This window comes from Medicago sativa, chromosome 7 (genome assembly GCF_051527215.1).
Source record: "Medicago sativa cultivar Bolivia chromosome 7, Bolivia_mono, whole genome shotgun sequence".
In the NCBI taxonomy this organism is placed as follows: Eukaryota; Viridiplantae; Streptophyta; class Magnoliopsida; order Fabales; family Fabaceae; genus Medicago; species Medicago sativa.
Window position 1 is genome coordinate 19,132,137 of NC_140755.1, and position 72,089 is coordinate 19,204,225.

At 33.3% G+C, this 72,089-nt stretch overlaps 2 protein-coding genes, 1 long non-coding RNA gene and 1 pseudogene across 6 annotated transcripts; 2 read left to right on the forward strand and 2 right to left on the reverse strand.

The window, feature by feature from the left end:
* Nucleotides 1-3,692: 3,692 nt before the first annotated feature.
* Nucleotides 3,693-12,310, reverse strand: LOC146904820 (uncharacterized). Of its 2 annotated transcripts, none has more exons than XR_015019888.1 (4): nt 11,292-12,310; nt 9,857-9,920; nt 5,353-6,185; nt 3,693-3,990 (listed from the first exon to the last, which is right to left on the reverse strand). XR_015019888.1 is itself a non-coding variant. In XM_085727851.1 (4 exons), the coding sequence occupies exons 1-3, from the start codon at nt 11,515-11,517 to the stop codon at nt 5,782-5,784; spliced, it is 438 nt and encodes a 145-aa protein (XP_085583977.1). In that variant the 5' UTR covers nt 11,518-12,310; the 3' UTR covers nt 3,693-3,990; nt 5,353-5,781. The 2 variants fall into 2 exon arrangements, 1 of the variants encoding a protein (XP_085583977.1); XM_085727851.1 differs by having other exon boundaries at nt 5,353-5,929.
* A 15,179-nt stretch (nt 12,311-27,489) lies between these two features.
* Nucleotides 27,490-28,991, forward strand: LOC146904821 (dirigent protein 9 pseudogene; annotated as a pseudogene). The gene has a single exon (XR_015019889.1). The product of XR_015019889.1 is annotated as a dirigent protein 9 pseudogene (transcript).
* A 110-nt stretch (nt 28,992-29,101) lies between these two features.
* LOC146904822 (histone-lysine N-methyltransferase ATX2-like) lies at nt 29,102-56,601 on the reverse strand. 2 transcript variants are annotated; one of them, XM_085727853.1, is made up of 25 exons: nt 55,924-56,601; nt 55,151-55,202; nt 54,798-54,872; nt 54,437-54,659; nt 53,891-54,014; nt 53,690-53,794; nt 53,224-53,420; nt 52,476-52,568; nt 52,198-52,295; nt 51,278-51,448; nt 50,679-50,810; nt 50,421-50,468; nt 50,152-50,263; nt 50,011-50,076; nt 49,873-49,934; nt 49,594-49,650; nt 49,152-49,220; nt 48,814-49,006; nt 46,642-46,926; nt 46,411-46,472; nt 46,243-46,320; nt 45,699-45,794; nt 45,094-45,197; nt 44,796-44,938; nt 29,102-29,298 (listed from the first exon to the last, which is right to left on the reverse strand). In XM_085727853.1, the coding sequence occupies exons 1-24, from the start codon at nt 56,487-56,489 to the stop codon at nt 44,797-44,799; spliced, it is 3,210 nt and encodes a 1,069-aa protein (XP_085583979.1). In that variant the 5' UTR covers nt 56,490-56,601; the 3' UTR covers nt 29,102-29,298; nt 44,796. The 2 variants fall into 2 exon arrangements, with proteins under 2 accessions (XP_085583979.1, XP_085583978.1); XM_085727852.1 differs by lacking the exon at nt 29,102-29,298 and adding an exon at nt 42,593-42,988.
* Nucleotides 56,602-58,182: 1,581 nt separating this feature from the next.
* On the forward strand, nt 58,183-58,601 carry LOC146904823 (uncharacterized). Its single transcript, XR_015018923.1, has 2 exons — nt 58,183-58,287; nt 58,370-58,601. It is a non-coding gene; the product is annotated as an uncharacterized LOC146904823 (long non-coding RNA).
* The last annotated feature ends 13,488 nt before the right edge of the window (nt 58,602-72,089 follow it).

Genomic DNA, 72,089 nt, shown 5'->3' on the forward strand with positions numbered 1-72,089 from the left:
AAGGCAAAGAGTGCCATTGTTTTATGTCTCGGAGATAAGGTTTTAAGGGATGTCGCGAGGGAGGCTACCGCGGCGTCAATGTGGGCTAAGTTAGAGTCATTGTACATGACGAAATCGTTGGCTCATAGGCAACTCTTGAAACAACAACTCTATTCATTTAGGATGGTGGAGTCTAAAACAATCTCGGAGCAATTGGCGGAATTTAACAAAATTCTTGATGATTTGGCCAACATTGAAGTTAATATGGAAGATGAGGATAAGGCTTTGTTGTTACTTTGTTCATTACCAAAGTCTTTTGAGCATTTCAAGGATACCATCCTTTATGGTAAGGAGGGCACCACTACTTTGGAGGAGGTCCAATCGGCTTTGAGAACCAAGGAATTGACCAAGTTCAAGGACTTGAAGGTTGATGATGGTGGTGAAGGCTTGAATGTTACAAGAGGGAGAAGTGAGCAAAGAGGAAAAGGCAAGGGGAAGTCGAGGTCCAAGTCTAAGTCCAAGGGCTTTGACAAATCAAAGTATAAATGCTTTCTTTGTCATAAGCAAGGTCACTACAAGAAGGATTGCCCGGATAAAGGGGGCAATGGTAGTTCTTCCGTTCAAGTTGCGGTGGCGTCCGATGAAGATGGTTATGAGAGTGCGGGTGCACTAGTGGTCACAAGTTGGGAACCGGAGAAGAGTTGGGTTTTGGACTCGGGATGCTCTTATCACATGTGTCCTAGGAAGGAATATTTTGAGACTTTGGCTCTAAAAGAAGGAGGAGTTGTTCGACTCGGAAATAACAAAGCGTGCAAAGTCCAAGGCATGGGCACCGTTCGTCTAAAGATGTTTGATGGCCGTGAATTCCTTTTAAAGGATGTGAGGTTTGTTCCCGAACTTAAGCGAAATTTAATTTCCCTTAGCATGTTTGATAGTCTAGGTTATAGCACTAGAATTGAGCATGGGGTTTGTAAAATTTCGCATGGTGCATTGATTACGGTTAAAGGGTCTAAAATGAATGGTTTATACATTTTAGATGGTTCCATAGTAATTGGTAATGCATCGGTAGCTAGTGTTGTACCTCATAATAATTCTGAATTGTGGCATTTGAGATTGGGGCATGTTAGTGAAAGAGGTTTAGTTGAACTAGCTAAACAAGGTTTGCTAGGAAAAGATAAATTGGACAAGCTAGAATTTTGTGAGCATTGCATACTAGGCAAGCAACATAGAGTGAAGTTTGGTAGTGGTATGCATCATTCTAGTAGACCTTTTGAGTATGTGCATTCGGACCTTTGGGGTCCTTCCAAGACTCTTACTCATGGAGGGGGTTCCTATTTTCTTTCCATCATTGATGATTATTCTAGGAGAGTGTGGGTCTTTGTTTTGAAAAACAAAAGTGACACATTTGAGAAGTTTAAGGAATGGCACACTCTCATAGAAAATCAAATGGGAACTAAACTAAAAGGTTTGAGAACTGACAATGGCCTGGAGTTTGTTTCAGAGCAATTTAATGAGTTTTGCAGGTTAAAAGGAATCAAGAGGCATAGAACCGTACCGAGAACACCGCAACAAAATGGTCTTGCTGAACGGATGAATAAGACCCTTTTGGAGCGGGTGAGGTGCATGCTTCTAGGAGCTGGGTTACCTAAGAGTTTCTGGGGTGAAGCAGTGACAACTGCTGCTTATTTGATCAATAGATGTCCATCAACGGGAATAGACTTCAAGACACCTATGGAGGTATGGAGTGGGAAACCGGCAGATTACTCCTCTTTGAAGGTTTTCGGAGCTTTGGCATATGCGCATATCAAGCAAGACAAGCTTGAGCCTAGAGCTTTGAAATGTGTCTTCATTGGTTATCCGGAAGGTGTGAAGGGTTACAAGTTGTGGAAATTGGACTCTTGTGGAGGATCAAAAGTCTTGATTAGTAGGGATGTTACCTTTGATGAGACCCGTATGGGGATGAAGTGTAAAGACCTAGAGACTTTAGAACCGGAAACAATGGTGGAGGAAACTCAGTTTGAGGTGGAGCTTCCAAATGAAGAGAAAGATGATGTGGAAGATGAAGCTTCAACATCGGATACAAGTGGAACTCAACCGGTAGTGGATACCGATTATCTTTTGGCTAGAGATAGAGAGAGGAGGACCATTACGGCACCTAGAAGATATGGTTATGCGGACTTGGTGTGTTTTGCTCTAAATGCGGCTGAAGATGTGCAAGACTCGGAGCCTAGAAACTTCAAGGAGGCATTTGAGAGCAAAGAAAGCAAGTATTGGTTGAAGGCGGTGAATGAAGAGATGGATTCATTGGAAAAGAACCAAACTTGGAAACTTGTGAAGCTACCTAAACACCAAAGGGTAGTTGGATGCAAGTGGATCTTCAAGAAAAAGGAAGGTATTTCGGGAGTTGAAGGTCCTAGGTACAAAGCAAGACTTGTGGCCAAGGGTTTTACTCAAGTGGAGGGGATCGACTACAATGAGATCTTCTCACCGGTGGTGAAACATTGTTCCATAAGGATACTTATGGCTATTGTGAATCAATTCAATCTTGAGTTGGAACAAATGGATGTAAAGACCGCTTTCTTACATGGTGACCTTGAAGAGACAATCTACATGGAGCAACCGGAAGGTTTTGTGGAGGATAAGTCTAAGGTATGTCTTTTGAAGAAATCTTTGTATGGGTTGAAGCAAAGCCCAAGGCAATGGTATCGTCGGTTTGATGAATTTCTTTTGAAGACCGGCTTTGTGAGAAGCGGGTATGATTCTTGTGTGTACATGTTGAAGAGGGGTGAGAAAGTCATTCTCTACCTTCTTCTATATGTGGATGATATCTTGATGGCAAGCTCTAGCAAGGATGAGATTGTGAAGCTCAAAGAAAAGTTAAATGGTGAATTTGAGATGAAAGATCTTGGTCCGGCAAAGAGAGTTCTTGGAATTGATATCTTGAGGAATCGTGACAAAGGTGAACTTTTCTTATCTCAACTTAGTTATTTGAAGAAGGTGGTGGAGCGTTTTAGAATGACAAACTCTAAAACCGTGAGCACTCCCTTGGGTCACCACACAAAGTTGTCCATAAAACAATGTCCTCAATCCGAGGATGAGAAGCAAGCGATGGAAAGTACTCCCTATGCAAGTGGGGTTGGAAGCATCATGTATGGAATGGTTTGTAGTAGGCCGGACTTAGCTTATGCGGTTAGCATTGTGAGTCGGTTTATGGCAAATCCGGGTATTGTGCATTGGCAAGCTTTGAAGTGGGTGTTGAGGTATTTAAACGGGTCTTTAAGGTGCGGTTTGAAATACACAAGAGCAGCTCAAGATGAAGATGCTTTGGAGGGGTATGTTGATGCGGACTATGCGGGCAATGTGGACACAAGAAAATCTCTATCGGGTTTTGTGTTTACTCTTTTTGGCACGGCTATTAGTTGGAAGGCAAATCAACAATCCGTGGTGGCATTATCTACCACTCAAGCGGAGTACATTGCCCTTGTTGAAGGGGTGAAAGAGGCCATATGGTTGAAAGGGATGATTGGTGAGTTAGGAATTACTCAAGAATGTGTGAAGATACATTGTGATAGCCAAAGCGCCATTCACTTGGCGAATCATCAAGTGTATCATGAGAGGACAAATGTCACGACCCAAAATTCACAATCGTGACCGGCGCACGAACTAGAACATCCTAGTCCGGCAAGCCTATTGACGACACTTGACAACTATAATTTACAATTTATAAATTGATATCCACTGAAAATTCGACAGAGTATCCTCTGTATTTTGAACATTTGCCAAGATTTTAATCCTGTTTACGAACCTGTATTCTCATCCAGAGTTTCAAATGACATATTTACATCTTTGTACATCTCAGAATAAAACATTCTTAAACTCCAAATAGCTGCAGATACTCTGATTCAACATATACATAAGCAAAAGAGACATTCATCAAGGAAACCTACCACCAAGAGTGACACAGATGAACTTCAAGTCTACTATCATCTTTATACTTAGCTGCTTGAAAATCTGAAAAAAGAATAAAAAATGAAAGAGTAAGCCACAAGGACTTAGTGAGAGACAACAACCACCACCAACTAGAAGGGAAACACACATGGCACGATTATTTACTTTATCAAATCTATTGTCAATTACAAAAAATAGTAACCGTTTAAAATTCTAATAATCCGCAAACCTTTATACGCATGAAAATCCACACATTGTATATACTTCCAATCAAATAGGTAACTTCAACGAAAAATCCAACATTGTAAAGACATGAAGATAACATTACAAGCCTTTTAAAATAAATTGCCGAAAATCAAAATAAAAGCCTTTAAAAATATATTGCCGAAAATCATAATAAGAGCCTCTAAAAGATATTGCCGAAAATCTTGATAAATAACCTTTAAAGAAAATATAGAAAACTTCATTTAGTGAAAATAAACAAAATGGGTGAATCGAGAACTAGCTCCATCTCGTTGATAGCCCTCTCCTCCTAATGGTGGCCTTTCCATAGGGGCGGCTCCATCTAACGGATAGCTCTTTTCTCTCGACTCAAAACAAAAATGTTTTTAAAGTATAATAAACTCAATTTAGTGAAAATAATCAAATGGGTGAATCGAGAACTAGCTCCATCTCGTTGATAGCCCTCTCCTCCTAATGGTGGCCTATCCATAGGGGCGGCTCCATCTAACGGATAGCTCTTTTCTCTCGACTCAAAACAAAATGTAAAACATTTTCAATTAGGGAGTTTACCTCTCATTGATAGCCCTCTCCTCCTAATGGTGGCCTTTCCATAGGGGCGGCTCCATCTAATGGGGTAATTCTACCTAATTGAAATCACTACTAGGTGCACCTAGGTCGTCGTCATTATAACCATAATTTTCAAAACACCATTCTTAAAACACAATGCTAAAACCATATTTCACAACATAGCGCAACTTATTTCAAAATATGTATCATCAGTACTCAATCGAAAGTCTACTACTTATAAACATAAGTAAATCCAAATTCAAATCCAATTCAGCGTACAAATTAATATCAAACCTTTCGTAAACGCATATTTCAAAACCACGTTTCACAACATATCAAAACAACTACAAAAATACATATAATCAAATTCTCCGTTTCAATTTCTCTACTTTATAAATCACAAGTAAAATCCAAATTCAAATTCAAATCCAAATCCGAATCCAAATCCAATCCATGAACTTATATAACGATGACGAGGAAGATATTAAAAGGTTGTGTTTCCCCATTTTAGTAAATAATGACATAGAAAATAATCAAAATACCAATAATAATAATAATAATAATAATAATAATAATAATAATAATAATAATAATAATAATAATTAAAATAAGCGGGAATGATCGTTATCAACTCACAGCTATGTCGAATCAACCACATTTTCTCTCCAACTGCTTCCGTAGTAGCAAGCAAAGTATCAACTATCCAATCTTGGCATTTTTCCGAGTTATCCACGCTGCTCGAGTCCCAATTCAGCTCATGATGTACTCCGTAAGCACTTTTCTCCAAACAGCTTAACTGTAACTTATGGCTTCTGCGTGTTCCGAATTCATCCAAAACTTCGATCAAAACTCTTATAATCATAGGCGTTCAATTCTGCACCTTTCTAACTAGTCTAAATCCACAATTTAGCTCATTTCGCAAAAATCATGACAAAACCCGTAAGCCTTTTTCCAGCAGAATTATCCAACTTCAAACGCACTTTCCGAGTTCATTACTAATCGGAATCACATGAAATTTATATCCGATTTGAAGGGAATTAAACTTAGAATCCAAATATTCCATAATTACTCACTCCTGATCATCACAGTAAAAGGTATGACCCAAAAACAGAACCTGTCCGAACAACAATCATAATAATTTCTAATCTTGCCCAAACAGCTTATGGCTTCTAGCTTTCCATCCCAAACAGCACAGCAACAATTTCTGATGCTCCTAACAGTCCAATATACATAATCATTCACAGTCACAAGCTATATCTCAAGCTCACTTCTTGCAGCAACTTTAATCATGTAATCCCTAATAAATACTTTTGCAACATAAACAACTTTAAGCTATAAATTAACTTATTAAATCAGTATAGTCACCAATTAATCACTTCTTATATCTCCTACATCTTCAATTCCAAGTTGTGCAAAACCCTAACTTGAGTTCTACCTCCTTTCCTCAAATACAGTCCCTAAAGTCAAAGCTAACCACAACCATTTCAGCAACATAAGCATGCTTTCCCTCAAATCTCAAAAAAAAACATTCAAAAAAATCCAAGAGGAAGGAGTGAATTCGGCCAAGTTCAAAGCATGATTCCCACTTCAAATTAATCAATTATCATGATGGAACAATTATAGGAAAGCTTTGGCAAGGATTTGGTGAATTTTGAGAGAGATTGGACAAGGGAGGGGAGCTCGTGAGATAGAGAGAAAGAAAGGAGAAAAATCTCATTTAGTTTGGGTGAAAGAAGGTTGTAGAAAAGTGTAGAAAATTCATACTTTTGTCTACATTAATCTTAAGGGAAATGACAATTTTGCCCTTTTCTACATTAATCTTTAACTTAGTTTATCCGACCAAATGCCATAAAAGAAATTTAAGCGGAATATTACCTCACCCGTAGTCCAGTGAAATAATATGATTTAGTCCGGAAAGTCTTATGTGTAATTACCATTTTGCCCTTTTCTTAAAAATTCTAAAGGATAAAATAACTGGTACTGATAACCGACGGAAATTTTACGTGCGGAATATTACATTCTACCCCCCTTAAAGAAATTTCGTCCTCGAAATTTAGGAATTTACTTGCTAATAAGCACAAATAATTCTCCCATACTTTCACTTTTAGACTCAAACATATATTGTTACTAACTGATTCTTTTTGACTGACTAATTTAAACTGCACAGGTACGAGCCACCATTGGCGTTGAACACTTCCTTAAGAGAAATTCATTATAAACTTTACATCATGCCTTTCCTTCTTCGTACGCTTCATTCCTCCAAGGTCCTATCAATTTTTACCTAGTCTAAATCTTAACCGAGTCTCCCTGGTACTGTAAATTACAGTGGAACAAATTTACACATGACCGATAATGCCATTGAATGATCAAGCTAAAATTGAATCCCCCTTTCCAACAAGTTTTTTTTTTGTAGCCTTTTAATTATAGGTCCCTTCATTTTGTCTAAATGAGTAAGACTACCCATCTATTTCCTAGTCAAAACATTTACAACAACACTTGACTTTCCAAGGTAATACAAGTCTTTGCAATCAAAGTATTTAAGAGAATTCCATCCACCTTATTTTTCCTAAATTTAAGTTATACCAAGTCCTTTTTGGTTGTTATAAATCTAAGAAAATCTTTTCATATAGATAATGCCTTTGTTTACTCTTGAAATACACAAGAATGTCATCACTAAACAATATCACCCATCAGTCTAAGAAAGGTTGAAAAAAAAATCCGATTCATCAAATCCATAAAAAGACGTTGGAGCATTAGTAAGCCTTAAAGGTATAACCAAAATTTTACAATGCTAGTAGCATGTGCGAAAAGTTGTCTTTGATACATGTTTACTCTTAATATCCAACTAGCGACACCCCTACTTCAATAAATATTGAAAAACACTAAGCTTCTTGAAGTTGGTCAAACAACTAATAAACGCATGGTAAATAATATGTATTCCTAACTATCACCTTATTCACTTGTCTATAAACAACACACAATCACTCATATCTATCTTCCTTACTTATAATCAATACCATTAATCCTCAAGGAAATGGACTTAGGTCAATAAATCTCTTCTTGAGAAGGTCTTGTGGTCAGTCCCTTAACAACGTAAGTTATTCTAGGTAATTCGATAAAGAGGTATGGAAGTGGGTTGAGTGGTAGGAACCAAGTTTATAGAGAATCAAATCTCGATATAAGGTGACAATTCAAGAAGTTCTTCAGGACAATATCAAGAAACCCAAATGTTTTTGGGACTTAATAATTCTTCTTCACTCACTTGTATGTCCCTAATCAAAACCAATTATCCTTGACAACCTCTCTTCAATATCTTGTTAGAACCTAAACTTGAGGTTAAATAATATGGTACCTAACCAGATTTTCCTCAAAAGGATAAAAGTGATTACCCGATATCTCATCTCAACTTTCACTACTTAGTCATAATAGGGTAAGGTGGCTTACTAGACAGACAACCAATTCATACTCAAAATCCTATAAATTTGTACTATAAGGAAAAGTAAATTACCTACATGCCCCATGATCTACTCAACACTTTGTGTTGTGTCAAAAATTTGTCAACTAGAACTATCTATTTAGGTTATTTATATTTATTGTTCCTAATAACCAAATATAACTTCACCATCATGCTAAGAAAAATCTATGTATAATCATTCAACTCATTTCTTGCAAATATTTGTCTACTACATCCCCTAAGCTTTTGTTGCCTAATCTGAAGTGTTAAGCTTTAAACCTCCGCAAAGTAGCACAATTAGATCTAACCACGAATCCAATTAAGCATTTCCTTAATTTTATAACGAACCACTTGACACGCATCTCTACTATGATAGGGTGGGGAGCGTTCATTGAAAGCTCAATAAGACGGGTTTTGTACTTTAAAACTAGCATGAACTCAGTTTAGTCCGATCTTTCACACTCTTGAGGAAATTCATCTCCAACACTTTCTAAAAGAAAACGAATCATAAACACTTGAGATGTCTCACTTCATCCCAACAGAGGTTATCCTACTTGTTTTCCACGTGTAAATATATCAAACTAGTCATATACCATACCTTCCAACTTATATTATGTCAACTCCCACATCCTTATATCCACCTTTAAATGAGAGCATCATAATTTCATTCATAACCTATCTTGACCGTCAATAAATCATTATATCCACACACAAAGTAGACATATAAAAGGTAAAGGTTTAAGTTTCATGAACTTTTCTATATCCACATTGATCTCTCTAGATGGTTTATCGACTGCTACTAACCATGACTAACTTCTTGTGGGTCGAAAACATTTCTCTGCGCTTGATTACCATGTTGTTATTGTCCAACAATTTGTTACACAAGCCATTGTATTCCTTGTAAGCCAACAATAATCTCTATCATCATCGGATTTCTTCATATTTCTCTAGGAACCTCGACATTAATTACTCCTACAACTCAATCATGTTTGTCAACATAAATGCTACGTCCTTTATCATTTTCTTTAAGTCAACCATGAGAACATCCTGAATGACGACCTATTTGACTAAGGTTTTACGGTTCGGCATTAAATTCGCAAGGAACCAATTTCCCTTCTAGTGGAGATCTTGGAAACACCAAATGAAATAAAATTGACCGAATATATGACAAGATGATAAAAAAGTGAGACCAATCAAAGACCAAAAGAAATCACAGGATTGGACAACAAGTTACACTACCATAGAGTGCTAATAGCTTTTTGCAAATAAATTGTGCCGCGGTTCACAATTCATTAGCAAAATCTATTACTACTCTATGTCTGCAGCTATTAGGACCTACAACCGGAGCTCTGATACCAACTTTGTCACGACCCAAAATTCACAATCGTGACCGGCGCACGAACTAGAACATCCTAGTCCGGCAAGCCTATTGACGACACTTGACAACTATAATTTACAATTTATAAATTGATATCCACTGAAAATTCGACAGAGTATCCTCTGTATTTTGAACATTTGCCAAGATTTTAATCCTGTTTACGAACCTGTATTCTCATCCAGAGTTTCAAATGACATATTTACATCTTTGTACATCTCAGAATAAAACATTCTTAAACTCCAAATAGCTGCAGATACTCTGATTCAACATATACATAAGCAAAAGAGACATTCATCAAGGAAACCTACCACCAAGAGTGACACAGATGAACTTCAAGTCTACTATCATCTTTATACTTAGCTGCTTGAAAATCTGAAAAAAGAATAAAAAATGAAAGAGTAAGCCACAAGGACTTAGTGAGAGACAACAACCACCACCAACTAGAAGGGAAACACACATGGCACGATTATTTACTTTATCAAATCTATTGTCAATTACAAAAAATAGTAACCGTTTAAAATTCTAATAATCCGCAAACCTTTATACGCATGAAAATCCACACATTGTATATACTTCCAATCAAATAGGTAACTTCAACGAAAAATCCAACATTGTAAAGACATGAAGATAACATTACAAGCCTTTTAAAATAAATTGCCGAAAATCAAAATAAAAGCCTTTAAAAATATATTGCCGAAAATCATAATAAGAGCCTCTAAAAGATATTGCCGAAAATCTTGATAAATAACCTTTAAAGAAAATATAGAAAACTTCATTTAGTGAAAATAAACAAAATGGGTGAATCGAGAACTAGCTCCATCTCGTTGATAGCCCTCTCCTCCTAATGGTGGCCTTTCCATAGGGGCGGCTCCATCTAACGGATAGCTCTTTTCTCTCTACTCAAAACAAAAATGTTTTTAAAGTATAATAAACTCAATTTAGTGAAAATAATCAAATGGGTGAATCGAGAACTAGCTCCATCTCGTTGATAGCCCTCTCCTCCTAATGGTGGCCTATCCATAGGGGCGGCTCCATCTAACGGATAGCTCTTTTCTCTCGACTCAAAACAAAATGTAAAACATTTTCAATTAGGGAGTTTACCTCTCATTGATAGCCCTCTCCTCCTAATGGTGGCCTTTCCATAGGGGCGGCTCCATCTAATGGGGTAATTCTACCTAATTGAAATCACTACTAGGTGCACCTAGGTCGTCGTCATTATAACCATAATTTTCAAAACACCATTCTTAAAACACAATGCTAAAACCATATTTCACAACATAGCGCAACTTATTTCAAAATATGTATCATCAGTACTCAATCGAAAGTCTACTACTTATAAACATAAGTAAATCCAAATTCAAATCCAATTCAGCGTACAAATTAATATCAAACCTTTCGTAAACGCATATTTCAAAACCACGTTTCACAACATATCAAAACAACTACAAAAATACATATAATCAAATTCTCCGTTTCAATTTCTCTACTTTATAAATCACAAGTAAAATCCAAATTCAAATTCAAATCCAAATCCAATCCATGAACTTATATAACGATGACGAGGAAGATATTAAAAGGTTGTGTTTCCCCATTTTAGTAAATAATGACATAGAAAATAATCAAAATACCAATAATAATAATAATAATAATAATAATAATAATAATAATAATAATAATAATAATAATAATAATAATAATAATAATAATAATTAAAATAAGCGGGAATGATCGTTATCAACTCACAGCTATGTCGAATCAACCACATTTTCTCTCCAACTGCTTCCGTAGTAGCAAGCAAAGTATCAACTATCCAATCTTGGCATTTTTCCGAGTTATCCACGCTGCTCGAGTCCCAATTCAGCTCATGATGTACTCCGTAAGCACTTTTCTCCAAACAGCTTAACTGTAACTTATGGCTTCTGCGTGTTCCGAATTCATCCAAAACTTCGATCAAAACTCTTATAATCATAGGCGTTCAATTCTGCACCTTTCTAACTAGTCTAAATCCACAATTTAGCTCATTTCGCAAAAATCATGACAAAACCCGTAAGCCTTTTTCCAGCAGAATTATCCAACTTCAAACGCACTTTCCGAGTTCATTACTAATCGGAATCACATGAAATTTATATCCGATTTGAAGGGAATTAAACTTAGAATCCAAATATTCCATAATTACTCACTCCTGATCATCACAGTAAAAGGTATGACCCAAAAACAGAACCTGTCCGAACAACAATCATAATAATTTCTAATCTTGCCCAAACAGCTTATGGCTTCTAGCTTTCCATCCCAAACAGCACAGCAACAATTTCTGATGCTCCTAACAGTCCAATATACATAATCATTCACAGTCACAAGCTATATCTCAAGCTCACTTCTTGCAGCAACTTTAATCATGTAATCCCTAATAAATACTTTTGCAACATAAACAACTTTAAGCTATAAATTAACTTATTAAATCAGTATAGTCACCAATTAATCACTTCTTATATCTCCTACATCTTCAATTCCAAGTTGTGCAAAACCCTAACTTGAGTTCTACCTCCTTTCCTCAAATACAGTCCCTAAAGTCAAAGCTAACCACAACCATTTCAGCAACATAAGCATGCTTTCCCTCAAATCTCAAAAAAAAACATTCAAAAAAATCCAAGAGGAAGGAGTGAATTCGGCCAAGTTCAAAGCATGATTCCCACTTCAAATTAATCAATTATCATGATGGAACAATTATAGGAAAGCTTTGGCAAGGATTTGGTGAATTTTGAGAGAGATTAGACAAGGGAGGGGAGCTCGTGAGATAGAGAGAAAGAAAGGAGAAAAATCTCATTTAGTTTGGGTGAAAGAAGGTTGTAGAAAAGTGTAGAAAATTCATACTTTTGTCTACATTAATCTTAAGGGAAATGACAATTTTGCCCTTTTCTACATTAATCTTTAACTTAGTTTATCCGACCAAATGCCATAAAAGAAATTTAAGCGGAATATTACCTCACCCGTAGTCCAGTGAAATAATATGATTTAGTCCGGAAAGTCTTATGTGTAATTACCATTTTGCCCTTTTCTTAAAAATTCTAAAGGATAAAATAACTGGTACTGATAACCGACGGAAATTTTACGTGCGGAATATTACAACAAAGCACATTGACATTCGCTTGCACTTTGTTAGAGACATGATTGAATCAAAAGAGATTGTGGTGGAAAAAGTGGCATCGGAAGAGAATCCGGCGGATGTCTTTACCAAGTCATTGCCTAGATCAAGGTTCAAGCATTGCTTGAACTTGATCAAGTTTGTTGAAGAGTAATTCCCTTTTGGAGAGAGCAGCATGGTGGTTGATGGTTAAACTGACATCATCACCAAATTAGAAGTCAAGGTGGAGAATGTTGTTTTTGGCTTCAAATTTGTGGTTTTGAGAAACAGAGAAATCGTGACACGATTTCATCAACGTGTCACGATTTTGGCTATGCCGAAAGCATGTTTTGCTGGTGTATAATCGTGGCACGATTTTGGGAAAACGTGACACGATTTTCGGCTTGTTGGGCACGTTTTCAGGATAAGGTTGGTCGTACCTTGGGTCGTACGTATCAAACGTGTCACGATTTGGACAAACGTGACACGATTTTGACAGCTGAAGACTGCTATATAAGTGTTTCTTTGCAGATTTTGAAGGAGAGCTTGAAGAGAGAAAAACTTGGATTACAAAGGAGGTGACTTTAGGGTTGAGTGTCTTTGTAGTGAGGATCTCTTGGGTTGGGAAACATTGTAAACACCTTGGGTAGTGAGATTTCACCATTGGAAGGATCAAAGGCTTCCTTTTGTGTTTTCTCTTAGGATTCATTGTGAGTGTGGGTGACATGAAAATGGGTAGAAATTAGGTCTTGTTCTTTTGTGAGCTTTTAAGCTAATTTCTTGTAACCCATTTGTATCACTTTCATCTTAGTGGATTGGAGGGCTGCTCTCTCCCCCAGAGTAGGTCATATTGGACCGAACTGGGTTACCATCTTGGTGTGTTTGTTCCTTTCTTTCATTGCTTATCTTTATTGCTTTGATTATGCTTGTGGTGTTGCTCTACACTTAGATTTAGATCTGTTTTTGTTGTTGTTGCTTGGAGACACTTTATCTATTGATTACCACTTCCTTTGCTCCACACATCTTTGTTATTCATTGGTGTGATTTTGTCCGAATTCACAACAGAAAGGTTCGATTGGCTGTGATAGTGTAACCATTGCCACGCCTTACTTTCATTAGGACATGGAAACCAAAACATGTATTTGCATGCTGATTGCATTGATTTCTGGTTTGGAAATCCATATAGATGTCTGATTTACTGTGTTGCGGCGCCGGTAAATGGCTAAATTCGTCGGCGTCGGCGGCTCCGGCGAGGGATAATGATATTTCTCTTGTGTGAATGATTACTTCTCAAATTGATATGGAATCTTGTTATCAAATGCTGAATCGAAACCATAGGAAATATTTGTTTGAAATGTTACAACTTCCGTGAAAAATAAGATTTTAACAGGTTTGTATTTGCAAGAACCTTAAAAAAAAATAACTGCGATTGGCTTGTGGATTTGCAAATTATGTATATGCCTTCTCCTTACCTTTCAATTCCGATCAACAATACGTAAAAATGGTTGAATTCCATTGAGAATTGAGCGAGATCCGGTCGGATCGAATTCTGGGTCGAAACAACCCGGTTAGAACACGACGGGTGAAGAAGATGAGTATAGAAAAAAATAGCAAAATAAAAAACCGAATTTTGGCAAACTAGAAATATTGCCAACTGCACCACGCACATAAATATACAATTTCACCATTTTGATACTATTTAATTGTTGTTATTAGTTTTCAGAAGTGATCACATAATCAATAATTTAATGGGTTAATTAAGTTTTTAGTCCCTATAAATATTCAGAATTTTGTTTTTAGTCCCTACAAAATAAAATCGCACTTTTTAGTCCCTATAAAATTTTCCATCAGCATTTTTAGTCCCTATAAAAAAATTTCATCGGCATTTTAGTCCCTGTAAAAAATTTCCATCAACATTTTTGGTCCCTAAAATGCTTAAGAAAAATGTCACAGGGACTAAAAAATGTGATTTTATTCTGTAGGGACTAAAAACAAAACTGTGAATATTTATAGGGACTAAAAACTCAATTAACCCCTAATTTAATTCATTTTAATATGGGTTTCTATCTATATATATAAAATATTACGTGGACACAAACCTAAGTAAAAATTTAAAGTAAATTATACTCTCATCTAAGACGTTTTGATTACATTCCCCTCACATCTTATGTTAAAATATACACACTCCTTCCCTCTTATTCAAAAATATGTTAAAAATATTTCACTCTCATCTCCTAAGATAAGCTTGAATTACATTTCAATCTCTTCTTATGTTAAAATCTACATTTTACATCCTAAATAATTTGTTTTATTTCTAATAATCTAACGCACTTAAAAAAAATATCATTACAGATCTATTTTAATATAATCAAAATTTGAATACATATTTTTCGCTATTTTTTATTCATAGTTTCATTAACATATAGTTTTAGACCCTATTATAAAATACGAAAAAACCAAAAATTAAATTAAAATATATGAAAAATTACTAAAGACAATAAAGTATGGTTATTTAAAATTTTATTTTATTTTTAAATTATAAAATTAATAGCATAATATTTAAATTTAATTATCATTGACATTTAAATTATAAAAAAATGAATTTATTTTTCTTAAATGATGGTTCAAAATGAGTATATATATCATAAAAAAATTTATTTATGTTAAAATAGATTAAATTGTAGTGCATATTTGATTATTAAGGGAGGGGGTTGCAATTCAATAATCTTATAGGGGAGGAGAATATAAATGTTACTTTTTAAAGAATGAGAGTGTGTATTTTAACATAAGAGGATAAGGGAGTGTAATTCAAGTTTCTTTTAACGGAGAAGAGTGTAATTTACTCTAAAACTAGTAATAGATCGTGCTTCCGCACGGGTCGCGTAACATTGTGGTAATTATATAAAAAATAATTACATTGTTAATATCGTCAAATATTTAAAAACATTAAATGAAAATTATCAACATCAATATAATGTTTTCTTCTACATATAATGTTTTTAATGAAAATTATCAACATTAATTACATTGTTATTTTCTTATGTATGCGAAAACAAATTTTTATATACATATTTGAGAAAGTCAATAAACTATTTTTTTTAAAACTCGTGATTATTTTCAAAATATCAAAATTAATTTAGTGTTTTTATTGAATAAATTTTTATTTTATATGCAAAACACAGGTGTTATTTAATAGAAAATTGACCATGAAACCCACTAAATTAGTGATATTAAAAGTCTGACCGAGTATTGTTTTATGCAATTTATTTAACAAATAAAGAGAATCAGATAATAAGGAGAATCAAATCAATTAGGCCATATCCAAATCCAACAGTTGGAATGATTTTGTTTGATACCATTTGTCAGTTGGGTACGTTTCAGTCGATGGACAAACATACTTCGAGATTGAACACTTTATATACAATCAGTGGTGTTCACAATACAAAACAACTCAGACTTTGTTACTTAAGAATTTCTTCTTATCATAAATGAAAAGTATAATATATTGAATTGAGAGTGATGAATATAGTATTAATTAGAGATATAATTGAAAAAAAAAATTATAGAAAGAAAATTAGTTTTAGTTAGATTGTTACAGGTAATAATCTTAGTTGTTGGGAAGATTCTCATAGAAAGGGAATTAGTCTTAGTTATATTGTTATATGTAAGAATTTTAGTTGTTGGGAAGATTCTCAAAGAAATGAAGTTGGTCTTAGTTAGATTGTCACAGGTAAGAATCTTAGTTGTTGGGAAGATTCTCATAGTAAGTAAATTAGTCTTAGTTAGAATGTTACAGGTAAGTATCTTAGTTGTTGGAAAGATTCTCATAGAAAGGAATTTAGTCTTAGTTAGATTGTCATAGGTAAGAATCTTAATTGTTGGGAAGATTCGTATAAAATGGAAGTTAGTCTTAGTAAGATTATAAAAAATAAGAATCTAATGTCTTAAGAAGATTCTCACATAATAGAAGTTAGTCATAGTAAGATTATGATAAGTTTCAAGAAGTGTTAATTTCATGTTATATTTCATGCACTTTTTGTTACTTGTTTTACAAGTTATTGAAGGAAAAGCCGATAAATAAGTGTTAAATGCCTTATTACGCTTTATATATCTTACTCTATCCTTTTATGCAGGAATTTACCCCAAGACACTGATCAAAGACCAAAAATCATGAAAAAGTACTATTTGGGCAGAAGCTGATCCAGGAGGCATAGCAGCTCGCACTCAACTCGCAACTGCGAGTGCCAATGCGAGCAACTTGCAACTGCGAGCTCCCTTACTCGCAACTGCGAGTTAGGGCGGTTTGACCTCCTCATTTATGACGTGGCAGCATCTCATTGGACTAGAAGAATCACTCGCATTTGCGAGTGATGCTGCTCGCAGCTGCGAGCTCAAGCAGAACAGAGGCTATTAAATGCCCACTTGCTATTCCTTGAAGATATTATGTTGGGATTATCTTAGATATTCCTTTTCTCTTAGGTTTTAGTTTTAGATATTTTATAGAGAGAAATAGGGTAGATCATATAGAGTGAGAGTGATTTTGGAAGTTGGATCTTTCCTTCCTTTTCACAAGGTGTAATGGATCCTTCCTTTTCAATCCATCCTTGCAAGGCTTCCATGATGATGTGTAGCTAAATACCCTTTGTTGGGATGAGAGGTACTTGATACTTGTAAACATGTAATCTTTTGATCTTGCAAGTTATGGTTCTAGCAATTTATATTCAATATTGTTGTTATTCTTGTGTTAATGCTTTCAATGAGATTCAAGATGATTTGGACACGAACTCTTGAATCTAGAGCTAGAGTAGCAATCTATCTTAGGTTATATCATTCTTGACAAGTTTGTTAATCTTTAATAATCACCATAATCAAGAGTTTAATGCTTTCAGATACTTAATCAGGCTGGACACGGTCGATTAAGTTATCCGATCGACTTTGTTATCGTTTAAAGGATTTGGACACGAATGTTTAAACGATACCTTAGAGTTAATTATATCACTTTGGACACGAAGGATAGTTTAGAATTGATTGTGATAATATTGTTAGTAAAGCTAGAATTCGTATGGATCGTTAGGTTATGTGTGACGCTTGGTTAAGGAACTCTACTCCTAACAAGTTTCAATCCTTATTAATCTCATCTTTTACTTTTTGCAATTTAGTTTAGCTAATTACAATACAAACAAACAAGTACTCTTAATACTTTGAATGATAATTGATGTTGAAATGTCCATGATAACGCACTATTCCTTGTGGAGACGATACATAAATACTTATCTTGTTTGATAAAAAACATCTTCATCAGATTATCATAGGTAAGAAAGTTAGTCTTAGCTAGATTGTCAGTCTTTCAGAGATTCTCATTTAACTAAAGCAAGTATTGTTAAGATTCTTATAGAATGGATAATCGGTCTTTCAGAGATTCTCGTACAACTGAAGTAAGTATTGCTAACATTCTCATATAATGAATAGTCGGCTTTCAAAGATTCTCGTATACCTGAAGTAAGTATTACTAAGAATCTCATAGAATGGTTAATCAGTCTTTCAAAGATTATCCCATAACTAAAGTAAGTATTACTAATATTCTCATAGAATGGAAGTTAGTTTTAGTAATATTATCAACGATAAGAATCTAAATTCTTAAGAAGATTCTCACATAACGAAAGTTAGTCTTAGTAAGACTATCATAGATAAGAATCTAAGTTGTTAAGAAGATTCTCACAGAACGGAAGTTAGCCTAACTAAGATTGTCATAAATAAGAATTTTGATCCTTAAGAAGATTCTCATAGAACGAAAAAGAGACTTAGTAAGATTATCAAAGATAAGAATCTAAGTTCCGAAGATGGTTCTCGTAGAACGGAAGTTAGTCTTAGTAAGATTATCAAACAATCCCTTCACAAACTAACCCAAACGACAAGCAGTATCAAACAAAATCATTCCCACCGTTGCATATGACCTAATTGAACTAAGAATGAACCAACAATATAGTCAACGGTCGAATTCAACTCCAAATCAAAAATATAGTCACCGTTGGATTCCCACTTAGGTCTTATTCAACGATTGAATTTATTTTATTGAAGAGAAATTATTAGTTGGAAACAACTCCAAATCAAAAAAATCGGACACACACATAAAAGATAAAATTTAAAAGAAAATAATATAGTCAAAAAATTTAATATCGTTTCTCTTTAAAATTTTATCTTTATCTAAGATTTATTTAAGATAAAAATTTTATCTTTATATAAATTTTATTTAGGCTTGTCTCTATCTAAGATTTGCTATATATAAAAATCCATAATAAAATGAATTAAATTATTGATTATTTGATTACTATTCAAAACTGGTAACAACAATTAAATACAATCAAAATCCAAAAAAATGTGGATGTGTATGTGTGGTGCAGTTGGGTATATATGTTGCCTGTTTTGTGCCATGTGCTATTGGATTGGTCTCTGGTTCTAGATTTTGTTTCTTTTTCCCAAAATTTGTTATTTTTTTTTCGCCTTTTTTTTTAATTGTCTTCTTCTTCGCCCGTCGTCTGCAAAACGGGTTTTTCAACCCGTAAACCGATCCAACTGAATCTCGCACACTACACAATGAAATTCAACAATTTTTACGTAGTTTTGATCGGATTTGAAAGTCAAGGAGAAAGCACATACTTATTTCGCAAATCCACAAGCAAATGACAGTTATTGTTTTTAAGATATTTGTCGGAGCCGCCGTCCCCGCCGACGTTAACGTATTCTGCATTTTGCCGACGACCGTATGAATGTTGATTTCAGAAAGCAATCTTCATGTTCATGTTCTTTGAACTTCTATTGCTTTCGAAACCAAAACGTGTACAGAACCAAAACGTGTATGAACTTGTGTTTGTTAGAGAGAAGATATATTGGTTCTGGAATTTACTAGTCATTTTTTCTACAATGCCAAAAATACCCTTTGTTAATTGTGATTTAAAAATCAATTGTATCTTTTAAATCAATATACATGTTAAAAAATTAGAATCTTAGGAGGTAACAATAAAATCAAATCTCAGCCATTAAAATACTTTTAAATACATCAAATGGTTCACATCTATTTTGCAAACACACAAAAAAAAAATATTCAAGTCTCCTACGGTAGGAGACCTAAAGTGGTCTCCCACCGTAGCCTTTGCCCTACAAGAGTGACTATGATTCACATCATAATATTGGAAAGTGCTACAAGAAAATAATTATATAAATTATTTTTGAATATTTAGCAGATACTATGTTATCATTGTTTTTTTTTTTTCTTTTGAAAAAAAAAAAAGCTGTAAACTATGGTACAATATTCTGTGCCATTCTCTTTTCTCTCATGTGTGCAGGAGCCAAACAGTGGCAATACAAAGACAAACATACTTTATTTTTTTCAATTCTGTGACAGGGACTAGTCTTCTGTGAATCAAATGTAGCTACCTATATGGTCTCCTCAATTAATCCCATTTGTTTTAGGTCGTGGAATATTGGGTTGTTCATTACACATTTCCAGGGTGAAAAGGGGGCCAACTTTCTATAAATTCCTTCTTTTGTCTTACCACTTTGCATTGCATGTTTCTTTTCAAATGCAAGTAAAGCTTCTTTTCATCGTTTCAAGAATATTCTTCAATTTCTTTTTTATTTCTTATATCTTTGTTTTAATATTTGACTAGATGACTCTTCCATTTTTTTAATGTCACTATAGGGTAGGCGCCCCTTAATAAGGAGGGACCAACACTAAAGCAGTGAAAGCACAATATCTAAATGCCAAGTTAATAATTTATAGTGCCAAATGTTAAAACCCTTTCTCTCAATTTTTGTGCAATTTAAATTACATATTGGTTTAAGGAAATGTTAACTTGGGTTTTAAGAACGTGAGTTAAGAAGTTAAAGATAGAAGTTTATTTTAAAAAAATGTGTATTTAATGTGGTAAAGTTTAAACATTTATATTTGTAATATAAAATCTATTTCATATTTTCTTTTTTGGTTTTGCTAATGAAAGGGTATTGGTTAAGGAACCATTAATAGAAATTGTCTTAGAAATATAAGTTTTTTTACTTTTGTAATAGCAATAATTAGATCACTTTTTAATGCAAACTTACTTATTTAAGTACTTTAACCAATGCTCCAATTATACTCATTAACATTCTTTTTTTTCTTTTTTTTTTAAATTCCTTAACTTGTGTCCTTGAGTAAACAAGTTAGCATGATCCATTGATTTAAAACATAGAGAAATCAAAATGATAACGTACAAGTGTTCTTACGACACTTGTTTGTGTAGTTAAGAGGTATGTAAAAATACGGTTAACTTAACAATATGTATAAATTTAACTACATTAAACCATAAAATACCAAAACACAATTCATGAACTAAACCACATATTTTCAATTAATTATCCAAACCATATTAAGAAAACCTATCTAAACCGTTTAAAAAAAGGGAAATGTTAACGAGTGCCCCCGGGGTACTCTTTAAGATCTTTAAAAGGTAGCTTTTTTTGAAATTTTTTATAATCAATGCATTGAAAATTGAAATATTGACCTTTTTTATGGAATAATTTCTCCTTTTAGAATGCTTAAAGAGTGCCCCAGAAGCACTCGTTAACAAGACCCTTAAAAAAACATAACTTAAACAAGTAATAATAATATGTGAATATATATATATATATATATATATATATATATATATATATATATATATATTCTTCAATAAAAAAAACATGGTAGATATATAAATATAAGGATGCTGCCACCACTCTGGTGTAACTAGAATCGTTCAGTACATTCATGACTGAACTGCAGGTCACGCTTGCCGCTGTTTAGATCGAAAGTACAAATTAACAATGTAAGAATATTGCAGGAGGTAGATGTATATTACAAGTATTACTTTATAGTATTCATAACTAAATATATGCATAAAGACAAGGGTTAAATATGTTTTTGGTCCCTATAAATATGTCAAATTTTCGTTTTAGTCCCTCTAAAATTTTTCTTCAACTTTTAGTCCCTGTAAAATTTTCAATCACTACTTTTGGTCCTCATTTTTAATTTAATTTTTGTATTTTTTAATGAAATTGTGCAGAAATGTGTAAAATATTCTAAAAAAATTTCCTAAAAAAAATTAGAATTTTTTAACAAAACAAAAATTAAATATGAATTTTTAACCTCAAAACATATAAAAATTCATATTAAATTCATGTTTTGTTAAAAAATTCTGAATTTTTTTTGGAGTGATTCTTATAATATTTTGAATTTTTCTGGAAAATTTTATTAAATAATATGAATTCTACATATGAGTTTACTTTAAAAGAGGGACCAAAAGTGAAGATTGAAAATTTTATAGGGACTAAAAGTTGAAGGAAAATTTTAGAGGGACTAAAACGAAAAGTTGACATATTTATAGGGACCAAAAACATATTTAACCCTAAAGACAATGTAGTGTACTACGTTTTTAATTTGCATGTCATCGAACACTAAATATTCCATTCTAATGTTTCTTATTTCGCACTATATCATCACCTCAACTTCATCATTCACAACTATTGAAAAAAGTTCTTGTGCCTTATATTATTATATGGTTCTCAAAAAAAATTAGCTTGGCTTGCTGACTAGGAGATGACTTTAATGTCTAACTTATTAACAAATATTCACATTGCTAATTGTTAATCCTGACACTTAGTGCTTATGAATAGTCCAAATTAACTATCAATTAAGTTGGGGAACAAATTATCAATTAAGTTGGGGAACAAACTAACCACCAATTGAAATTAATAGATCATAACGTGATTAATCAAAGTTTGAATCTTAATTAAAAAGAGATATCCACATTATAAAACTAGAATGTGATTCAAATATGATTATCTCTTTTGAAGAAAACCGGTGGAAAAAGAAAATATCAACCAGCTATAGAGAGAAGATGAAAGGTTTTGTGTTGACGATTTTCACACTCCTCATCCAAATTTTCGTAGACGAATAAAAGTATATGCGGATTGATTTAGATCGCGGATTGATTTAGATCGATTTAGAAGAAAAATTTATCCAACTTAATCCCTTTGTTATTGATCTTCAATTTTGATTATTGTTTACAATTATATTTTGAAGGCTTAATTACACTTTTGGCCCCCTAAGTATCCAAAAGTTGCGATTCAGGCCCCCTAAAAAAAATAACTCTTTTCAGGCCCCTTAAGTTCACTTTTGGTTGCAATTTTGGCCCCCTAGCCCAATTTTGACCCAGTCAACGCTGACGTGGACGCATATTTGAATTTTTTAATATTTTTTTTTAATTTTGTAATTAAAAAATAAATAAAAATTCTGGAAAAATGAAAAATTAATTAAAAAATTGATTTTTTTTTTTAAAATTCTAAAAAATTGAAAAATTAATAAAAAATTGGGAAAAAAATATTAAAAAATTCTGAAAAATAGAAAACAATTCTGGAAAATTGAAAAATTAATAAAGAAATTGAAAAAAAATATTAAAAAATTCTGGAAAATTGAAAAATTAATAAAAATGTAAAATAATTGAAAAAATACGGAAAAATTTAAAAATTTAGGAAAAATTAATAAAAATAAAAAATGATTAAAAAATTGAAAATTCATTAGTATTAAAAAAATTTAAAAATTGAAAAAAATTTAAAAAATTTGAAAATTTCGAAAATATCTGGAAAATTTGAAAACGGAATTCTGGAAAATTGAAAAAATTGAAAATTCTGGAAAATACGGAAAATATTTAAAAATTTTTGAAATTTTCATTCGTATTTTTTCTGGGAATTTTTGTGTATTTATAAACCGGAATACACATAATTTTTTGTAAACCGGAATACACATAATGAAAATTTCCCGGAAAAAATACTAATGAAAATTTAGAAGTTTCGAAAAATACACTGAAAAAACCTAAGCTCGACATATATACTAATGAAAATTTCAAAAATTTCATTTTTTTAAAAATGATTAATCTTTTTAATTTTTTCATTTTTTAGGAATACTTTTCATTAGTATTTTTCCGGAAAAATTTCGAGAAAAATACTTTTACGTGAAAATTGAAAAATTTTTCGATTTTTTTGAGAAATACTTTCGAGAAATACTTTTCATTTTTTTGAAAATTGAAATTTTTTTCGAAATTTCGATTTTTTTTTAAATATTTTCCAGAATTTTTATTTTTCATTAAAATTTTGAAAATTTCATTTTTCCAGAATTTTAATTTTTTTTAGAAAATTTCGAAATTTTATTTTTTCATAATTTTTTCCAGATTTTTTTCAGAATTTTTTAGATTATTTTATTTTTTTAATCATTTTTTATTAATTTTTCAATTATCCAGAATTTTTTATTTTTTTTAAATTTTTTTATTTATTTTTCAATTTTCCAGAATTTTATAATATTTTTTTTCAATTTTTTTATTAATTTTCAGATTTTTTTTTCAATTTTTTTTGTAATTAAAAAAAGCATTTTTATTTCTGTAATAAAAAAAACATTTTTTTAATTACAAAAATATTTTTTTTTATTTTTTATTAATTAAAAAAATAAAATAAAAAAATTTACACACGTGGCGCTGACGTGTCTGTTGACTGGGTCAAAATTGGGCTAGGGGGCCAAAATTGCAACCAAAAGTGAACTTAAGGGGCCTGAAAAGAGTTATTTTTTTTAGGGGGCCTGAATCGCAACTTTTGGATACTTAGGGGGTCAAAAGTGTAATTAAGCCTATTTTGAACGGTTTGTAATATAAGAATTCGAGAGTGGTGTGAGAATGCTATAAGAAACTTGATAAAATATAAAATAAAAAAAGAGAAGAAAATGATAGAAGTAATAAACCGTCCTATTAGGGATTGAGTAACTCAACTTATTTGAGTTAATGGATTAAGAGTTGAAAGTTCTTGGTTCAAACCCGAGCAAGAGAAGAAAACAAAAAAACTAATCTGACAAGTCATACTATTTTGTGTGTTTGTTTCTTTTTGTTATTAAATTTTGAAATTCAAGTTCGTCTGGTGGTGTTGACATGGGATTGCTCCTCCTCAATGTTTTAGATTTGATTCTCATTAATGTCAATTTGGATAAACTGATTTATCTAAAAAAAGATTTGAAATTAAAGTCGCTGGAATTGGTTTGTGGTAAAGAATTTAGGTAATAAATGTTCAAACCTCATTTTATCTATTGTACACTAATTTTTAATTAGCAATCACCATTTGTATTTGGAAAATGAATATTTTAAAATATATATGAAAAGATGGGAATGCAAAAAGTAACTTTCAGCTGAAAAAAGAAAAATTGAAGTTAGACTTGAACATACTCGCTTGTAAAATTCATGATGCAAATTGTTGTTTAGGCCCCTCAATTGCTCAAATACTTTCAAAATTCGAAAATGCCTCTTTTAATACCGATCGAAAGCTACAATCTGATAATATCAAAAGTTATCTTCGACTTGCTATGTATCAGAAGTTACGTTCCAGTCGGTCCAATATATATATACATATATCAGGAATAAGCTTTTGTACTATTACTTCTTCTATACGCAATCTTTCAATCCTTCCGAAGTTCAAATTTTTTGACGAAATTTGGGTTTCAAATGACCATTCTTTAATTCATACATGATTTTAGATTCATTTTGTATCATATATGCAATCTTTGAACCATCATATTTTTATTTACGTTTTTTTTTAAGTCGTAGTGTTTAAGATTGAAAGTTAGCATATAATATGTGATTGGTAGTTTTTTTTTTAGGGAAATGTGATTGGTAGTTATCTTCTGATAGATTAAAAAAATCACAAAATTGCACAATATTCTTGCATTTCCTATTATATGGAAGTATTTAGGTTTTAATTTATTATTTTTGCCTTTATGATGTATTTGTAGTTATGGTTGAACCTCCTTGTGATTTGAAATCAAACATTGTTGAACTTCACATTGCTAAATTAGAGGTGCATGTTTTTGATAGTACGAAATACTTTTTTTCAGAGATAAGAAATATAAAGTTTGAGATGATTTGACTAATTGTGTTTGTAATGACATATCAAGGTAGGATTTACTATAATTATAGACCAATCCGATAATGGTTCTAAACGAAGAAAGCCATTTTTTGTGCAAGATTATGAAATGGGTGGTGTGTACAAATGAACCGAGAAGAACTTAAGATGAGAAAACACGAATCTCAAGAATGAACTGGAACATGTGTGGTTTGGACTCGTCATAGTTCGGGTCATGTACCCTAGAACATATGTCCTGCAAATGGTATTAAGGTTTCTTAAATTTTTTTCCTGAATTAGGGCACAATGGCCAGCCATATGCTTTGTTATTGTCTTTGTCGCATCAGCCAAATAATTATAAATGAAGGCTAAGCAGCAACGCACCAGAACCACTTATTCATTGTAGTAAGGTCCAAGAAGTACTTTAGGTACATAACATCAACATATTGCTGACTCTTATCAATGAAACGGGCTAGGTAGAGTAGATAAGCTCTGATACACTAACTCCTATGACCATCTTTAACACCCTCCGACAAAATAATAATTCAAACATTTCATCTAACACTTAAAACACAAAAATTGACATTCACATTCCTAACCAAAATTTCAATGTCACATTTCACTAATTACAAACAACAACTAAATATATATACATAAGCATTCCTTAATTAAATATTATTATTATATTTTGCTAGTCAAACCCTAAACTTCAACAAAAACAAAATGAAAAGAAGTGAACAATTACTTGTTGAGTTTTAGAAGGAATGTGACAAGGAATGGTATGTATGTCTTTGACATCAATTTGAAGAAGATCAATGGTTGAATAAAGAATAGTGTTTTGTGCCTAGAGTTCAAGTATTTTAAGTTTCAAAACAAACAAAAAAATGCATGTCTGAAACTTCCTTCATGTTCTGGTGTTATACTATGACCTACCAAAACATAACTTCTGATGTACAACGAGCAAATGATAACTTTCGATGCTATCAAATTGTAGCTTCTGATCCACATAAAAAGGGCAATTTAAATTTTTTTTAGGAACCTGTGAATAATTGAGGGGAGGAAAAGAGCAATTCTCATTCATGATGATATGCATATGTATTGGCTTAGACTTTTTTTTTTTTTTTTGACATAAAAGTATTTGTTTAGACTAACAAAGATGGTTAAATTTTCCATTAGTTATACTTTAACTTTTACCCTTGCAAACACCCTAAACTTTTCAAATTACCTTGACTTTAACAAGTAAAAAACAAATTCTTTTTCTCATATCAAAATTTTTCATCATCAATACTCATAACATAACTATCGTTTTTTAAAAGATCTTGCATAAATATTCAAAAAAAAGTTTGACTTCTAAGGACCGAATTTGTCTGTCATTTTTTTTTTTTAAGAAAAAAAAAGGTATGTACCAGAAGTCAGTTTTTTTTTTTTTAAATCACAAAAATGAATATAAAAGTACTGGATATTTCAAAAACAAAAATGTATCCCCTAAAAAAACAAAAAATTATACATGAACAAACTTTCATTTTATAGAAGAGTCAAAATTTGAAACTTTGCGAGGATGTAGATGAAACAAAAAAGTGTTTATATATGTTTCATATCATGAAGAAAAATTTATTCGTTTTTAACAAGAAAGTAAACGAATGGAATTTGCTCTTGATAATTTGAGATGTGATTGAATCATATTGAGGCCAAAAATGCCAACACTAACCACTGAGGAGTTGTTTTAACCAAAACACACACAACAAACATAACCACTCCATTCAGGTTCATTTTCCTTGACCAAATATTCTATCAACTCCACTTCTTGAAGAGTAATTCACCCCCTCCAATTTAATGTATCTATATATAACAACACAATCAGAAATATATTTCATCAACAAAGCCTCTCTCTCAAATCCTAACAAAAACCATCACTTCAATTCAAGTTCTTGTGTGCAAAATGGCCAGTGTTTTCATACAAAATCCTAACACATGGAAAACTACACTTTGCCTTTTCTTCCTAATCACAACTTTTTTGATTGCCAACTCTGCAAGAATCCTAGATGAATTTGACTCTCAACCACAAGCTATAGGCAATCTACCAGGACCTGGAGCTGCCATTCCCTCGGCCACAACTATACCACAGATAAGTCCTATTACCGCTTCGCCAAGTGCGATAACACCTGCAGCCACCACCACCACCAATACTGCAACACCGGTTTCTGGTGGAGATACCAATCCAGACCCTTTAGTCTCAGAAAATGAAGCACCAGTTGTGGACATCCCTCCAGTTGTGAGTCCTACCACAGATGAAACACCAGAAGAACTTCCACAACCAGAAGCTGAAGTGCCACTTCCACCACCAGAAGCTGAGGTACCACTCCCGGCTGTTCCTAATGCAATGCCGGTTACAGCAAAGCCTATGGCGAAAGAGCCGTCGTTTTCTTTCTTCATGCATGATATCCTTGGTGGATCACATCCATCAGCAAGAGTGGTAGCAGGAATTGTAGCAAACAGTGATGTAACCGGCTTACCATTCTCCAAGCTTAATAACAATCTCTTCCCTATTACTGGAGGAATTCCATTAGTTAACCCTAAACTCAACGGCATTGTCACAAACAACAATCTCCCAAACCTTGTAGGTCTCAGTGCTGCTCAATCCTCGACTGTATTCAAAAACAGTGGCACAAGTAACACTGTTTCTGGCGGCGACAACCAACCTTTTGTTTCGGCGGGTAATCTTCCTGGTGGGTTTACAGTCCAGAAGCTTATGTTTGGTTCTGTGACAGTGATTGATGACCAGTTAACGGAAGAACATGAGCTGGATTCTTCTGTGATAGGAAGAGCACAAGGGTTTTACTTGGCAAGCTCATTGGATGGTACTAGTAAGACCATTGTGATTACTGTTTTTGTGCACGGGGCTGAGCATCATGATGGACCTGATGACACTATAAGTCTGTTTGGGATTCATAGGACAGCGTCGCCAGAATCTGAGATAGCAGTGATTGGTGGGACTGGGAAGTATGAGAATGCTAGAGGATATGCTGCCATAGAGAACCTACTGAAGGTAGACCAACACACCACAGATGGGGCTGACACCATCTTGCATTTCAGTATCTACCTCACTGAGTAGTGACTAATGTGACTGGCTTTCATATTTGAATTTGAAGTTTGTTTGTGTTTGCTGTCTAAAATTTAAAATTGGCACTCCTTAAGTTAATGTTTGATTAATGAAACAACACTGTTCATTCTGCTTCTTTATTTTGTCATTTTTAGATAATGCCCATTTGTATTTTTCATTCTGTTTTTTCCCTCATTGCTGCTACATGCTGTAAGAACATTCTGTTGTAATACAATATTGCACAATCAACATTCCCCATATATTGTTATCTAAATTTTGATTCGTAATCATTTAATTTTTCTTGGTAAAATCATAGCTATTATATACTTACAGGATTTCTTCTCTCTGATATTAGACGTAAAATTAATATGAATCACAATCCACTTTCAGTATAATCAATGATTTTTCATTTGAATTCTAAAATGAGGCTCTTACAAATGATATTTTATTAAAAAGCCTAAAAATACTCTAATTGTTTAGCAAAGTAACTAAAAGAATACAACAAATTGACAAGCATCTGTATAAATGTTTTCATTTCCACTCAGATTTCTCAAGGATGTCTAATGCAATCTTGTATTGCCCTGCAAGAAAAATATGTAAAGGAAAAGGTTAGCCCGACTCCAAAGCTTTTCTATCATGCTAGAATATAAAACCTCTAATAAACCAAGATGAAATCTAGGAGTACATACGTCTTGGAGCTATTTTTATAAATGGACCACGATCAGTAATCTTTCAGGCACACAAGTGCATACAACACTGACATTAAACAAGATCTTTCACGTCTAGATTTCACTAGTCAACTAGCAATAGTGATAATTGTTGTTAAATCAGACTATCAGATTGAGAACATCAGTAGAAGATTTGGAATGGACCTCTACAGTTTAATTTCAACTGAAGCAGTCTGATAAAAAAAAAAAATTAATAATTCTATACAACAACAACCAAGAAAAAATGTCCTATGCAAACAAACAAATTTACTATTAATGGTTGTAGATTTTAAATACATGCCTTATAATATATATCCTTATAATATATATCAGTAACCTTAATTTTTATCTATCATCAGTTTCCACCTAAAGGGGAGCCTTGACGCAATGGTAAAGTTGTTGTCATGTGACTGAAAGGTCATGGGTTCAAGTCCTGAAAACAACCTCTTGTGTAAAAACAAGGTAAGGTAGCGTACAATACAACAACCTCTTGTGTAAAAACAAGGTAAGGTAGCGTACAATACACCAAATGGTGGGACTCCATCCCGGACCTTGCGTACGTTCAAGTCCAGAAAACAACCTCTTGTGTAAAAACAAGGTAAGGTAGCGTACAATCCATTGTAAAAACAAGGTAAGGTAGCGTACAATCCACCAAATGGTGGGACTCCATCCCAAACCTTGTGTACGTTCAAGTCCTGGAAACAACCTCTTGTGTAAAAACAAAGTAAGGTAGCGTACAATACACCAAACGGTGGGACTCCATCCCGGATCTTGCGTACGCAGGATCTTTGTGCACCGGACTGCCCTTTATAAGTCTTGATCTCATCATAACACAACACACTTACTAGTTTACCAATAGAGTCCAATCTTAATAAACAAATTGAATGAGACAAAAATGATACTCCCTTTATTCCTTTTTAGTTATTGTTTTTAGAGTTAGTTATACATACCATACCAAGAAAAACAATAAATTGTTACTTTTAATAGAATTATGGTTTCTATATACTATACCATTAACTATTTATTATCTCATTCTACATATTTCTCTGTCTAGGATAAATACGTAAGGGTATTATTGATAAAACAATAATTAATATTGCATTAAACTTTAAAAAGGATGGGTAAATAGAAATATTATCTTCTACAAGTGACAACTGTCTCGTGAGCTTAACTTAGTTGATAGGAACATTGCATATTATATGCATGGGTCGGGGTTTGAACCTTGGACACCTCACTTGTTCACCTTAAAAAGTGAATTTCTAACCACTAGGCTATCTGACAAAAAAAAAAAAAAAATACAAGAGACAACTAAAAAGGAACAAAGAGAATATTGAATAGTTGTATTGATATAGAATGAGACTATACATGTTGATACATAGGATGAAACTATACATGTTTTTTTTATGTTAACTTTAGTTATCAGTGGAAAGGTAATTCAGAGTTCGACCGAGGGTAGGTAAAGTCTAGCCAAGAATTGTTTCACTGAGGAATTGAATTCAGGTTCTCCTAAATAATTCGTTCTTGATGGAGCTCATTAACCACTTGAGCCTAATTGCTTAGTTAAATGAAACTATAACTATACATACATGTTAATAAACAAAGACAATATCCTACCCATCTCCATTGTATAGATAGAGACGTCCATCTCATTGGTTTTCTTAAAGTACAAGTCTTATCTAATATTGGTTTCTAAAATTCATTTTTGGGGGATGTTGCCCTGATGGCATGTTATCTTATAAATCATGTGCCCTCTTCTGTCATAGGTGACCAAATCTACCACTCGGTCCTTTTTTCTAATATCCATCTATACTCGCTTACCTCTCGGGTCTTTGGGTCCACGCGTTTTGTCCATAATCTCACAGCCAGTCTTAACAAATCATTTACAAATCAGCCTAATCACTCAAGTGTGTCTTTCAAATTTACCGTCGATCTCAAATGGGTTATTATTGTTACTCCTACTCTTCAGTGGTACATTATTTCGGCTGATGTTACATTTTTTTAGTTGGTTCCACACTTTGAGTCAACCCATGTATCTCCTGATCCACTTCCTATTGTCGTACCTACCCCACCTCCTATCATCGCTCTTCAACCTATGGTGTTTCTCTCACCTGAGACCACTATAATTATCCCTTCTGCAGACCCTCCCACTCGACGACCTATTCAGACATGTCATTGTGGTCAACCAACCCTATATTGTGCATGTCCTGACACCTGCTCCTGATGATATCATTCCAAATTCCATGTTGCCACCTTTACCAGATTCGATCGTAGATCTTTCTATTGCAATTCAAAAAGGTATACGTCCTACTCAATACCATTCTCCTTTTCACATTAAATTGTGTTATCATTGTCACTCTTAATTGCATTATACTTGCATGTCTTCTGTTTCTATACAAAAATAAATCTCTAGGCAATGCCTTACAAGCAATGATTGATGAGATGTGTGCTCTCCAAAGCAGCAGTACCTAGGAATTGGTTAGTCTACCCAACGAGAAGTCTTTAGTAAGTTGTCCTACTTTATAGAATGAAAGTTGGTCCTGATTGTAAGACTGATTGATTTAAGGCTTATTTGGCAGTTAAGGGATTTACTCAGATTTTTGGGTTGGATTATAGTGATACGTTCTCACATCTAGCCAATATGGCTTGGACTCTTTCTCTCCATTGCAACTATTCAACATTGACCTCTCCTTCAACTTGACATTAAGAATGCCTTTTTTTACATGACGATTTCGAAGAGGAAGTGTATAATGTAGCAACCACATGGTTTGTTGCTTAGAAGGAGTAATCAACCATGATTTATCTTCTACACAGGATCCTTTATGGTACAACAGGTTGGTATCATTCGTAGTGAAGTCGGTCATTCTGTTTTTTATTGTCGCTCAGCCCAATAATACATTTAACCTATTGTTTATGTAGATGATATTGTCATAATTGGTAGTGATCGGCAGGGGATACTCCAGTTAAAACATCTTTCTAATCAATTTCAAAAGACCTTGGTAAACTTTGTTACCTTTTGGGTATTGAAGTAGCCCAATCCAATGATGGTCTTCTAATATGACAAAAGAAATATGTTATAGATATTCTTGAAGAAATAGGTCTATTTAATGTCAAAAATTTGATACTCTTATATATCCAAATGTCAAACTTCTACCTAATATGGGGAACCTCTATCAGATGAAGGGAGATATAGAAGATTGGCTAAAAAAATTGAACTATTTACCGGTCACTTGTCCAAACATTTCCTTTGCAGTTAGTATGGTGAGTCAATTCTTAAATTCTTCCAGCCAAGAACACATGAATGTTGTAATCCGAATTGTAAATACATCAAAGGTGCTCTAGGAAAATGTATCATTTATGAAGATAGAGGACATACTCAGATAGTTGGTTACTCAGAATTTGATTGGACATGCTCACCCATGGATAAGCGATCAACTTTTGGATATTACTTGTGGAGGAAGTTTGATATCTTCGAAGGGCAAGAAACAAAATGTAGTTTCAAGATCCAGTTCTGAGTTAGAGCCAAGGCATTGGTAACATGGAGCTCATTTGGTTGTAATAATTACACATAGCTTCAATTTGAAGAGGCAAGACCAACAACACTAATTTGTGATAACCAAGCCGCATTGCATATCACCTCAAATCCAATTTCTCACTAGAAGACCAAGCATATTAAGATAGATTGTCATTTTGTCAGAGAGAAAATTTAATCAGGCGACATCGTCACATGCTTTGTCAATTCCAATGACTAATTGGAAGATGTATTACAAATTCCATGTGTGGTTCTAGAATCAGTTATATATGTAGAAAACTTGGTGCATTTGATTTATATGCTCCAACTTGAGGGGGTCTTTATGTTCTAGCATACTCTATTGTAATTAATGTCGTAGAGCCTATATAATGAAACCTCCATGGTGCATATGTCTCTCATTTTCTCTCTTATTCAATAAGATTCAATAAACTGCCTCCAAGAGATCTTCATAAGGAGAATGCATGAATTGATCTACAACAATCACAGAGAAGACAATACTAGGTCCGGTCTGAACTAGATTGATAAGTTTGTCAACTAACCTTTTATATCTCCCAATATAAAATGGAACACTGCCTTTCAATTCAACTCTTGCATTTGGTTTCATAGGGGTTTGTTGGTCTACGCCCACTTTCTCAGTTTCCTCCAAGAGGTATATAATGTATTTTCTCTTGGAGACCGTAATTCCTTTCTTTGATTGAGCAACCATCATGCCAAGAAAGTATTTCAGTGTACCTCATTCCTTGATCTCAAACTCTTATGAAAGCTTTTCCTCAATCTTTCCATCTCAACTATGTCATCTCCCGTAAGAATGTCACCCACATATACAATTATTGTTGCAAATTTATCACCATTGAAAATTCTTGCAAATGCTATATGGTCTAGTTGTCCTTGAATATACCCTTTTCTTTTAACTGACTCGGTGAACTTTTCAAATCAAGCCCTTGGGGGTAACTTTAGACCTATTAACAGTTTCATGTTGGATGAGATATGACATGAACATATGTTTATAAGTGAGAACAATGCTCACTTTACAAGTTAGCTTTGTAAGGTTGAGTTAGGCTCAATGAATTCCAAGATAGTATCAGAGCTTATCCAAAATTTGTTGGGCCGCCTACGATCAGGTCACACCGGTCAAACCGCTCGGATCACGCTCCAGATGTCCAGTCCTAGGAGTAAAATTTATTTACCGTTTATTTTATTTTTTGTGAAAAAATCTCTCTTAAAAAAAAAATTTCAAGTTTTCATTTGTTTGCTAAAAATTGAATCTAATAAAAATCTAAAAACTTCTTCTAATGAAAAGATGGTTTGAATAGCATCTTCAAAAAAATATTTTTTTCCATAATTTACGGAAAAAAAATTATGATGGTAAACAAACACAACAACTTCTATTTTTCCTTCAAAAAAAAAAAACTTCTACTTTTTTAAAAAATCTCTGAGAGTCGGTTTGTTACAACTTTTTTCATGAAAAAAACCACTTCTAAAATAATCATTACTTTTACAAGTTTTCATCAATTTGTTACAGATTTTTAAAAATGAGAAATTGAAAGAAAAAATATATATAAAAACTAGTTTAAAGGAGAAGTTGATTTTAGTAGCTTCCCAAAAAAATCATTTTTTATAACTGATTTTTTGAAAAGTGATTTTTATTCTGATAAAGAAGCACAAAACTGTTTTTTTTATTAATCTCTAAATTATTGAGTATCATAATCACTTTTTATAATCCATCACAATCAGCCCTCAAACTGTGTTTACTTTGGCAACAAGAACAAATGTCTTTGAGTAGTTGACGTCATTTGTTCAAGTAAACCTTTAAGCAACCAAGCGGCCTTCTACTTTTCCACTATGTTATCAGAGTTATATATTATAGAGAAGATCCATTTACAGGCCACAATATTCTTTCCTGTAGGCAAAGTCATTACCCTCCAATTTTACTCTTCTCAAGACCTCGCATCTCCCAAGAACAACTAAATTCTACTTTTGAACTTTTAGAGCCTCTTGAATATTTTTCAGAATTTCTACAGCTGATGACTGAGAGGTAAAGTTAGCCAATAAAGAAGAAAAATTTGAGTACAAAGGATGTTTAGTACAAGATCCAATACCTTTTCTAAGCGCTGTAGGAACATCTATGTCAAAAGACTCACAATGACTCCAAAGACCAGAAGAGGACTTACCTGTGTAAGGACGATGAGTTGGCAGGGCTGGAGAATGAATTCTCGTCTTTTATATGATTCCTTCTTTCAAAGACTTTTCCCTTTCAAGTGTGATCACTGTCATTAAACTTGCATTGTGTCTCTTTAAATAAGGCATTTCCGTGGGATCAAGAACTTGTTCTTCATGATTTTGATTTAAAACTGTCGCCCCAGAATTTGTGGGAACGACATTCACAATCAGATTGGATTTCAATGTACTCTTGGGCATTTTCTTTTGGTACACCGTTATAAGCCTCAGAATCTTGTGACAGTACTATACTATATCACTTGAAGAAATAATATTTACAAAAGCATTATATTTTCTATGACGAGACCAGTGCATCTGGGATGAAATTAGGGTCAATCCACCCGGGAAAAAGGTTGACAGGCCCGAGCAAAAGCATCTTTATGATTTGGTGTTTACAGTCTATTGTTTTATTGGTTTGAAGCTTCTAGATGTGGACTTGAGAATGAGAGACATTGCCTCCAATAGTATAGGCTCCCTTTCAAGGAGTTCTCTTCAATTTCTCTAGCATCACTGAGCTGCCTTTCCAACCACTCGTTTGGTGGAGCTTAATTTTGTTTGTTTTTCTATTAATTTTTCTCTGAGAGGGGGTAATGCATTATTTTCTTGTAACAACCTTAAAGCTTGGTAAACTTTAATGTGAGGAAGAGTAGTAGAATATATGAAATATCTTAGAATGTGATATTATGTTACAGTATTTCCTAGCATAAGTTTCTGATAGTATTTTAGATATCTCCTACGAAAAGTTTCTATATTACTTATTTTTAATCATGATTTGTTTCCTAAGTTTCCTATTTATTCAAAATTAAGAGTCTTGTATCTCGATAAATACGGATTAGTATTTTATCACTTTTATATCAAGTTAGTATTTCTCTCAGTTTATCTAAAATAAAAACCCCATAACATCAATATCTAGCCTAGAGGATAGCATGGCATGCAATTTATCAAATAAAAGGCATTAAGAATGACATCAACTTTAAATTTTAAAGTGTATAAGCATTGATCAACAAAGCCCAAGTTGAATCAACCATGTTAGAAGTTGAACATGTAGTTCATAGATTGTTGGGAGAACTCAAAGAGCACTTTGTGGTTGATCTCTGATTTATGAATTCTCAATTATTACAATAAGCATTGATCCTATTTATAGATTGCCAGAACTCCAACTAACCTATAACTCTAAGAGGTTAGTTACAGGGCTCTGCTAAGCTACTGCTATCCCACAAGAGTACGTAATATGCAACTGTAACTAACACTAATTAGTTACAGTTTGTTACACAGAAGTGTAGCTACTCTAGGTGTAGTCTACCATACATACAGTGTACTCTAATAAACCAAATGACGATATTTAGTTAGAATCATCATTCTATTGTGGTATGTGGGGACATCTAGACTAATGTAACTTGCCATAAGAAACCATGAAGAAGTTTAATGGAGAGCTTAAAAGAAATTTTTAGCATTTTCACTTCAAGAGTCGAATTATTTTTCCAATTTTGGTCTCTCTATCTTTGAGCAAAGGATTGGAAGACACCAAATAATTCAAAACAGTCTCTCACTAAGGTTATCTAAGTGAGTCTTGAGGATAAATACAAATATATAAGTGACAATACTTGTATCCTAAGATAGAAAGCACGTGACTAGGACCCCAAACATTATAATGAACAATGTCCAGAAAAGTAGCTCCTACTATTGACACAAGTGTAGTAGGTATCCTACAAAACATATGATACATATCGTGATACAATACGAAAACACCTTCACCGGTACGTATCTTACTATGTATCCTAAAACAACTTGTATCTTGGGATACATACGATATGAAAACATCCTTCACTGTATGTATCTTACTTTGTATCCCAAAACACCTTGAATCGTGGTTGTATCGCCTCCGTATCGGCTGTATCGTGATACTCCTCTGTATCATGCGATACTGTTCGGTTTTAGATTTTTAAGGTTTTTTACTGTTCCTTCTATTTTTCTGTTTATTGGTCATTAAGGGGATTCAATTGTTACCTTTCCTATAACTTGTATTGTTTCCAATACCCCACGATTTAGTACTTTCTTATAACCTTTTAGACTTAGGTAACTTGTAACCTTCCCAATACCCCACATCTCAATGATTTATTTCTCTGTTTACAACTTCCCAGTACCCACTTTGTTTCTATATATCTCGGTTTCTCTATCTCTCTGTTTTTTGCTATCTTTCTCTGGTCCTCTGGTCTGTTACCCTGTTCCATTCTATTGTTCTTAAAAGTATTCACTGATAGGGCAAACAAAAAAGATGAGAGACCGTGATATCACATGAGATCATTGTTGTGTTGTTAAACCTAATAATAGGCTTTATGTTTGATTTTGATTGAATTAAGGACGCTTTATGTTATTTATTTTTATTGAGTTTTGAAGTATCTTAAAGTTTATATTTACATATGATATTTGAAGTATTTTGGAGTTTATTTATATATGAAAGTTCAAGTCATATTTTTTTTGTTTATGTCTCTTACGATACGCGATACGATGCACGATTCAAAAAAGTGATCGAACGATACACGATACGTATCCCGATTTGACTACCATGATTGACACTACAAGAAAAAGAGACTCTTCATGTGTACCAAGTAAACATGACTTGCACTCTAAGGACTTCAAATGTTCAAATGAAAAATCAACTACTTCTACTTAACTAAACTTGGTTGACCAAGCAGACAGTGAATGATATCAAGAGACCTAATGATTCATATGTTCCAATCGCTTGTTCAGTACTTGGGTCTTGAATAAAGAAAGAGACAAAATTATAGGTTATGGATCAATTGAGAGAACATGTAAGTTAAGGGGTAGTCAGGTACAAATAAGACTAAACTGAGAGACACTGATGGTGTGGTGAACCTTGACCAATACTAAAAAAAATGTAATATGGTGAGGTGTTTTGGGAGATGTCATATTAGAGATGAGAGAGGGATACATGCTATATAATTAGAGGCACCAGAGTCTAAAATCAAATCCAATATCTCACATATGTGGGGTAAGATAGGAAAGCAAATAGATTTACAGGTATCAACATCAATGAATGAAGAGTAAGTTTGTGCCATAAGAGCAGCTGTGTACTCAATTTACATATACATATTGATATTCATGAGAGAACTTTTCCAAAGGGAAATTGAGAAACTACTAAGCTGTCTAAGAAAACTATGTCAAGGATAACAAAGAAAGAATAAGTAATAATTATAATTAGGCTAAAATATGGTTTTAGTCCTTGCAAATATGCCTCGTTTTGGTTTTAGTCCCTGTAAAAAAAAATTGTTTTTGGTCCCTGCAAAATTTTTTGTTTTTTAAAATAGTCCCTGGAGGGACTATTTTCAAAAACAAAAAATTTTGCAGGGACCTTTTTAAAAAACAAAATATTTTGCAGGGACCAAAAACTACAAAATGGGTTCAGTCATCATGTGCCACATATGCAAATCATCACAAAAATGGGGTCGGGGACTATTTTAAAAAACAAAAAATTTTGCAGGGACCAAAAACAATTTTTTTTTTACAGGGACTAAAACCAAAACGAGGCATATTTGCAGGGACTAAAACCATATTTTAGCCTTATAATTACAATCTACAAAACATGCAGACATGATAATTTCTAAAATCATATGAATAAAATAGTAAGAAAAAATTGTAAAAAAATGCATCAAAACATTTATCTTAACTCATTTTGTAAAGCCAAAAATTTAATCCAATAATGATAGAAATAGGCCAAACCACTTTTAGGGGTACATGACCTAGTCTGCATCAAATTAGATCAGACCAAATTTATTGATTAAATTAGCCAGTCCAAAGCTTTTTTAAAAGTCTATTTAACCGAAAAGCTTAGACTACAAGCAATGTAAAAAATCTTTATTAGAATTTGGGTTGGGCCAAACACAACCTTACAAAACCTGGCTGGTAAGGTGAGGTTTGCCCCCACTTATAAACTTATATTCAAGCTTTATTATATCCAATGTAGGACTCCTAACACATTTTATTTTTTTTATCCAATGTAGGACTCCTAGCACGTTTTATTATTTTAGGGTATCGATAATATGAATATAACTTAAGAGTATATGGTAGAACATAAATAGACTAAACTACCCTTAGCCCAATTATAACAAAAGCCTCATAACATATTATCTAGCATCTCCCCTCAAACTCGCAATGCATTACCATGAACAATCAAGAGTTTGCCAAACAAGAAAACATACTCAATAATAGATAGATAATATAAAACCAAAACGAAAGCAATCAAACCAAACCAACTAACATCATAACCAACTAAAAGATAAGCATCAGCCAGAGAAAAACCAATAGGGATAGGAGCAACCAAACAGAAGAACCAATAAAGAGAGAAGTAGCATCCAAAGAGAGGAACCATCAGACAGAAGAACCAAATCGAATCAAATCAGCATAGAGATGAACCAAAGCAATCTAAATCAAACCAACAGAGAGAACAAAAGCAAAAAAGAAATCCAATATCAGAAGTACAAGTTATGCCCAACCCAAATTTTAAAATAGTATCAGATCTTATCCAAGATCTACTGGACCACCTGTTACAAGGTTTCCTCTATCGGGCTACTCGGGGTTACGCTCCATATGTCCAGTCTTGGACATGAGACAGTCCTCGCTCTACAAGCCAATTTTGTAAGGTCGAGTTAGGCCAACCTAAATTCTAAGGCTTTGTTTGGGAGGTGAAGGGAGGGCTTTGGGGGGTCGAAAATATGGGGGAAAATGGAGAAATCTTTCACATTTTCTGAAAGATTAGTTTTTTAGAGAATGATAAATTAATGTTTATGATTACTATATTTTTAATTTTAAGAATATTATAACAAAATAGATTAAATTTGAAGAATTCATATAAACCCTCCAAAACCCCCCTCCAATACAATTTTTGAGTTCCCTCAAATGAGGAAAGTTTTGTATTATAAAGAAAAATTAACCCCCCAAAGCCCTCCCCTCCCATTTTCCTCTATTTCTTCCACTTGCTCGTTCCTTTTTTCCAAATCCCTCCCCTCCCTTCCCCTCCAAACTCGCAAACAAAGCCTAAGAGTCTATAATGCCTAACAAGCAGGCAACTCATTTTAGTGAATAAAGATATGTTTTGGCTATAACTATTGTATAAGATTTTGTATCTTTCGATAAATCATATGGTTATTAACACTTTCAATATATTATAAACCCAAATAGTTTCACCTATAACAACATACCTTTAAGTGGACTAACAAGTCAGACCAAGTCGTCTAAAGTGGCCTTAAAGAAACGTATGGCAGATGACAAAACTAGACTTGGACTTCAAACTTTCCTGTTGGACGGGATTCATTTAAGAAAAACCTTCTTCGGCTCAGTTTATTCATGTCTGTCTCTAACCAAGAAAAACTAAAATCCTAAATATCTCAAGATAATTCATTTTAATGCAATTATTGTACCCCATTACACCAAAAAACTGTTTGTATAAAATTGAAAAACTGATTTTTACATAATATAACCAAGTGATTATTTGTTGAGATTTTATCTGAATTTAAAACCAATTTGCAATTGTTTACAATCATAAAAATCACTTATTTAACATTAATTATCATCTATCACTCATTGCAAATAGATTATTTCGCATAAGCTACTAAAATTGCTTTTCATTACTATTAAGATAGTTCTTCATATTATGATTATTTTCAAAAACTGAAATAAACAAACCCCCACAAAATAAAAAATAGTATAAATAGAAATTGATCAAGACAGGCCAAACTTACCTTAAACTAATCTGGCTAATTTCCAAAACCTAACCTAAACTAAAGAGGCATTAGGATAAAACTTAATTAAGCTCTTAATTTATAGATTTTTATGTATAAGTTGATTTCACAATCGAATAGAGAACAAGAAACTCCACATAAAGTCTATGTAAAGTATAAATTGTTTTCACAAAACCATTATGGAGAGCTTACAGATGTAGTAAGAAATATGTTATAAACATATCAACGAGCTTATAATTATTTTAAGATAAATTCAAATAAGCCATTTCAAACACTACCCTTAATCTACTCAATAAGACTAAATCTATTTAAAGTTTCATTTTGTAATAAAACCTTAAATAAAGCAATGGCCATATATCTAAATAGTCTGATATGGTTAAACCTTACCACAGAGTAACTGACATAACACTTTTAATGGACTAACAAATATACAATATTATGATATTAAAACATAACTGCAACACAAAAAACAAATGTTATTATATCATTTTACTTTTTCTTTTTTTATATCATAGTACTCAAATAAACTAAATTGTCAAAATAACAAAACATTGAGGGAAGGGAATGAGAGGGGAAAGGAAGAGGGGAGAGATTTTGAAATATTGTGTTTGGTTCGATGAGAGGAGGGGAGGTATTTTAATGAAGGGGGATAGTAAGTTATATTTCCCACCCTTATAATATTTAAGATTATATTAAATAAAAGGGTACTTAAGTCCATAATTTAAACAAATATTATCTCCCCTCACTTTCCCCCACTTTTGGAGAGGACCTAAAATTGGCTCAGGAGATTTGCTCCACTCCCTTCCCCTCCAAAAATAAAACCAAACTAAAATTTAAACTAAGCCCTCCCTTGCTCTCCCCTCTAACTAAACATACCCTTAAAATAACCAAAAGCCCTACGTTTTAACTAAATAAACATTCATGAGTTTAATAATTATGCTTTGATAGTGTTGACATTTATTTCAGATGTCTAATCATAATCCACCATTGTGTAATATCATAGTATTACTTCTTGAAATATATTTATATTGTGAAAAAATGTTTAAAAATGACTGGACATAAAATTGTTTACATTATCATTGCATAATTTTTAAACTCAGGAAATCTTGATGTCTCAATGAATAAATGAAATCAACACCTAAAGCTTTTATCATGAAAAGGTAAAATTAACCAAATAGATCAAACGATTCTGCAATATCATCATAAATTAAATTTAAAAAACGAGCCCCAATTTTTTTTATTTGTCTTATCCAAAAAAACACAAGTCTCACATGGACTAGAGATATAACCTAAATAAAACTACTAAAGCTTAGACAATACTCACATCACAGGTCAGTTTTGTGGAGTTGAGTAAACTTTAAACCTAAGATAGTATGAGAGTTTGTACTAGATCCGTTATTGGACCACCCATATTATCCACTTCTCCGGCCTAATAGCCTTTGGCTTCGGAGGTATATAGGAAAAAAAAAAAATTTTGAAGAGACAGTATATAGGAAAAATTCAAATTTCATATTGACCAAAGATATTACCTATACAGGGTTTATAAAGTTTAGGAAATTTTCAACTTACAAGCCGGTTTTACAAAATTGAATAAGCCCAAAACCAGATATATTGACCTTCAATGGATTCATAGTATTGGATTTATTAATGACGCAGGAGGCAATTTGACACAATCAGCAATTACATAAATTCACATTCTCAATTTCTTCACATTTAATGAATGGTTTGATGTAACTTCAACTGTACCTATTCAATGGCAAGTTACAATATATCCGCAAGTTGGTTGAGGTTAAACAGAAGCCTTAATTGTGATAATGAATTTCAAATGAAATCATTTGTAAAAAAAAAAAATGCTGTCTTTCCAATTACCATAACCAGAATACCGAGGAAACCACCTTGAGCCAACATAAACAGCTCAGTTGGGGTTATGGATTAATGGGGAGAATCAGATGACTTATGTACTACACTGTACTTTCGGAAAATGGCAGAATTCATGACAGAAGTTGTTGGACAAACGGTCTATCTTCAAGTATCCATGGCATAATTTAGGATTAAAAATCTGCAAAACAAAAGAAAAACAATGAAAAGTGGAGAGGTATGACAGAATAACGACTAGCAAAAGTAGATAACTTCTGAATTTGAAATCGAAATGATGGATTTAGAACAAAATATAGACAACAAATGACAGCAAAACAAAGATGTGGACACGTGGTGTGGTGCAGAACCAATTTAATCACCACGTTTGCAGACATCTGTGATTTTGACTCAAAGCAGAAAAGAAACCTCGGAGAAATACAAGCCACAGGAAAAAGACATGACCTTCTACATCAGACTAAGGACATGAGAGACAGGACAGCTTAAGGTTCCAGGGGAACATTGGCATATTAAATTTAAAGATAATCTTTCTTATTTTGTTGTTCTTGCAAATTTCCTTCGGCAAATGACCAAATTCGGAGAGCTTAAGGTTCCAGGGGACCATTGGCATATTAAATTTAAAGATAATCTTTCTTATTTTTTTGTTCTTACAAATTTCCTTCGGCAAATGACCAAATTCATCTCCGAGAAACTAGCATTTATTTTGAACTGAATGAATAAATTTTCAAGGACAGAGCAGAAGTACACATAAATTACTGATCAAACATATGTAAAAAATAAACGAATATTCGTTCACTCAATAGAGTTTCCCCTAAAACCCACATGAAATCCAATGAAACCAGGGTGTGTGTGTGTGTGTGTGTGTGTCTATATATATATATATATATATATATATATATATATATATATATATATATATATATATATATATATATATATTACAATTAAGAATAATGGAAAACAAAGTCTTGCAAGTAACATGCATAAGCATTGGCAAGTTACTCAAAATAAAAGCTAATATGGTTCAGCAAGTTCATATAGACCAGTTGTATCTAGCAATCTCTTAGAATTAGGGTTTTAGGATTCAACCCCCAAAGCTAGCACAAGAGGTGCAGACTGTCAAGCAATCTAAGGACTACTTTGGTCGTATTAATGTATTTGTAGTCGATTAATGATCTCAACCCACCCCTTCACATCTACAGCTAAACATCTAGAGCATGGACAAATATGGGTCACCCAAAAACAACGCCCCTCATGTCTAGAGCCGGACATCTAGAACATGCACAATACAGGTGGCCTAATAACAAATCTAGAATAGGCTCCACTACTATCTTAGCACGTGGACTTTAGGCCAAACTCAACCATTCATATCTATGATCGATAAGAATCTTAACATAACCAGTTTAGAATCACAGTCAAATTATGACTCTGCTAGCGTTGCCAATAAACAATCAAATCCATGTTAAAAACCATGTTTTTGGGAATTATTATGTTCATGTCAGGTCTTTTTTAATAATTTAGGAGACAGCATATCCTCAATAGAAGAAAGAATTAACCAAAAAGAATCTCCAAAGCCAAAAGGAAAACCTCACAAGAAATCATAACAAGGAATCGATATCAAACAACAGAAAGAAAAATAAAAATAAAAATAAAAATAAAAATAAAAAAGTATAAAGTTTTGTAGAGTAATAGTACAAAAAACAAACCACACTAAAAACTCAACCACCACTCAAAATAACAATAATCGACAAGCTTCCTCAAAGTTTGACTAAGCACAAAAGTGAACCATAAGCCTAAGGAAGCTCCTCTCCGAAGACCCCAAAACAGAGGTCATCTCCAAATTTTACAATAGTAAATATTGGTCCTTTTGCATCATTGCTTAAATTGTAGATTGACAACCCCCCCACCTTAACAATCCACGTCAATTACAGTGATTGTTTGAAGTTCAATATTCAACAAAGATGTCAGACAGCAAGATAAATGTTGCTTACCTCATTCTCCTTTCCAATCTACTAATTCACTTCGTGGTGCATATCGGGTACCAGCTCGCTCTTCTGCCTCAGTATCATTTACTACACCTCGACATTTTGGGAAGCCACAGTAACAAGAAAGCCGCTCATCTATTGAGAAAAATCTATCACAAGAATTAAAGAAAGTCAGCACACTGTTAAATTATGGAGAATTATAATATATTTGGAAATTTTAATGCTACACACACAATCAAAACCAACATAAAACCAACTTTTGTATGGTTCTTGTGAATGTATCTTATTCAAAGAAGAAAGAAACCTATAATCATATGTGAGCTCTTCCCATTGTTTAATGTCCCTCTTGGCAAATATTATAATATGCTCATCGCCGTTAACACTAATGACTCTTGAATAGCAATTTGGCTGCATAAGAACAAAAAAAAGATATAGATAAGCAATTGATTGTTTTCAGCAATTAAAAAAAGGCTGTAAAGCTTCTTCACCAAATAAATAAGTTGAATTGCACTATTTCCAAACTGAAGTCGATGGAGAATGTAGGTTTAACAACAGGATTAGATGCAATATATTTTGGCACTTGTGTATGGTCACAGTTTTGTGGGTACTAATCAAATTGTTCAACACTAAATGCAATAAATCGAAGGTCATTTAAAAATGTCTAGAAGCTAGAAATCTGCTAATATGTCATGACAAGGCTAAAGTTTTCTCAAGAATGCATATCCCTAAAATTATAACCTAGAAACCTTCAACGCTCCAGTTCTAAAATAGTTAGCTAAAAATTGCAACTTTAAAAACAAAATCAAGTGAATCTCATGCATCAAGTTAAGAATGCAGGTTGAAAAGGCAATTTTTAACAAGTAGGAAATGGATTAATAGGAAAATGAGAAAAAAGGGGAAAGGACCCACCGCACAGGAATGATTAATTAAATGAGCAATGCTTCCTGCTCTAGTGGCATCAATGACTCGTTCATCATCAATCCGAAACATATATGTTCCAGCACCCTGCATAAGGGAACGAGACACAAGTCACTAATCCTGCACAAACATATACTTAACATTCCACAAGGTATAATAGTTGTAACATCTCTGTTTCATGTTGAGAATCAAAGGTTCCAAAACAGTTTCACATTTTGACACATCATTTCCAAAGAAATAAGATGTCTCATTGATGTCACTCTTTATACTAGTACATTTGAACATTTGATATTAGGGTAGTTGGTTAGTTAGAAGGGATATCGTTTATAAATAGCAGAAGTAAGAATAGAAGACGGAACTATGTACATTTGATAGAATTTTGTGAAGGAGAAATCCTTTGTTAGAAAAGGAAACTCTTGGAGGAGAGACTTCTCTCCTATTCTTAGTCTTTCAATAAAATCATGTTATTTCTTTTCATCAATTTTCAAATTCTTTTCCTAAGTTCCGAACATTTGGTAATTCAAAAAAAACTTACCACCAAAGAATTGTATATAAAACGCTCTCTCCGGTCAGCTATAGGAGGTCTAACAAGTTCACCAGTGTATTCAATCACCTGAATAAAACTAAATCAATAAGCACATCCTTTAAAAGTGAAATGCTATAATAAAAAGAGGCTCATTCAAATGAAAATATTTGTCTTTACCATGTCTCCACCTTTATATGGATGCTTTGCAAAGATACCAAATCCATGAATTCTTGATTTCCCTAAAATTTATAAGACACAATCAAATATTTGTTTTAAGATGGGATCCCTCCATGGCTAAATCTTAAATTATAATAACCCTACGTGACAGTAAAAGTCAAAATTCCACTAAGAAAGAAAATATCCCTTTTCCCCACCAGTTTCAAAAATATTAGAAGCAATTTTTCTTACCAAAAGCCAACTGTTTCCGAAAAGTTTCCCTCATGTACTTATATTTCTCGGCAACAGTAAGTATGCTGTCTGCAGCATCAACCATAGAGGTTCTCAGCCTTTGTTCACTACAAAAGAATTTTGAGCAGACTCCTCTGCCAGAAGGCTCTGGGTCGTTCAACAATCCATGTTGGCAGTATCCACCAACTAAGTAAGGTTGATTCTCCACAAATAAACGTTTCAGCGATGAAGCTGCAAGTGCTTCAGGTTCTTTTCGGCCTCTCCTACCAAAGTAATCATATGGTTCTGCCCAAAAAGAATAAAGACATACCTCGTTAATCAAACTCATCTCTAATTATTTGAGTTGAACAATTTATTTTAAAGGAGGAAGAAAGACCAAAACAAATAGAACGAAGAACTAAGATACAGAATTAAGAACACCCAGCAAACATTTGGTTCAAAAAATGCATCCTAAAAAGCAAAAACTCTCATAAAGAAAAGGTGACTGTTCTTATTTACCCACCATCCAATATTCCAATTCACCTTCCATCCCCCAAGCAATGAACAATAGGGGTCCACACCCTTTTCCCCAAGCTTTAACTTTTCAATGCACAAACAGGGAATACATCCGTTAATCTTATGCATGTCATGGCCTCAGGTTGAATTTAAGAAGTATTAATGCAAAATACAGCCTTAACCAAATGACAATTTAAACATCAATCAACTCAAAAAACAGTTCTGCTTCTGCAATAACCTGAACAACTAATATTTTGAGCAAGAAATAGAATGAGCATCCTTCAAACCAGCGAGGAAGCAGTAACACCTCAACACAGTAGCAGTGTTGTGTGGTATCCATGTCGCAGACATTTATATCAGACACTTGTAGTTGTATTTTATGATTGTTTTTCCTTCAATTTTTACAACTTTTATGCCAATAGGGATGAGAATATTGTTCCAATAATTATATTAAGTACCATACCTTATTTTGTCTGAAATAATAATACATGCCAATTTTCTCTGTTAAAATGAGATTTATTCTTTTCTATTAATTTTTTACTAATTTGATGCACTATGATATGATTGCGCCCTATAATTTTTAGAAAAATCTGTATCTACGTGTCTGTGTTGGGTATTGCATCCATGTCCCATGTCATATTCCTGCATTTTATCAAACCGGTGCAAAATGACACCAATGAACTGAGAAATACATTTAGGGGGTTTCGTGTATTGATAAGGATGATACAGCCGCATACACTCTTGATAAACAGAATTGGTCTTTAAAAAAAGTTTTCATCATTAATAAGCTAGGATTACAGTTGAGAATCTACCAAATTTGTAGCCCAACACAAACTATGTTTACTGATCTCGATAAATTCGTGGCGAACATTTTTTCTCATCAGCTCAGATACTATGCAACCCGGTGATAGATCTAGAATTTACAGGTAAGTGAGTGACAGTACATACTGAATGCAGTATAACTTGTATTGTAACTAAAAACACTCTGAGAATAACATTCTGCAAAGTTGGCTACAAGAACAAGAAGAAATGCGATAGCCCAACCTCTAGGAATTAGAGATCCTAGTCTCTCACAAGCAACCAAGCATAAAACAACCGAATGCCCTCCTTTTTCCCTTTCAACCTACACTTATATTATTCTAACTTTCTACAGTAGTTACATAGCAGTTACTGCACATAAAACATTTAAGTATAGTAATAGTAAAATAAACTGAAAACTAATATTACATAACTTATGCCCCAACACTAATTTGATTTCTATGCTTCTTATTAACATAATCCTAGTGATAGGAAGCCTATTACTAACACCCTGCTCTTAGCACAGAACTATTTCCCTTTCCAAATGTGCCCATAAAAAGCTCTTCAATTCAAACCTGATTGTCAACCCAATTACTAAAGTGAAAACCACAAATTGCAAGCTGTGATTTGAGGGCCCAGGTCATTAGTTTGATGTAGACCACACTATATAATTTGAAAGTCAATTCAGTTGATGCTAAACAAGGAATAACTAAAAATGACGTCAAGTCACAGACAGACAGTAGAACTGTAAAACAGAAAATTAACTAGGAGTCACCACACACAACTTCTGTATAGTTTTACATTGGCTGCTGGAGATTAAGCAAGAAAATGATATAAAATTGCAAATTACTTAAGTAAAATAGCTTTCAAATATCATACCACTTCGGGCACACCCAGATGGATTGGGTGGTGGTTCATAGTCTGAACATTGACCAATAACCTGGACACGTTCATCGGCAACAGAATGATCATGAGATGGCTGCCTATGTTTCTTGCAGAAAGAAAGTAAGCGAATGCACTGATCCTCATCGTCATCTACAGAAAGTAGGTAGAGCCTGTCCTCGTTCTCAAGCTATAAATCATAAAATTATAAAAAATAAATAAATGCACAATCATATCAACTTTTCAAGCTAATTATTGTATCAAAGCCAACACCACACTTTTAAGGTCAAAACAAAATAATTTATAAAATATGTATAGAAAAAAGAAAAAAATACCTCAACACAAAGACCAGCTGCACGTGCACAGAGTGGATGATATGCTACTCGACAAGAATTGTTTGAACACTACGACAAAAAACAAAAAAACGCATCATAATTTAGTAAACTATAAGAAATAGTTTAGTACAAAAATATTGGCCAAGCCATGCATTGTCTAATGTATACATGTGTTCTTGCATACAGGGTGTATCAAGTGAGAGACAAATGAAGTTAATATTGAACATACTAATATAGATGGATACATCAATACATAAATATAACATTTTCAAAAAATTACAGAGAAACTCGTTTATTTTGAATGTTTCTTCAGGCATAAGATGGTTGTTGTTGTGGTTTAGTTCATTCCAATGTAAATGTGGTGTTTCAGGTTGATTTGGTCTATAGACCAAGGAAAAACATGCTTAAGCTATTCTTTATCTAAAAACTCAAAAAAACTTACTTGGATGCAAGCACCATAAGATACACCACATATGCTGCATAACAACTTCCAACGGTCCTGTTCAGATGCAAAATTTACATGATTAAAGGGAAAGCAATTAGAAAACAGGTTGATCATATGTGCTGACTACTGATATAGAACTCAACATGATCAGTGTGACACACAAGCAATTTGAAGAAAATTAAAAAGAAAAAATAATGAAAATGTCCAAAGCATGAAAAGTTTGAAAAAACTTTAAAAAGGTACTATTGAAAGGCATAATTAGCTATAAAGGCCTACCTTACTGATTCTCCTCAAACCATCAATAGGCTCCATTCTCTTGACATCAGCTAAGCAAGTTTCTGGCAAAAATTATAACTCTTAGCAAATATGAGCAAACTAGAGTCTAAAAGAGTACATAAAGTCAGACAAACACACCAGGTATCCACATGGCACAAGCCAAATGAGCCCATCGGCCATCCGTTGTAGGCTTCATTGCACCACCTAAAAAAAACTCCATTATAATAAACGAAGACATGTAATAAGTTACACAGCAAGAATATCAGAGTCCCAGAATACCTATGAGTGGACATAAGCAACAAGGTGGGGGAGGAGCACCCGAGCGACATAAGTTGCATAACCATAGCACTCCATTAACAGGTTCATGTTCTCCATAGCATCTAGCATGGACCTGGATGAACATCACAATCCACAGCTCCATATCAATAAATGGATTAAATAGTAGAGATTTATCAGTACATTAAACAGTACTGAACAAATGTTAAACCCCTTCAGTGATGTTACATAATCCATTATAGAGAATAAAAAATGAGTTGTGAGGGTCATACCATCATTCTGCATTTGTCGCACTGCAGAAAGAGATTGTTCTCGTACTCCTTACGACATAAATAACTCGAAGTTAGCAGGCACGGCATAGAATAAGATATTAGCAAGAAAGAAAGATAATATTTATATTTTCCTTGAACAAATTTTACAAACAGGATAAGGGAAAAATCAGAAATACAAAACGTAATAATAAAAAAAATAAAAAAATAAAAAAAAAACAGGAACTCTAAAGGATTAAAGGGCGGCTCAGTAGTCAGTACCTCATCCATATGGCACACATTGCACTTATCGAGATCAAACCAATTAATATGAACCTGCCTATAACCAACAGGTAATCTGGAACCTGACTTGCAAATTGATTTCTTCGAAGAGACTTTGGATTTAGATAATCCCTGGAAATAATACTTACTTTCAGTGAATATCAAGGATCATGTACACAAGTTGAAAAAGTATGTGTATTATAGTATCGGGTTAGATCAATAACTTGAAGATAGCCTATTGCAAAATGAGAGAGTATGAAGCTAAACTTTTTTTATAGAATAGGGAAGCTAAAAAAAGATCCTGGTGCAGAAAATAACAAGCTTAAAAAAAGCACTAGCATATAGAGAAGGGGAGTAGATTGACATCAACTACAAAGTTCAAACTCCTTGATACAAGAATAACCAGGTCTTATCCCCCAAGGTAGATTCAAGTATATGGACTGATTGACGGTTGACACTATTGAGCTATATCAAAATCCAAACTATCATTATTTCACCAAGCCTCCAATGGGAATTCCGGTGTAATTCGCTAATTTCCAAAATATTGACTTCATGTTCCAGTTCAAATCTAAAAATCAACATATAATTAAACAGCACACCTTTATCAGTTTAGCCACATCAGGATTGGAGAAACCAAACATATCAGAGCCGGATTCATAGCCACTTTCTACCGCGCTGTCAACAACAGAACCTTCAGAAACAGCCTTTTTCAATTTCTTTATCCTTTCGTATACTTGATTCCAGCAAGTAGACGGTTTATAACCATTGAACTGCAGCAAAACATTTAAAACAAGATTAATTAATACAAATCATGGGCATTAAAGGTTATTTTCTATTATCTCTTGCAAGACAAGGGAAAAATCAAGTCAAAACTTAAAGTTAGTTAAGCAATCTAACAATTAATAAACAAACCCAGAAATCCTGCTATCAAAGCGACATTTTACATACTTTTTTCTTCAGACACAGAAAACTGAAGAGAAAATAACATTTTAAAAAGTACAGAAAGAAAAGGAAAAAAAAACTGACAGTTAGAGCCCGAAGTCAAAAAATGTGGGCCATGTCCTGGATCATGCAGAAAACAAGCCTAAAATGTGGCTTGTGTATTATCCAAGTAAAAAATAAACAGGGTAGAATTAGTGATAGGAAAATCAAACAGTAGGACAGTTATGTAGCAAATATTTAATTTAATTGTATGTTCTTTTAATTATATGGAGGATTTGTAACAGCTTCTGGTGTGATTTCTGTTCTCTTTTGTGTAAAGCTGAGAATTGTTTTTTCAAAAGATAGTCTTGAATCTCCTCTCAAAAAAAAATTAAAAAATAGAGAGTCATGACTCTAAGGTTATTAAACTTTCTGCTTTATTTATGTTACATATGTCAGAAAAGGTTAAAAGTGATATCCCTCGAGGATAATACCAAAAAATTGATACTGAAGTATCAGCATCAGATAATTCAATATAGAATTTTCAGAGAAGTGCATGTCTGCAAGTGCAAAGTCGTATCTTGTAGTAAAAACCAACCTGCTCACCACCATCAACTGTCACTCTAAATAGTGGTCTGAATCTGGATTCTGGATCTCTCAAAACCTCCATCTTATAAGGGACAGATACTTCAGGGTCTAAACAACCAAAAAGCACAAAATTAAGGAGGGGGGGAAATTAAAGAATCAGAATAACTAGAATTAAAATATTCAAATAAGAAATATATGACGTGTTTAATATTCTTTAGAGCATTCAAAAAAATCAAATAAAAGAAAGACATGCAAACATCCTAAAAAAAAAAAAGAAAAAAACTTCACCAGTAACTGAAGTGAACTTCCTCACTGCTGTGTACCCTTCAGGCCAGATGGATCTTCCATCCCGAAAAGCTGTAGAATCTCCAACTACCTTTCCTGAAAAAGAAAAAATATTTAACATTCCTGTGGTTAGATGTCCATTTAGCTTCACCAAATTGCCATTGCCAATGACCAAGAAGTAACACAGTGACCCCAAAAACCCGCCCTCAACTTTTGTTGTAAATGAAAATGCAGCGTCCTCTATATTTTACTGTATGGCTTGTTCAATCTCGGATACAATATCAAAAACTTCAAGTTTTATCTATTTTCAGTGTAAAACTCTATGCGCTTTCAGGAAACAAGAAGCCACACTGATGGAGTTGCTAAACCATTGAACTAGCAATAGAAAGTTAACAGTTTTTTATACACATGCCATCATATAACTTGGTTGATAAATGAAAATTGTTAGGCGTATTATTAACAAGCCTCCTAACCACTCTTTCTAGCAAATATCATCTAAAATAATCAAACTATTTAAAGGTGGCCTTTCCTAAACACTCAATTTATTTTATGAGTGGCAGAATAGATGGATTTGAAGTGAACTAAAAAATACTGAAAGGTTATGTTTTGATCGTTCTCTTGGAATCACCAAGGAAAAGCAGAAAGCAGTTATATGAAGCAAGCATCAACCAAAAAAAGAGATCCTATCAGAAAACTAAAAGGCTAATTGAAGAAATTCCTAAAGACAAAGTACTAAATATTAAAAATTTACCAAGGCTTAGAATTTGCAAGTCTCCCACTTCATAAGGAAAGGTGTCGATCTTTTGAAGTGCTGCCCAAGTCCCTTTGTCACTTACATAGTCTTCACCCGAATCTGAACATCCTCCATCCTCTCCACTTACATTGTTACAGTCATATCTTTTCCTCAATTCTATCATCTCCAAAGGAAGCTTCTGTGCGCTTAGATACCTGTTTAAGCGAAACAGTTGCAAAACCAACAAAATTATAGCAACCATCTGAAAATTATTCAAAATTTAGTATTAAAGCAAAGAACCCAAAGTGCTACATTAAAGAGAATAAAGACTTGTACTGTTAACATATTAATAAACGTGAACCTGAAGCAGCACAACCATCAAAAATGCAATGGCAACATAGTGATGTTTTCAGCTTTTGATGTTCTAGTTACTAAGTGTGAGAACCATTAATAAAGAGAAAAGAAAAGGCATGATTAGTATTACCTTTTTGCCTCTTCTAAACCTTCAATGAAACTCGGTTTCTTGCACTTTGAGTGTAGATCTGTTAGAAGTCCACTGAGAAATGATTTCACCTGTTGCACTCGAACTCTGAAAGAAGGAAGAGCACGGTTCGTATTAAAAGAAGACAGTTTCTCGCTCAGTATTGAAAAATAAAATTCTCTTAGTTTTAACAGAATACCAAACCTTGCAAAGTCATGGGTGCCAAAAAATTGGACAGGAACTGATCTCCCCCCTACGAAAGTTTTTAAACCCTTACAGCTGCTAGCAAGTGATTCATCCAGAACAACTGCTGGCCACATAGCATAACCTGCAAAATAAACATAAACAAAACAGTAAAAGGGCACATCCATAGTAGCAGTTACAAAATTAACAGACCTAACTGTTTTGCTGAATATGCAAGTACGTAATAAACAAATAACTTAATCACCAAAGTAGAGACTGTGTACCCAGCTCCTTCGGTTTGAACCATACTTAAATTACTCATTTAAATTACAAAAGTATGCATATGGAATCACAGCAAATAATAATAATAATAATAATAATAATAATAATAATAATAATAATAATAATAATAATAATAATAATAATAATAATAATAATAATAATAATTATAAAAGTTTCTTAAAGACCGTTGTTAATAATTTTAAAATTAAGACAAATCAATTCAATAAAAGATATCCACATACAATAATCTGTGAATGAAACAACTGAACAAGATTGAGCATATACCTGTAAGCTTGGCCCATACTATATCCCCGGGCTCAAAGTCTTGACAATCATTCATACTTGCAGCCAATGCGAGCATCTCTTCAACATTATAATCAGAGACATTATTGTCATGAACTTTGGCGTAACTCAATTTTAAACGTTCCATGTCGTTACGGGAAACATGGTATTTTACATTTTCATTTGAAAGAATTAAATTTTCCTCTTCTCCATCATCATACTCGATCTGCAAATATATATAATGAACGGATGAAATCTCAAATAACATGTACAACATCGTGTAATACACATGATCCTAATTGCGCACAACATTTTGTTTGAAGCTATTCAAACCATTTGAGCAATAATTTAGATAAGGGCGTACATGATGTATCTTAGCTTCCCTGTCGTAACTTTTGACAAGGCCAGTGTATGATTTTAAATCCATAGGCCAGTAAACCTGCAAAAAATGAGATTGAAATTGGTGAACTGTAGTTATAAACCAGAGTCAGCGGAATGAATATACAATTATTAACAGATCATTTACGTCACATCCATTTTTAAATGGTGCACGTCTGTGCACCATATATTACAAACGTTAGATTAGCCTACAGTTCAATGGTTGTAAGTTCGTCAATTGATATCAATCTAGGCAGTAGTAAGTTGCGCACAATTCAAAAACAAATGCATCGCATATCCCACCCAACAATTAATAAACCAAAGGTTACATAATATTACCTTGCATTTCAATCCAACAAAAGCCTCCGGATTGGCATCATCAAAACTCAACCTGCAATAAGTGCAGATAACATTAATGTAAAATTTCCTTCTCCCTACCACACAGAAACCATAGACAACACATAAACAACATCACTCAGCCTTATTCACAAAACTAAACTCTCTCAAATCCCTACACACTCAAGCAAAAATTCAGCTGTGGTCTAAACAAAAACTACATTCCAAAAAAATCACAAAACAACAATTCCTCTTCAGAAACTAACCACAGGCAACATTTCACTTTCACAAATGCTAACCATCTAAGCACCTGTTTGGATTCACGGCTGCAGCATCATTTTCGTGTCCCGAGGCATTATTAACGTGAAAACAGAGAAGCTATACAATGCCGCTTCCACGTTAACGCGCCTCTTTACCGCAATTTTTCTTAAAGTGGCGCAGTACCAACACCCTATAAGAGACATTGAATCATAAACCATAAACCCAAAAACCAACTCATAGGGCTAACCATCTAAGATACATTGAACTTCAAATAAGGGATATAGGGTTGGTTTAGAGGATAAGTATATATAAGGTAGGTTTCGTAATGTGGTTAAGTATGTCGAGCATTTGATCCTCACTGTCAGCACATAATACTAACATTTACTAACAAACAAAAAACATTAAATTTCAAATAAACTAAGTTTCTAGAATCAAAAAAACAAAACTTTAACATACTACAAATAAAAACCATAGATAAACAAAAATTTAAAGAGATTAAGGGAAAGCAACATTACGCGACCCATCTCTTCAATGTGTAAGATTCAGGCACCAACTTTGAATTCTTAGCAACAGAATCACAATTCTCAGAAAAATTCCCAATTTGATTTCGACATTTTCTCAATCCAGGTCCATCATCAATTTTCCCAATCAAATTCAAATCAATCCCTAATCCCTCCAACTCATTACTCCCAATTCTCCTCCTCTTCAACGCCGTCCTTTCACAATCAACTTCAATTGAACTTCTCTTCTGTCGCCGGCGCGTGTAAACAAACAAAAGCGGCGGTTTTGGAAAATCCTCCACAGAAAACAACGTCATCTTCGACATGGTTTTTTCAATTTCAATCGGTGAATCATCGATTTCACCATTACTGAACTGAATCTCGTTGTCTTCGTTGTTGTTGTTGGTGAGTTTTCGAGCTTTAACTTTTTTGGACATGACATTGGATGAACCGCTACAAGGTGATGTAGCCGAGTAGAGATGATCGAGAGGAAGGTATCGAATGGGAGTTCCGTCGGTTTCTTCGGTGGCGTTGGCGACAATTCCTCCATTGTTGGATTCGGGTTGTGGAGGAAGCGCCATTGAAGAAGAACGAAGAAAAACAAAGAGGATGAAAAAGGAATTTGAGAATTTTAGGGTTTTGAAGTTACTGAGAGAAAAAGAGAGAAGATGAAAAAGTATTCGTAAAGTGTTTGAGAAAATGTTTGTGAAAGTTTTTTTCACTATAAATTTTCAACAAATGAAATCTGTTTCCCGCCGTTGGATCTGTCTCTCTCTCTCTCTCTCTCGTGTTGTTCAAAGTGAAAGATGAGAGAGAGAATGTGAAAAATAATGTGCTGTTAAATCAACAACTATTATCAGAAGGAGTCCTGATAGGTGAACACCCGAACGTGGCAAACACCCTCCTACCTCCACACAAAAAAATGACATGTGGCAATGTGGGGCCCACACTCCCACAGCTCTTTCCAACCAATCTCTCTCTCCTCTCTTTTCACGTTCTTCTTCTTCTTCGTGGGTGTTTTGTTGCACGGTTAAAAGGCCAAGATTTGTACTGCATTTCACCTCCCTCATAACTTTCCATGTAATCAGAATTCATAACTCCTTTCAAAATTTGAATGCAAATATGATTCACAGACCAAACAAATCACCTACATCACAACTTCATTAAACTCTAATCAATTCCATTTTATCATAATTCTTCACAACTTGTAGAAATCCGTTCACCAACCTCATAGTTTCATTAACTATGTAGTTACTCTCTGTTCATACAAACATCTTTATATAGGTTGGCTCATTTGTCACTCTTTCATTCTTAAACACGCAGGAAAAGGAACACAAGCAAATGGCCAAATAGTTGCAGTGTTTGGTACTCAAGGGTAAGCTCAAACACTCATCTTTTGTCTATTAATTCAGTTTTGTTAACATTGCATTTGATGTGTTTGATAAAATGTCTAAATAAAAAATAATTTATTTCTTTTGTTTTCCTTGACCTTAGTTATGATTGTTTATTTTATTTTATTTTGCTTGAAATATTAATGATATTGATGGAGTTTGAAAATAGCTTCTATATTTTTCATCAAATGATAATGAGATTGATGAATATTATTTGCATTGTATGAGTGCTTTATATTTACTCTTAACAGGTTTTAGATGTCTGTGTTTTTTGCTTCAGATTTGTTGTTCACTTATCCTCCATAAGCTCTATATTTCAGTTTTAACTGGTTCTATATAAGCTCTATTTTTTGGGTTCAGTTTTAACTGGTATTTTGGCTCTGATTTACTGGTTTTCTTGTTCAGTTTTTATCACCCTTTTGGTTCAGTTTTACTGGTTTATTGTTCTGATCATAGTTATTTGCAATGCCATGATTTCTTATGTTTGTCGATTGAGACATTGTTGCTGGTTTGAGTAGACAAGTTTAAGCACCAGAATGAAGCATTTGCCAAGAATGTCTTGGATTCATTCAGATTCAAATGTTGTAATTGTTTTAGCAGTGAGAATAGATAGATGTCCTAGACTCATGCATTTTTTTTTGCGAGTTTTATAGTTATTAGTATTAGCTGATCTTCTATTTTACTGCATCTTTTTTTGCTATAAAATTTCAATGGCATATTGTTTTCCACACTCATGCATAGAGTTTAACCTATATTCAAACCAAGGAAAAATCTATCAAAGTCCAATTATTGGTTATATGTGTTCTATATGGACTAATTTCTAATTACTTACCTTTTGACATTCAAGATAGCTCCTGATTCATTGAATGGATTAGACTAAGTGTTTCTCTATGTTGCTTTTCTTATACATTTCTATACAGGACATACATGAATGACGTAAGATGGGCCATCTGAAACACAAAAAATTCATGTGGCAAATGAAAGTAATGTAAGTACACTTAGATTTGGTTTCAAAGTTTGTATAACTGTCCCAGACTAAAGCCATAGATGTGTAAATGGTTCATTTTCAGGTACAGTTAAGGCATGTTTTTGAAACGAAATCATTGATAGAAGTCAATAAAAAATCCGAGTCAAGCTCAGAAGAATCAACTTCAAGCAACTACGTTCAATTTTTTGAATTTTATTTTATTATGTGATGTACTAATTCGGCCATGTATATGATATGCCTAACTTATTTAGTTTTATTGTTTGAAGCACTTATTCCACCATGTAAATGATATGAGTAAATAGTTTAAACTCGAATACATATATCGCCTTAAAATGCCTTAAAATGATATTGTTTTCACTACATTTTATCACTTTTGATATTTCAGTGATACATTAAAATGATATTTCACTACCAATTTGTTAGTGATACATTCAAAGTTACCACCATCCATGTACTTTAGATTATTAAGAAAGTGATGAATTGTTGGCATGAATCAGAACTCTGTTGGCCATATCGATTTTGATAAAATTATCCTTTAAGCTTAAGTGGAAAATTGAAAGACATTGAACAAATTTATGGATGATGATCATTTTTAAGTTAATGGACAGAACAGAGAATGAGTAATTGGAGAATGAGTTGCTGGAAATTAAAAGAAGATGGAGGCGAGGATTGGGTGTGGTGTGGAAAAGGAGAGAAGAGAGAGGGAAAATGGGTTTTGACTACATTTTTTATAGCCAAATATATGGTCTGTATGACCACATTTTTACACATGCGTGACCACTATTTTTTCATAAATTAGAACTTGTCCGTCTATAGGCGTGATAAACTTGCCGATTGTAAAACAGGTTATTTATGGTTGGAAATGCTTTTAGTGCAGTGATCAAATGAGATTATGCGTTCGATTCGCTTAAAACAAAATTATTTGCATCTGGGAAATATAAACTAGCCAAATATATGGCCTGTATGACCACATTTTTACAAATACGTGACCACTATTTTTTCATAAATTGGAACTTGTCCGTCCTTAGGCGTGATAAACTTGCCGATTGTAAAACAGGTTATTTATGGTTGGAATTGCTTTTAGTGCAGTGATCAAATTAGATTGTGTGTTTGATTCGCCTAAAACAAGATTATTTATACCTGGTAAATATAAACTAGCCAAATATATGGTATGTGTGACCACATTTTTTTAATATGCGTGACCACTATTTTTTCAAAAATTAGAACTTGTCCGTCTTTAGGCGTGATAAACTTGCAGATTGTAAAAGAAGTTATTTATCGTTTGAAAGGCTTTTAATGCAGTGATCAAATGAGATCATGCGTTCGATTCACCTAAAACGAAATTATTTACATCTGGGAAATATAATCTAGCCAAATATATGGTCTGTATGACCACATTTTTACAAATACTTGACCACTATTTTTTCATAAATTAGAATGTCTCACTGACAATTGGCTTGAATTGATTTTTTTTTTTTTTGCACATGTAAGTTACAGATAACCAAATAAACGAACAATATAACCATAATTTTAGAATGTCTTTCATTAGTTTTCTATTGTGAGGCATGCAAACTTAGAGACGACTAGTTTTTAACACATGAAAGAAAAAAAAAACATGGTTACGACTTTGTAAAATTGTGAAAGAACTAGTTTGAATGGGTTATCTTATTCAAGATATAGTATTATTTACTTTGTAAAATTGTAAAAAAAAACATGATTTATATGCTCCAATTAATAATTTTGAAGGAACTAGTTTGAATGGGTTATCTTATTCAAGATATAGTATTATGTAATATGTATTTTATTTTACTTCAAAGAGAACTTTTTTACTAAGAGTAATTCAATTTGCTGTGTTACTTTCTATTTCAATTTCAACAGCAAACCTGCTCAATTGAACCATAACACAAAAATTCAGGTTCAAACTTAGATAAAGAAGATGATTCATGTATAAATGAGGAGATGAACTTTGCTCTCCAAATTTTAATACCAAAATGACCAAAAACACAAATAGTAGACGAATTTGAGCAAAAAAAGAAAGAAAGAAATGCTATTCTACAATGTTATTGTTACATGAAATTTCTTCCCATCCCTGAACACAAAACAGTGCCCATTCAAACGCATAAATTACTGGGAGGAAAAAGCACTAATCCGCTGCTTATTTGTAACCAACTGTAGTTTGAGAAGATATTGATACCGTTGAACAAGAGCATAACCATTCTGGATATGAAAATATGGATTAGCCCCTGTTCCAACAGTATGACTAATTCAGATGATGCTCAAACAAAGATGCCATCTCAATCTACACCACAGACAAAAACAAATGAAACATGATTCAATTAAACTGTTCAGCCAAGCAAAAACTGTAGAAACTCTCAAGAAAATGATACACAGGGTGCAACTATAGACTCATATTTATTCAAGCTATAAACAATACAATGGGCATTTTCATCCATATCCAAAATTTTAATTTCTTTCTTACAGTATTTCCTATTTTCTTTCTTTTCTATTTATCTATTACCTACATACTGAGAAGAACTGCAAACTGTCATAACCAAAATAGCTACTATTGTGTGTTTGTTAATTAACAGAATCTGTATTATATGACGCAACTGCTAACTAAAATTAAAAGAATCAAGATACCCTGTAAGTGTTATCTAAAGAAATTTCCCAATGAATGACGACCGGAGATTGCAGAGACACATTCTGAAAACTTGTAAGATGGCGGTGGGAAGCAGAAACCAAAAAGGGTATCAGAGCCTCTATAATCAAGTTGTTAGGATTTCAATCTTTGTCATCACCATTCTTTTATATGTGAAGTTAAATTTATTACTAAATAGGGTAAAAAACAACATTTTGTTTAAGCACAAAAGCCACAACAAGTCCATGTGAGAGCATATTATACTAATACATGTAATGAAGTCATTTACGACCCTTCACCTTAGCTTAAGCTTCTGAAATAATTGGTTTCAGACATGTACAAAAAGAAGGGAGGATAAGGCATCCTCCACAAGAAAACTACAAACTCAATGCATATAAATTTTTAGATAGCTCCATATAAATTCTTGGATGTTTTATAATGAATGTGATATCAAATTTTAACTTACATCAGTCAATGCAGCCTCAGCACCCTTATTCCCAGATTTGCCACCAGCTCGATTTATGGCCTGCAGATAGGCAAAAAAGAACAAAGAAAAAAAATAAATTAATGGTAATGCTCATCAAAGAAAAAAATTCACAACTTAAAAAACAAGTGCTATAGCATAGGTTTACCTGATCCATGTCCTCACATGTTAGGACTCCAAATATGCATGGAACGCCTGCAAAGTCATCTAAAAATTTAAGTAACTTTTCATGTTTCTGGCAATAAATTAAAGAAAGTCAAATAGAAGATACTGGTAAATGATATCTTGTCATGCTTTGAATAGATTAGAGGAAATAAAAGGGTTTGGTAGTTTGCTAGTGACGACCGGTCTTAGGTTTAACTTACATGGGTATACTTTGAGAAAACTACAATTCACAAAATTATAATCCTTAAAATTCTTAAGTTTTTTCTCAGCCTTGGTGCCTACTCTAGATTCTATTTGTATTTTCAAGGAAACAGAAAGATGCTGAATACTCAAGTCAAGTGCAATCTGTTGTATCTGGAGATTACTATTGACAATAACATACCCATTCAAACTTCTTCTCGGGAGCCCTATCAGCAAGAACATCTAAAGGCAATATGGGAGTTGAGTATGCCTCCTAAAAGCAACAAACAATTATGAGGGGAAAAAGTTCACTCACTAGAAAGAAAACGGACAATATACAACAATGCCAACAAATTAAACCTGTAAAGCAGCGCTTGTGGGGACACGGAACTTCATAATAGCTGGTTCACCGGCAAATACTCCCTTTGATTTAAGCCCTTTAAACTCCAATTGAATCTTTGAAATGCTCAATTTTCCACATCAAGTTTATGACCATAAATCAACAAATCACACACACAAGCTCTTCACTCTCCATCTCAATTCATCTTTGTGAGCAGTTCACAAATTGAATCACTCGCATGTGAAATCAGAACTACCCTCAATTTTCCAATGATCAAAACTGAAACAATCAAAAACTCCAGCATCAAATCATTTCCTTTCACTTACTAATGCATGCAAGCCAGAAAAATCAGCAACCAAAATTAAACATTTTTCTCAGTTCATCCTCATACCCACATGATCAAAGATAACCATTTTACCTAATTATCAATAACACTTCTAAATCTAAATTAAAAATCGAGATCCATCACAACACTTCTAAATCTAAATTAAAAATCGAGATCCATCACAGATTTCTCGTCTATATCAACATCAAATCAGAATCTAACAGCATAAACAAAAGCATACAAACATATACAAAATTGAATAAAATCCAAAAAAGCCTAATTCAAGCAAAATCAGATACAGAAATGAATAATCAAAACATGCATGCAGATGAGAAAATTGGGATCTGAAATTGAAAAATTGAAAAGAAAAAAGAATAAAGGGTTATAGATCGGAGCATACGAGGTTCCTTGGTTGTAGATATCGATGGTGACAGAGACTCTTTCAGCGCCAATTTTGAGCCTGTTGAGAGAGGCTTTCTTGTGAGCGACGATGAAAGGAACGTCGGAGGAAGCGTGCGAGCATAGCAAGAAGGAAGCTATGAGGAGAAATGCGATCAGAGGTTTGGAGATTGGATCCGCCATTGATACTCGCATAGAGAGAAAGAGAGAAAGAGAGAAATGAAGAGTCAATGAGGGAGAAAGAGAGAAGAGATCTCGTGGGAGGGAGTGCTGATGCATAAACATTGCGAGAGAGAAAGTTGTGTGAAATTTCAAATATACCCCTGCCACATAAGGGGTGTATGGAAGAGTGGTATGGAGAAGGGTGTTCACCAATCTTTTTCCTATCCAATATGTTTTGTATCGCCCAAATGAATTAGCTATTGTAGTGGATTCAAGTTTTGAGTAGCTCCCCATTGATATGCCATGCATTTTTACCTATCATTTGAAAAGGGAAAAAATCCTTTAATTTGTAGATTTATCCCTCTTTAAGGACTAAATTATGTTAAGATCCCTTAATTAATGGTGCACCTCTTCATCTTATATGTCAATTCATTCTGATTTGATCCCAATTTGATATTTATAACTCTTAAACACTCCTCAAAATCAACACAATTTAAATGGTGAACTTTTACATCATATAAAACTTCAATCTGATATTCCACCTTGTTAGAGCTTAATTTAAGGCTATATATATATATATATATATATATATATATAGGGTTTTGTTACAAGCCACCCTTTGGTGATGTCTTTTAACAAGTCACACCTTAAGGTGTGATTTTTACTTTTTAGTTATAACTTTGCTAAAAGACACCTTCATAAAATGTGTCTTCTATCATAACCCACATATATATATATATATATATATATATATATATATATATATATATATATATATATATATATATATATATATATATATATAGAGGACATATCTAGTGAGAATGACTTCTTTATGTGAGAATGTGAGAATACATTATCAGCCCTTTAGATTAAAATAAAAGGCTTAGATTTAAACTGCCAAAATAAACTTCACGTGGACCCTCGCCTTCTTCTTTTCAACTTCACGTTCCAACACAGTTCCCAAACCTTTTCTTCTTCCTCGCCTTCTCACCAACAATTCTAGCCCCTATCTTCTTCTACCATTTCTTCACTCAATTCTCCCCTTTCTCTCTCTTTCCGTTAATTGAATGTATTACGGAAAGTTATTATCAATTCGTGTTCATCTGTTTCCATTCATTGATATTTCTGCTTGATTTTCTCATGAATTGAAATTACAGCAAGTTAATTTTCAGAATTTCATAGTCATAGAAAATAAATAATGGCTGTGAAATTGATTTCACATATTGATGAATTTGAATGTGTGATGTACAGTTAACAAATTGAAACTTAGGAATCAAATCCAAAGTGAAATTTGATTGAAAATAAAAAAGTGACAGTAGGAGAAGATGAATAGAAAGATTTAGGGGAGAATTGGGTGAAGAAAGACACGGGAGTCATTAAACTTTACGATTTCAATCTTAACTCCATTAGGGTTCCTTTCATCATGAAGGTTCCATATTTAAAATTGAAAGAAAAAAATCAATTTGACTTTGATCTATGAAGAAAAGGTCCGAATCAATATTTGAAGCTTAAGGTTCATTGTAATTTTTCTTGATGAAGGAAAATTGTAACTGTGTCAGAGAGATGAACAAGGGTGAGAATCTTGTACCCTTTGGCTTTAATGTGATGTTTTAATCTCAACCATGCATTTTTTATTTAATGGTTAAGATTTATTCTCATTATTCTCACATAAGATACCCATTCTCATGTGATACATTATATATATATATATATATATATATATATATATATATATATATATATATATATATATATATATATATATATTGGATTAATATTTGACTCACTAAACTCGAACTTATCACACCTGAAGCCATTACTACTTAAACTGATTCAGAGCCAATTTTCGCTTACTTTGCTTTGGTGATCAAAATAGTGAGATTTGATATGAACACTAAAATACTTATAACTTTCTCATTCGTTAACTGAATTTGATTATGTCTATTGTTGAATGAACGTAGAACCAAGAGTCATGATCTAGTGTCTTCCTTATCGTTCATAATTTTGTTCGATTAGTCGATAAAACACATATTTATGTTCTATTTTTAACAGATTGTTTGAGGTATAAATCTAAAGTGACCATTCTTTTTCTTCCTTGATTGTGAATAATTGTTATGGACTTACGACTTATAACCACCCTTACCAGTTAATATTCATAAGTCCGTCACTGAGTTGTCAAACCCATGACTCGAGTAAGATCATGTCATACCTCAATGACTCAAATTGGATAAAGGATGAAAATGTGCAGGTAACTCGGTCAAATCTCACGTGGAAAATAAGGTTACTAAATTATTGGGGGAAAATGGGATTACCCACTAAGAGATATTGTCGAGTGAAAAGGGGGTAGATTACAATTAGCATCTAAAATAAGTCATCCACTCAACGACGAGGGAGGAGAGGTCATTCCATAAAAAAAAAAAGTCTCAACCTCAGTCCTGGTACACCGGGGCTAGGTCACTTGATGTTATAGCAAGAGCACAATCACGTAGAATTCATCGATTTGCAAAGTAGCATAATTGACAATCTGAGGATACTTAGTAATTAGTATTGATATTACCTTTAATCTGAAGTGTTGATATTGTGCTTGGCATACCTTGATTGGGTGGCAACACATTTTATCCTTGAAATACCTTGATTTGAGTAGAATAGACCTTCAGTTGAGGGATTATATTGGTGCACTGTGCAGTCACAATCTTACATAAATATTTCCTCCTACCAAGCACTAATTCAACTACTGATGTTTAGCTGAACTAAAAATAATTAAAACCCACAACAACAAATCAAAACTGAGGTGAAAAACTAATATCAATTCAATTAACACAAAATAACCCAACACAAAATAGCTGATAGAAAAACCGACTAACATAGAAAAGTCTAAGCTTAATTATTTTCTGGGTTATAAACTTATTTATAATATGCACTGCTCAGAAGTAAAACCCACATTTATACTAGCATGTTATGTGAACTAGCTTATATTGAGTAATCTGAGTGGTTTTGTTTGAACTTGAATTGAATGTATGAATGTTGTGTGTAATGTGTATAGCACTAATATGATTTTGTTTGAATTGGAATGTATGAATGTTGTGTTTAATGTGTATAACACTAATATGGCACCACACACTCATTTGTTGGACTGACGGATTTAGTGGATAGTTTTTTATGCTCTTAATAATACTACTGTCATTACATTTAATGTTTTTTTTTTTTTTTGGCTTAATTGCATGATTGATCCCTTATGTTTATTTTAGATTCAAGTTGGTCCTTTATGTTTTAAAAGTTTTAAGTTGGTCCCTTACTATTAGAGATATATAGTTTAGTTACCACTAGTATTAGTCCCATTAGTATATATAGTTGTAATCTCCCCATAAGAGGGATAACTTCATCATATTGTAATATCCAATTTCCATCAATACAAAGAGCTTTTCCATATTTCTCTCTTTCCTTCCATGGATACCATGTTTCCTAACATGGTATCAGAGCATGATTGGTATCCACCTTGAAGGATAATTCCGCTGCATTTTCTTGAGAAAATTCAATTTTCTTATCGTTTATTTTTCCTCAATTCCTTTTTCCTTTCACTGTTATTTTCCTTCTATATTTTCTCGAGAAAATCAATTTTTTTTCCTCAATCTTCTCTTTCTTTTTCCCATTCTGTTTTGCGAGTCCCATTGTTTATGATTTTGTTCACAAACCGTTTTGATTTCAGTTTTGTGATTCAGTTTCTTCTTGTTCTTGCGATTGCTATTCTGTTTCCATCGCTTTTCACTACTGTTTGCGATTCTACTTCAGTTTTCACTTCGGTTTCAATTTTCGACCGATTGTCTTTGATTTGATCGCAATCTAGTTTCGTCTGTGTCTGTATGTTGTGTGAATGATTCCTTCGTTTCGTTCTAGTTCTTCGATTCTTGATACATTTTGTTTGCGATTCCACTTTATCGTGAGCTTCGATTTGCGTCATTTTCCCCAATTCATATGGTTCCAACTCTGTTCCGATTTCTTGTTCGAGTTAGTTACAAGGTCTAGTTTCCACTACTTTTCTCTTGTGATTCAGATTCATTTTCTCTGTAACTTGAGATTGTAGTGTTTTGGTCTTTATCGCATATTGCTTCCAAGGTGTTTGTTGAAATTCCTCACTGAAAACATATTGGTGTTACATTCAATCTGATAGCATTGGTTATTGGTGAAATGGCGTTGTGGGAGGACATTATTCAATTGTGGATTGAGTATTACTTATTGCTTCCAATGATGTACTTTTCAACTCTGAATTTGACATGGAAGCATGATACAAAAGAGTGTTTGGGTTTGGTGCAGCATGTTGATCAGAGGTGTTTCAATTCTCATGTATTTTTTGATACCACACTATCTTGGATTCATTGGGTGCTGCATATTTCAGCTCCAATTTGGAGCCTTCTCTTGTTCTAATATGTCAGGTTTTGTTTTTTTTTTTTTTTTTTTTTTTTTTGGTATGAGAAGACTTTATCTGGAATTGACACCCATATTATGCTTATCATTTTTACTTAGCCTCATATTTCTTGAATTGGAAACACTATTCACTGTTTGATATGAGAATGTTATTCATTGACAATTCATTCTTGGAACTGGAGGTGTTAATTGTGTGCAATAATGCGCTGCCCTTCCATCAGTTGGTGATCATTCATTGTGGAGTTATTCATGCTATGTTTCATGCACCCAACTTTGTTAGTCTGATATATGCAGGGAGCTTTTGCTCAAATAATTGTTGATTTCCTTCAGAAATGCTACTGCTGCACACAAATGCTATGATTGTTCCTTTGGTTAAATGGTAGTTGGTCTATACAAGGTTCTTTTGCATTGTGTTTTGATGTGATCCTAAGATGTTCTCCCTTGACAAGAATAATAAAGTCATTATTGAATAAAAGAACCAAATTATTTTGGTTCAAATGTTTATTTTTTCGTAGGTCATATGTATCCGTCTTGTATTCATCATATCTAGAGCTCTGTAACTCCGATTGAGGTGATCTTTGAAGCGTTGGAAAGGGTACAAAATCATCTACATTTCATATGTTGGACTCAGAAGCAAAATCGGCGTATATCATGGTCTAAAAATGGGATTAAAGTGGAGGACGTGATTAAATGAAGAAGCTGAAGCAAAAGAGGTGAAACACAATTAATTTGAGTAGTTGAAGAGCATAATCTGAAGCAAAAGTAACAGCCATGAGTGTGTAACTTCAAGAATTGATTCAGCCACCTTAAATCAAAACCAATAAATTTGTAACATTTCCTTGCAATAATTAGCCACATAAGAGTTATTTCATTAATCATCATATAATTGTAAGCTTTTCAGCATTCTAGCCTATTACCTATATAAAGGGGGCGAAAATAATGAATAGGATATGTAGAATTTTGATAAAAATTACACTTTGTGTGTTTCGAGTGAGAGTTTTCTCCTCTTTGAGTTCTTGGATTAGAACTTGTCTATCGAATCTTATCAATGGCTTCCTTACCATTGTGGCGATTCCTCCTGGCTTAGCATTCCTTCTTGGATTGGATGTGAGTGTGACGCCTTCTTTCACCATTTCTTTCCCCAAATCCATATTTTTATTTTATTTTTATTCCTATACGATTTCTGGCCTTTATCATTTGGTATTCAGAGCTCGGTTCCGTTGGGACTGATTTTTATTTTTCAATTTCAAAATCTTTTTCATTTGCATATTATCCTTGAAATTTCTTCATCTCAGTTTCTTTTTGAAGTATTAAACAAAAAAAAAATGGCTCATGAAATTCAAGCTTCAATTGAATATTTTGATAAAGTATGTAGAGAAAAAATTCTTGAGAATATCAAGAGAAGATCAAGTCCTTCTTCTGCTCTTAGAGAGTCACAAAGAAATAGGAGAGAGGAAATGAGGGCAATAATTGATAGAGGAATGGCTGATATCTCTAAAATACTAGAGGAAAATCTCTTTCAAATCCAAAATAATTATAAAAAAGAGATTGAAGAAAAAGAAAGTCATGAGGAAGAAGTGAAAAGGAAGGAAAATGAAGAAATAAAAGAATGTGATGAAAAAGAAGTAGATGAAAAAAAAGAGAGAAAAGAAGGTGTTGAAGAAGTCGAGAGAAAAGAAGAGAAAAAGGAGAGTCATAATGAAAATCAAGCGAAGTTTTGGCCTACTATTACATTAGTACCTTCTTCTAAGTTGGTTTGTGTTTTCAAATGTTGGGATTCTTCTTCTAATATTATTCAATTGCCTAACATTTCTTTATGTCATGAAGGAAACAAAGAGAATGAAAAAACTTTTTCTCAACAGGTGGAAGGAAATTGTGAGATTCGAAAAGAAGATTATGTCCATGCATCAAAAGGGGATGAAAAACAAACAAATTCTTCCAATAAAAGTGAAGTGCTCTCTAAATTTAAAGTTACATGTGATGAATTCAATATATTTGTTTTTGACCCAGGAGGTATTCAAGCTATAAATTCGAGGTCGAATTCTCTTGAAGAGGGAAAGTATGATGTGATCCTAAGATGTTCTCCCTTGACAAGAATAATAAAGTCATTATTGAATAAAAGAACCAAATTATTTTGGTTCAAATGTTTATTTTTTCGTAGGTCATATGTATCCGTCTTGTATTCATCATATCTAGAGCTCTGTAACTCCGATTGAGGTGATCTTTGAAGCGTTGGAAAGGGTACAAAATTATCTACATTTCATATGTTGGACTCAGAAGCAAAATCGGCGTATATCATGGTCTAAAAATGGGATTAAAGTGGAGGACGTGATTAAATGAAGAAGCTGAAGCAAAAGAGGTGAAACACAATTAATTTGAGTAGTTGAAGAGCATAATCTGAAGCAAAAGTAACAGCCATGAGTGTGTAACTTCAAGAATTGATTCAGCCACCTTAAATCAAAACCAATAAATTTGTAACATTTCCTTGCAATAATTAGCCACATAAGAGTTATTTCATTAATCATCATATAATTGTAAGCTTTTCAGCATTCTAGCCTATTACCTATATAAAGGGGGCGAAAATAATGAATAGGATATGTAGAATTTTGATAAAAATTACACTTTGTGTGTTTCGAGTGAGAGTTTTCTCCTCTTTGAGTTCTTGGATTAGAACTTGTCTATCGAATCTTATCAATGGCTTCCTTACCATTGTGGCGATTCCTCCTGGCTTAGCATTCCTTCTTGGATTGGATGTGAGTGTGACGCCTTCTTTCACCATTTCTTTCCCCAAATCCATATTTTTATTTTATTTTTATTCCTATACGAATTCTGTCCTTTATCATTTGGTATCAGAGCGAGGAATAAAAATTGGAACATCTTAGCCTATTCCCCAAAAATTACAACCCTTTTTGTCTTTCATCATTTGGTACCAAATGATAAAGGCCAGAAATCGTATAAGGATAAAAAGTAAAATAAAAAGAAAAGAAAGAGAGTTTGCTTGAAAAAAAAGGAGAGATTCAAGAAATAGTCATGAACAAACAGCCCCTATATTTACTACTTTGCAAAAAGGTGGCTTTGTTGACTAACACTCAAAATTTTCCAAGTTGTATTAAATTTCCCTTGCAGGAATGTGAAGATGTATTGGCAAAGAAGGTACCACAAAAATTTGAAAGAATTGTGTTTGAACCTGGAGGTTGTATAACTTCCAAATTCGAGGACGAATTCTTTCGAAGAGGGGGAGTATGATGAGGGCCACAATGGAATGGAGGGAGGGCTTGCTTGCTGCCCATTTTGATGTTTTTTATTTTTATGTTGTAATAAAAGTGTAAGGGACCAATTCTGGTCAAAAACACTAAGTTTGAATTTCTAGTGTGTTTTATCCATTTTAAAGCTTGATAAAGCTTTAAATGGCGTGCTTGCCTTATTTTAAAAAGAAAATAATATGTTGAATCAAGTATAGTGAAAAGAAATCAAGAACATTAATGGGAGGGAGAAAAATAGCACATGACATGAAAGGAAAGAAGGAAGTGGTGCTGCCACACATTAAAGCACAATGAATTGTTTTCTTTCAGCTCATTCATTGAAGAAATCAATTGGAGACGTTTTTAGCATCATGGGAGACGCCCCACCATCAATTGTCTGCACAATTTCATTCTAAATCAATTTGTAACCATTTTTGTAATTATTCAGCACTAGGAATTGATGTTAGATTAATGGCTGAATTCTAAGAGTTTTCAAGAGTTATTTTCTTTGATGTTCCTTGTATTACAGCATATGACCTCTTTCTTATATATAAGGGGCGAAAATCATCAATAAAGATAAGACTATTTTGAGTGAAAAACTACACTATGTGTGTTTTTGAGCAATTGCTCTTTGGTTCTGGATTGGACCAATTTTGATCATATCAAGAATCCTTTCTTGTGGTGATCCTCAATCCCATAGACTTATCACTTTCTTGGATTAGAGAGTGTGGCGTCCCTTTCTTTCCATTCCATTTCTCCATTTTATCTACAAAATCTGTTTGGGTCAAAATTCTGCCAGTTATCCATTTTAGCCCAAATATCCATTTTTCATTCTGTTTTATTGCATTTTGAGTCACAAAAATTTTAAAGTTCAAATTATCAAATCAATTTCGTGAGTTTGGAGGAAAAATGATCATTTTTGGAATATTGGACTCATCAAGATGATGAGAACCTAATATTCTCACCTTATACAAGAGATAATTTAATAATGGAATAAAATTAACCAAGTTAATTTTGGTTCCAAGTGTTATTTTCGTAGGCAATTATATAGCTGTCTTGTTTTTCTCATATCTAGAGTTCTGAATGTCCGATTGAGGTGATCTTTAATGCGTTGGAAAGCTTAGAATATTCTCTACATTTCGTCTGTTGGACTCAAGAGCAAATTCGGAATATTTCTTGGTGTAAAATGAGCATGAATTGGATGACGTGATTTTGATGAATGGGCTGATGTAAGAGAAGAAACAACACATTAAAGAAGCACAATGGAGGTTAGATGGAGCTGAATTATGAAAGTGTAACGTCTCTAAACTATTCAGCAATGATGATTAAAGAAGCAAATGAATGTATAACATCTCCATGCATTGATGCAGCCACCCCCACCTTAAAGTCATTTTGTAACCTTTTGTTTGCATTAATCAGCCACCAAAACATTATTGTAATTA

What these genes read in the sequence shown, in the direction of transcription:
- LOC146904820 (XM_085727851.1), bottom strand. Translation starts at nt 11,517, where the DNA reads ATGATTATAAGAGTTTTGATCGAAGTTTTGGATGAATTCGGAACACGC. An exon ending in GTGGTTGATTCGACATAGCT is followed by an intron (nt 9,921 to 11,291) that starts GTGAGTTGATAA and finishes TTCTTTTTTCAG; the next exon opens with ATTTTCAAGCAGCTAAGTAT. An exon ending in CATCTGTGTCACTCTTGGTG is followed by an intron (nt 5,930 to 9,856) that starts GTAGGTTTCCTT and finishes TTGGACTGTTAG; the next exon opens with GAGCATCAGAAATTGTTGCT.
- LOC146904822 (XM_085727853.1), bottom strand. Translation starts at nt 56,489, where the DNA reads ATGGCGCTTCCTCCACAACCCGAATCCAACAATGGAGGAATTGTCGCC. An exon ending in CAGCTGGTCTTTGTGTTGAG is followed by an intron (nt 49,007 to 49,151) that starts GTATTTTTTTCT and finishes TATGATTTATAG; the next exon opens with CTTGAGAACGAGGACAGGCT. An exon ending in TCGGAAACAGTTGGCTTTTG is followed by an intron (nt 46,473 to 46,641) that starts GTAAGAAAAATT and finishes TATAAATTTTAG; the next exon opens with GGAAATCAAGAATTCATGGA.